General features: G+C 43.6%; 1 protein-coding gene across 3 annotated transcripts; it reads left to right on the top strand.

Annotated features, from left to right (window-relative positions):
• The first annotated feature begins 6421 nt into the window (after positions 1–6421).
• On the top strand, positions 6422–53314 carry LOC113008944 (prestin-like). 3 transcript variants are annotated; one of them, XM_080291205.1, is made up of 27 exons: positions 6422–6577; positions 7547–7810; positions 8843–8982; positions 9173–9283; positions 12687–12868; positions 13017–13181; positions 13261–13496; positions 13602–13749; positions 14216–14329; positions 14444–14515; positions 14605–14700; positions 14942–15048; positions 15159–15228; positions 15303–15395; positions 16794–16901; positions 17084–17284; positions 17407–17461; positions 21686–21857; positions 25114–25338; positions 26919–27037; positions 28394–28533; positions 30706–30847; positions 33152–33304; positions 41110–41493; positions 45091–45159; positions 47665–47991; positions 49552–53314. In XM_080291205.1, exons 2-26 carry the CDS (start codon positions 7641–7643, stop codon positions 47964–47966), a joined length of 3774 nt encoding a protein of 1257 aa, XP_080147331.1. In that variant the 5' UTR covers positions 6422–6577; positions 7547–7640; the 3' UTR covers positions 47967–47991; positions 49552–53314. The 3 variants fall into 3 exon arrangements, with proteins under 3 accessions (XP_080147331.1, XP_080147330.1, XP_080147329.1); XM_080291204.1 differs by having other exon boundaries at positions 6443–6577; positions 12687–12857; positions 17123–17284; XM_080291203.1 differs by having other exon boundaries at positions 6453–6577; positions 12687–12857.
• Positions 53315–60948: the final 7634 nt, after the last annotated feature.

The following is a 60948-nucleotide window of genomic DNA, read 5'->3' on the forward strand; positions in this document are numbered from 1 at the left end:
ACTCTAAGGCACAAATTAGTCTACCTTCTTTACAGCTAAACCAGATTCCTTTGACGGATAAAAACTGTAATAATAAAACCATGAACAAGATATTTAAAAACAAATTATTTCACGACTTTAACTGTAACACAAAACTAAAAGGGAGTACTGTTAAAATAACGAACAAATATACGCACTTTTTAAAATGGCCTATCCCCCCTAAAGTCAAAGAAATGCAATTTAAAATAATTAATGGATATTACCCAGCAGCTGAAATGCTTAAAAAAAGGTTTGGGTTTGAGGTAGAGCCATGTGGATTTTGTTCACAAAATGTGGAAAGTATTGATCATTTGTTTTTTTCCTGCTCAGTAACGACTGACTTTTGGCAAGATTTAGTAGACTGGTTGAGTGTAAGAATAGACGGGATGACCCCACTGACTCTAACACAAGTTTTATATAATAATGGTGATCCATCTAAGGAACTATCCATGCTACACAAGGTGGTGATAATTATGGGCAAATACCACATACACAAATGCAAATGGCAAAGTAAAAGACCTTCCCTAACTGTATTGAAAATTGAATTAAAATCTTTTTTGTCATCTTTAGAATTACTGAGGGATTCATGTAATGAGGCTGCTTTGATATGCGACAATGGGACTCAATCTCTATCCTTTTAATGATTGTGTTTTTGGTGTACTAAGTAAGCCACATGTATGTTAAAGTTTTCACAGAAAGGAAACTGTTATATGTCATAAGAATGGCCTTCATATATTTATGTATGTTGGTTTTTTGTTTTTTTTGTTTTGTTTTTTTTGCTTTTAGTTTTCTCCTATTTCGTTTGGTTTCAACCTTTTCAACATGTTGTTGCACTAATGTTGTCTCCCAACGAGAGATTGTAATATGTGCATAAATTTAAATAAAGTATGAAAAAAATAAATAAATAAAAGTGCCACCTCTACCACACATTACTAAAGAGCACCCTAGTCCGCGTACACACGGGAGCATCCATTACAGGAGGAGTGCGAAGAAGAACAAAAAGGGGGTGACACCAGTCGTGAGACAGGAGGCGCCGCCATGTGGTGATACACTGCATTACAATAGCAACTGTTACAATGTGAGATCATTTGGTTGTTCACTTGACTGGTTTGTTCTTATATCTTTATACTCTAGCTAGCCCATGGTCGAGAAATGGCCCGCCTGCTATTGCTTGTAATCTCCTTCCATCACCAACAGGGGATCACAATCTCAAAAAATTCCCCATATTGATGCAGTTGAGAGACGTGTAGGCTTTTCTAAGGTAATTACAAGGTAGGGCACACTAGCGCCACCAAGGGAGGAGGGTGGGCGGCTTTAAGTGTAAAGCAAGGGTTGTGAAAAAGTGGACTGAATGTCATGGACATTCCCCATCTTTCAGTACCCAGTGAGAAAATATTGTATAATCTCTTCTATAATGTGGTTGCACATCATTCTTGCATCTAATGCTTAGTTTTCTTATCTCAGCTGTAGTTCTGTTACAATTTGGAGAACCATCCATGGAACCAGTTGGGTCAGCAGCCACGTCCCCTTTATGTTGTTTGTCCAGAAGAATAAAAAATAAGTAAACAAAAATAAATAACATTTTCTATGCACACTGTGTTTAATCTGTGTGATGATGCTGCGCTGAATTTTTAGACATTCCTGTGAACAACACTATATAACCTTAACGTGAGGAAAATGAAGGGCTGGCTCAGAGTCAGCGATCTGAGAGCCAGACCAGCCAAAAGCACTCCTGCACCGTGAGTAGGTGGGTTAAACCATACTGACTTGTTTCAGGTGTCAACGTCTTGAATCTTTCTTTGGCACAATGAAGATGATTTGGTTCAAGTTTTACAGAGTTAATCTTGGGTTTCATTCTTTTGGGGTCTTTTTGGGTGTTTCTGGTCTCTTGTCAGTTAGGTTCCTCTGTGTCATCCCCGTGTCTCCTGTGAGAGTCTGTCGCGTCCTCTGTGTTTGTTTCAGGCTTTGCTTCTCCTTTCTCTGTCTTTGTCAAGGTCTCTTTGTCATGTCTGCTTGAATCAAGTCCACACATCATAGTCATAGTTTCAGTGTTAGTACTTCTGTTTTATTTTGACTGTCTCTTGAGTTCGGTGTGTTCAGTTTTGCTTCCCCCGTCTCGTTACGTCTAATCTGTTCCTGCCATGTTCCCATGTGTTTCCACTTCGCTCTTCACCCCACAGTGTCGTCTCTGTCTTCCTCAGTCCTTGGTCAGAGCATGTATTTCCGTGCACCAAGTTTTCTAGTGTCTTTCTAGTTTAGGTTTTTTTCATTGGTTCATTGGTTTGGTTTTCTTGTTTCGTCTATGTTTGGTAATCAGCCTTTGTTATTGTTACTCCCTGCCTCTGTCTCTCTGTATTTGGGTTCTCCCTCTTTCCGCAGTTGATTTCTCATATAAGAGTTGAACATGATCCAAGTTCACATTTTTTGGTTCTCAGCCGGGGTCTGCCTGTCTTTGTTTTGTTGTCAGAAACTTTACATTTAATTCAGTAATCTGATATCACGTTTTCATGTACAAGATGCAAACAAGTATGGTTTCAGTGTCATACTGGAACCACTGAAAGCCAAGAGGTAAATGGTCTGTAAATGGTAAATGGCCTGTATTTGTATAGCGCTTTACTAGTTCCTAAGGACCCCAAAGCACTTTACACATGCAGTCATCCACCCATCCACACACTGGTGATGGCAGCTACATTGTACCCACAGCTGGGGCGCACTGACAGAGGCGAGGCTGCCGGACACTGGCGCCACCGGGCCCTCTGACCACCACCAGTAGGCAATGGGTGAACTGTCTTGCCCAAGGACACAACGACCGAGACTGTCCAAGCCGGGCTCAAACCGGCAACCTTCCGATTACAAGGCGAACTCCCAACTCTCAAAGTAGCTGAAGATAAAACAGAAAAACATGAAGGTGATTTTCCTGGATTACAAGGCGACCTCCCAACTCTTGAGCCACGGTCGCCTCGTAGGTTTTTACTGTATGATGGGCAGGTGTGTGGTTCAGTGGCTCACTGGAGATTATCTCGGAATGAACACAGTTCTTTGTGTTAATGAGTCATTCAGCAGCTGCCATGTCCGTCGCCTGTGCTTGATTGAGAAGAATGATTCTCAAATCGTACACAGTGATCCCAAGTTGATCCTTTGTGAAGAAGATGGGTTTGAATTACATTGCCAGTCTCTCCAGAAAACCCATACTTGTAGTCCACATATGGTTAGAAAAAACAAAACAAAAACCCCACACTGCACTGCAACTGACTGAAATGAAAGGCTTGGGTGGAGCTCTGACTGAGCTGTCTGTGAGGTGGAGATGGGAAGGCGGTGGGTTGCACGAATGAGAGTCTAAGTGGGAGAATGAGGAGACTGATTGGCTCAAAGAAGGCAGGCAAGAAGAAGATTGGACTAGAGCAGAGGTGTCCAACTCCAGGCCTCGAGGGCTGGTGTCCTGCAGGTTTTAGATCTCACTGTTAAAGATATTTTATTATCAAAGTACTCAGATGCAATGAAATATCACTCAGACACTTAGAGCAGTTTTAAACGTGCACGGGTGAGAGACTCAGGGAGAGACTCACACACCTCCTTGGTGCAGTCTGGCTTTATTTATACACATCATGAAGCATACAAAAAAGGAAATATCATCCTTATCTTGTCAAGAAAACAGGTGTGGTTTATCAAAAAACTTCGTGTTCTCTACAAGGTTGTTTCTTACTCGTGGGTGGCGGTTTCCTGCTAGTGTGAAGGCAAACAGTGACAATGTGAAGGCAAAGACTGATAATTTGAAGGCAAGCAGTTTCCGTTATAAAGTAGGGAGCCAGCAATTAAAATATGCAGCTGGTTGAGTACAGAACAGAAATATAAACACTCTTAGCTGATTATTATATGAATAATAAAACCTTTAAAAGCAAAAATACTCTGACACTCACCCTGGGTCAACACACCTGAATCACATGACTAGTTCATTACCAGCCTCTGGAAAACTTCAGGACATGTTGAGGAGGTCATTTAGCCATTTAAATTGGCTCGATCCTGCAGGACAATGGCCCTTGAGGCCTGGAGTAACGGTTGAGAGTGAAAACGTGGGAAAGTGGTAGTGATGTGAAGAACAGATAAGCAGGCATATGAGTCATTACAGACCTTCCTTATTGAACTTACACATAAACTTCATTTGATTTTTCGTGTCTGCTAAACATTTAAGAACTTGTATAGAAATTTGACACCTAATCATTGCAGGGAACGTTGACCTCTTTCAGGTTAAACAAATATGCTGCCACAAAGCATCAAACTGATATTTATTGTCACTACGAAACCTTTACCTCAAACAAAATGAGTGTAGGCCGATTACATCGTTTTCTTTTGTGGATGGGAATGAGGGCAACCATGAAATGCTGGAAATGATCTTGTCAGAACAGGTTTTCAGAAGTAGTTAAAGTTGATTGGCGATTTTCATGACAGGTGAGGGTTATGCATGATTATTTATCTGTTGTTTGTTTTCTTCCCATATGCACCCCTCCCACAAATGCACACAAAAGTACCCACATTCAGTTGTATACACACTTACATGCAGTGTGTACGTTTCTGTGTATACATGTACATGTCATGTAGGACTTCCAGTGTGCCTTGTCTTGCTCTGTCTTATCTCTGATTTAATCTTGTTGTGTATCTGTCTCTGTTGTCTCGGTCAAACAAAAGTATAGCACAGAATACACTCACAGGCCACTTTATTAGGTACACCTGTTCAACTGCTCACTCATGTGTATGTGTCAATCACATGGTAGCAACTCGGTATGCTTAGGCATGCAGACATGATCAGTCTGCTAAGTTTGAGAGGAATACAGCCAGACTCCTTTGAGCTGATAGGAAGGCAACAGTAATTCAAGTAAAAACTACAGTTACAACCAAAGTAGTGTCTCTGAACACACAACACATGGACCCTTGAAGCAGATGGGCTGCAGCAGCAGAAGACTGCACCTGGTGGCAACAAGCTGAGACTACGGTTTATATGGGCTCAGCAAAATAGCAAAAAATTAGAAAAATGTTGCAAAGTCTGGTGAGTGTCAACTTGTGCTGCAACATTCACAGTTATAATTATGCACAAATGACATGAAAATATGATCAGGGTGCTGCTGCTGTGGTATCAGGGATATTTGCTTGTTGCACTTCAGGTCCCTGAGCTTCTATACATATATATGCAACAATATTAATATGCATTACTTTTATTGTTCATAATTATACATTTAAATATAAAAATACACTTTTAAACATGAGTTAGTTCCATAATCCAGGAGGGGAAAGTGGAAGCCAAACCAGCCACTTAAACTCAGCTGAGAGCACCACTGCAGCACCCTCGGTCTCTGCTTCAGCAACTTAACTGACTATTAGCAGAGTTTCCTCTGGTTTTATTTTCACTTAGTTCAAAATAAAATACTAAAAAAATAATACTAAAAAAAAGTTCTATCTAGCCATTTCACGTTGACCAATACCTGTTAAACCTGAGCAAGCACACCCCTGTGCAGAGGTTGTGCAGCAGAGGACAAACAAACTTTGCTTAACCTACTTTTTTTGCATGACTCTGTTATTTGGTTAGACTCACACTGCTGTGTGACTTTCTGCTGTTGTTCATGAGATGTTTACCACCCAGAGTTTTTTCAGTGCAAAAGAGACACATTTGTCCACACAGCTGTTAAGGCATAGTTCACCTGTAATAAACTGGACGTGGCTTTTCTTTAGGCATACGAACAGTTTGCGGCTGCGCAGAGTACAGCTGACGGTCAGAGTGTGGACGGATTCATCCTTAGTAACTTCACACAAGACGGGAAAAGTCTCCCTGGAAGCACGGCAGCTTTCTCTGAGCGCTCTTTCTCTCTGACTGCATTCTTGTGACTTCACACAGACCATAAATAAACTTAAACTAAAGTCATTTTTCCTCATTTACAGTTACGCGAGTGCTCACTCCAAAGCCGAATCCTGGCTTGCAGCACGTGTTGGTGACCAACACGGCACCGGGAGGAGGGGGCCAGGCCTGCCATACGTCAAACACTTTCTGCTTTCATCATCCACCCCCTGTCCCCAAACACGAGAGCTCCCACTCTGACTCCAGTAGATGAGTGTCTACAGCGGTGTTGTGTGTCTGTAATAAATGTGCCTGCCATATTTGGTATTTATCTTGAGAGAGAACAGGAAATGCCAGATTTGGAAAACCTTTTAGACAAAAACTGCTAAAATGTAAAGGTCCCCTTTCCTTTCTGTCTTCTAGCACTGATAATAAAGCATAGCAAGAACATAAAGTAGGCCTGCCCTTTGTTTTAGGACTACAAAGTGGGATGATAAAGACAACAACGCATGCGTGCAGAGCTACTCCCGTTCTTGCGGACCGGAAGTTGCAAGAAAGTTTTAAGCAGAGGGACTCATCCTGTCCGCACATCCTATCTGTGGTTTATCGTCAGCGTTTGGTGCTCGAAAGGACGTTGCCCTTGTTAAACTTCAACCGAAGAGGTCAGTGTATGTACTTGTGTTCTCCTTGAGCCGACAGCATCTTAGCGGCTGGAGGGAAACAAGGAGGATGGAGGTGAGCGAAGTGTCTTTGCTAGTATCTTTGAGTTAGCTTGTTTCCCTGTGAGGAGGTGAAAGCTTCTGTCACAGCCACGGGAGCTGCTGTAGCTACGCTCGCCGTCGTACCTGTAGTACATATTGGCCCTTTAATTAAAATTTCGTGTCTCCGCTTTGAATTTATCAAAGCTGCTTTTTACAATGTGATGTGAGCGAGCTAGCACAGGAGAGGAAATGGGAAGAAGCGCGAGGCGTTCAACTGTCGGCGCGAGAATGACTGAACAGGAGACTTTATTCTGCATGATATATAAAACCTCTGACATAAGTCTGTTAATGTTCAGGACCTGTTCCACACACGGGGAAAAACAAGCAAGTGTTACTCATTTGCATATTATTATATATAAAATAATAAATATAGATTTAATAAATAATTAATGTAAATATCAAATACAGAACTGTATTCTAACCTTTCTAACAGTCGCCTGCTATTCTCACAGTATCACAGTAGTTTCATTCACTATTTATCTGCATAGCCAGAGATTTGATTTTTTTTTGTTTTTTTGGATTGACTTTGAAGGCACCATGTCGAGGTGTAATCCAAGTACTTAACCAGACCAGCTACGTGTTTCCTCTTTTATAAACGTTACCCACATGCATGGCTTTGTTCCTGGATCGTGGTCCATGAAGACGTGTGGTTGCAAGACTTCTGGGAGAGAGGTTTGCCTGTAGCTGTAAAACACTGCACACCTACCCTGAGGAAACTCTATGCCTTGTGATTTATTCAGCAAACCTTTCCCCCAGTACATCAGACTTAATGCAAGCCATTACATAAGCTGGTCAGAGACCAAATATTTACTCGAAAGTTGCATCATTGCAAATCAAACTGAAATCTTTGTCAGCATAGCAAAGGGCTTTCTTATTATCGTCACCCATGCTTGTAGAAATCATAACTATCTTGTCATGTCTTGTCCTCGCTTGCTCTGAAAAGGTTTAAGGAATGAGGATATACCAGCCGAGAAGAAAAAGCGGGAGAGATAAACTACACGGGACATAGATTCTACGCCAGCCCTCCGGCCTCTACCATGGAGCAAGAAGAAGAAGTGGTGGCTGCAGCAGCTCGAGAGGATGAAGACTCCCAGCTGATTTACAGGATCGAGCGTCCTGTCTACAATGAAACTCTGATCCAGGCACAGCTTCTTAAACGCAAAGAAGACACCACCACAAATTGTCAGAAGCTGGCAGAAAAGTTCCAGTAAGTCTTTCTCTGGACATTTCCTGTCAACATGTCGTTGAACAGATCAGCATCGACATAGATCCACACACAAGATCCCAGTGTGCTGTATAAACTGAAGCCAGAAGACAGTGGGAAATCTGTGGGAGTTGATGTGCAACCTTCGAATGTCCTTTAGATGAGTGGAAAAATAAGACGTTTAACACATTAAAATGCAAAAAAGCTCCAACACTGATCTTCAAATAGATCATGTTGCATTCTAACATTTAAAAACAAATGAAAAAGTTATTCAGAGCTAAACTGCACAAACCCGGGATCCTCTGTCCCTGCTTTTTATTTGGGAACTGATGCAGCTGGGCAAGCAAAAAGGGGGAGAAGTCGGGGGTTAAATAAGCCGCCCGAACAAGGCTGGGAAATGACATGCTAATGCCAGCTCGCTGGCAATTTGGGACTGAGACAGGTGGGAGGGCTTACTGAGGGGAGCTGAGGAGGAGGTCTTCATACAAAAGCAGAGATGTGCTTTGGAACCGTACAGCGAGCAACCCGGGAGTTAGTGAAGAACGGGTCTGCACTCATAACCATCCACAGGACGCAGGGCAAAAGGGAGCGAGGCAGAGGGTGTGGCAGAGCTCAGGGTGGGAATCGACACAGTGACACGTTAGAGTCATTTATAGAGATGCTTTCTTGTCATTTTGCAGAGGGAACAACAAAAGTGTCATAAAGTTGTAAAACATTGATGTTTCTTAAATAACTCTTGGCTATAGTGCAGCGTGAGGGTGAATGTTGGGGCTTAAATCTGTAACAGCAGAACAAACATTATCACTGAAATGATATTTCTGTGGTGTAAGAAAGAACAAATATCTGTTAACCAGTGTAACTCACGTGGTGCTGCTATTAAAGGTATAGTAGGGCTATTGTAAGCACGAGTCATTCCAAAGTTCAGCTAACACGAGGGGGCTTCTTGAATCCTGCAGTCAACAACATGAAAGCGACTCCAGAAAAACTTTGTCTGTGGAGGCTTTTAAAAATCTGATTGGTGTTGAATATCCACAGGTGTTCTTCAGAGAAGGCCAAGGCAGCAGCTCTGAGCTTCATGCCTATTCTCTCATGGCTGCCGTCGTATCCAGTCAAGAAGTACCTCTTTTCAGACGTGGTCTCAGGTCTCAGCATGGGAGTCGTGCAGCTTCCACAAGGTCAGTGAACTGTGCAGCAGCGCCGTGTGAAGCACCGAGGCTGCGAGCAGGGCCGGCTGCGGCTCCAGAGGAGCAGTTTCTGCTTCATGCTGACTCTGTTTTGCCATCGCTGACACTTTGACACTGTGATGGAGTCACTGAACCTCCAGGATTGTTTATTTGGAAACGTGTTATCTTCCCTGCTCCACAGGACTAGCCTACGCTATGCTGGCTGCGGTGCCTCCTGTTTATGGTCTGTACTCCTCCTTCTACCCGGTCCTGCTGTACACCTTCTTTGGCACGTCCAGACACATATCAGTAGGTGAGAGAGCCGTCTCTGTTCTGACCTCATGGCCCTGTGTGACCGGCTCTGCCCACGTACAAGAAAACAGTTACAATATGCTCGTCATTGTTCCATAAGCTCCACCCTCTTATTTACTCCCTGCCCCCAACACACACAGAACAGAAAATTTCATGTTCTGCTGTTGAAGCTACATGTACAGAGGAGAGAAATTAAAGGTACCGCCGCCATGGCGATGCCCCGACCTAAATATTTATCAAAATATTTATTTATTGTTTGAAATCGATCCAAACAGACACACCCTGACACGGTCTGACGTTTCCTTTCAGTTTAGTGTTAAATGTAAAGTTGGTGTTAAGGTTCTCGCCAAGAAAGAAGCTTTTAAATAAGATGTATAAGAAGAAAATGATTGTATATGAAGGAAACTGCTGCTTCCTGGATGTGTCACTGATTGCTAGCTTCTTCATTTTCCAGCTTGATGTTCGTTTGGAATAAAGAAACCATGGAAGCCAGCTCCTCTGGTTCACTGCAGCTGTGTGCTCGGCCACGGCTGCTTCCTCACGTCTAACAGTATTTCCAGTAATGCTTTGCTGCCTATTATGAGGATAGGAAACTATAGCTGAAGATGGTGACGTTCAGACGCACCGAGCTGTTTTCTTTTCTCGCTTGCTTTTTGAGAGAAGACAAATGTAGTTAAGATGATGTCATTTTTACATGGTTGAGCTTTTTATAGATTTCTTAATCCACATTAATGGTGTCACATCCAAGTCTTGCAGGCAACTAGTCACTTTCCACACAGCTGTGTCTGTAGTGACTGTGAGGTGTACTGGGTTACACAGTGATTCAGATTATGAGATGAAAGGTGTGGAGGAAATGTTTGTATGTGTGCTAACTGTGTGCTTAGCTTTCACGGGAGGCATTTCAGCGACCTCACCCTGTGACAGCTTCCTTTCCTTGAAATGGGTCCAAGTCTCAAATGCCAGCTGTGACCTATGAGTCCCTCTGACAGTTGGACCCAATGAAGCACCTCACAAACAGGAAGTGTTCCTGTAAAACTGTCACATGGTGAGGAAACAACACGTCACATTATGGCAGAATAAGACACAGATGAGCCTGTCATCAGACAGCGCACACTTGATGAACAGCACCAAAGTGCTGCAGTGATGTTTGGTTTAGTGCAACTGTGTGTGGGAGAGGTTTTCCTGAAAAAGGACAGGTGCGATAAAAATATTACGTTTCATTTTGTTAAAGCCAACTGTGCTTTTATTAAACCTTCGTGGTCCTCTTCGTATGTGCGATGGTTTGGATATTTCTCTGTGAAGAACGGAAAGAGCTGAAAGAGCTCCGTGGTCCCACAGACTAAACCACAGTGCTTCATGTCTCACACACTTTGCATAGTGAGATTCAGTTTCTGCCTTCCAGACGAAGGCTTCTGCTCCCACAGTGCAGATGATCTCGTCACAGCTGTGTTACTTTGTAGGTTACAGTTTGTTCTTCTGTTTGCAGTAGTTTGTACCGTGGTTCTCTGTCTGTGTGCACGTGAGGGTGGATAACTCTACCTACAGGTGCAGGTTCTGAAAGCAAATAAGAAAACCCCGTTATCACATGATAGACGAGGTGTGTGTGTGTGTGTGTGTGTGTGTGTGTGTGTGTGTGTGTGTGTGTGTGTGTGTGTGTGTGTGTGTGTGTGTGTGTGTGTGGAGTGACGTCATGTTAAGACTCCATTCATATTTGACTGACATCCACCGAGGTCTTCAAGCTCCACTAATGATTTTATTGGTTAAAAACTGACAAAACCTTCTAACTTAAACTGTCATTCATACATGTGTATTGATATTATACAGACAGTGCTGTATACATGCTGCTTACCTTCTCACTGAGAGTGTTTATGGGGACTGTAAATATGACGTTATTACCTGATCTTCAAACGTTCCTAAAATGTTTTTAAAATTCTGATTAACATTGAGGAAGTGATGCTGGGGCTCACATCTGCATCCAAATGTCACCTTTGACCTCTACCTTTAAAGTAAATACTGCCCACAGAGGCTTAACCTTGTGCTCTGGTTTCAATCCAAGCAGGTTTAAATGTTTTTAGTCTCTTAGGCTATGTTCACTCTGCAGGTCTTGATGCTCAATTCAGATTTTTTGATCAAATCCGATTCTTTTGTCTGCTCATTCACACTACAAATAAAATGTGACAGCAAACGCGCAAAAGAAGACGTCACACACAACGCGCTCTGTTTAGACCCAGAGCAACAGTATGTTTGACTGATGACCTTAATATAAAGACTTCGGACTTCATGTTTCCCAATTTTTGCTTTAAGTTATTTTGTTATTTACATAATAATGTAGATAACCTAATAATGATCCTTATTGCTGTTTTAGAGGAGCAGTGCTTCAGAGGATAGATTTCTGTCAGAATCTGCAGATTATACGGTACAAATAAAATGTTCACGTTTCTCCAACGTTGTCTTCCAAACAGTTTCACGGGATGGTCAGGAAACGTTCGCGATGTCTTCTCCGGCGCTGATAATTGGCGTCTGTCTTGTGTCAGTGACGTAAAAGACGGATTTAATGCGACATGACCATCAAACAGCAGTCGATTTCTGAAACATCAGATATGTATCGGATTCAGGACCACATATGAAAGTGACCCAGGTCGGATTTGTGCCGTTCACACTGTCACACCATGATCGGATATGAGTCGCACAGGGTCAGAAAAGTCGGATTTGATGCGCTTTCGCCTGCAGTGTGAACGTAGCCTAAGTGATAATCAGCATGTACCCACATCATTTTTGTGAATTCGAAAGTTTAGTAAATGTAAAAACAAAACAGCAAAAACTGTAACATTATAACCCCTCAGAACGTGTGTCCTGTGGAAGGTTTTTAAAATTTGAGCTTGACAGATGTTGTAAAACTTCACTTTCTAACATCTTCCACAACTGGGATTGTAAAACTCGCTGCCTCTAACTACGTAAAGACTGACATAAGCAGATTTCATTAAACCCAGCCTCAGTTGTCTCACCAATCTGGCTGCTTTCTTTTCTCCAACGCTGTCACGCTTGTCTCGATTGTCAGTTTAAATCCGTCCAACAAATGGGTCCAATAAACTAGACCTGCTCAACCCTTTGAAGCTGAGAAGCTAATCTGCAAAGATTGTAAATCACCGCTGGCCAAAATCTGGCCTGACATCAGGTTGCTGTGGGAATGATGACAGTCCCCTCTGGCAGAGAACGAGAGGAAATTATTGGGCTGCTTTTCAAGTGTGAGGCAGGACGGCCTTTACCGTCACAGGGTGGTGAGAGGAAAGGCCGGTGCGAGCACAAGTCTGCAGTTTCTGTGCTGCGTTTGAGCGCTCGTTGTACTCGACATCAGCTTTGACCCCAGCCTATCATAGTGCTGCGTTTGTGTCGATGACCTGCAGGTACCTTTGCTGTCATAAGTCTGATGATTGGGGGCGTCGCTGTGAGGGAGGCACCAGACAGCATGTTTATGAATATCAATGCTACTGGATCCAACGCATCTGATGCCATCAACGTGGAGCTTCGTGATAAGAGCAGGGTCCAGGTGGCCGTGATGGTCACAACTCATCCAGGTCAGCCTCCCGCCTGCAGAGCAGCCGTGGCTAATCTCACTGTTTATCCAAAGCAGCAGCAGCAGCATGTCTGAATCACTGTTGATGTATCAACTCGATTTTAAATGTTTCTGTATGAAACATTGTTTTTGACCCCCCTCTTCTTCTGCATTCCTTTAGATTGTTTTAGGTCTTCTCAGGTTTGGCTTTGTAGCAATCTACCTCACCGAGCCCCTGGTGCGAGGCTTCACCACAGCAGCATCCATGCACGTCGTCATCTCCCAGCTGAAGTACTTGCTGGGGGTGGAAACGCAGCGTTATTCTGGGTTTCTCTCTGCTATTTATGTGAGTTTTGAGAGGCCCTGTCTTTCTCCTTCCCATAATGGTCAATGAATCGCTAACACTTACCTTTCTGTCACTGCAGAGTGTCAAAGCAGTGCTCAGCAGAATCACCAGCACCAATATTGCCACTTTCCTTCTGGGGCTCGGGTGTATCATCTTCCTTTACGTGATCAAAATTCTCAACGAGCGCTTCAAGAAGAAGCTGCCCATTCCCATTCCTGGAGAGATCATTGTGGTCATCGTGTCCACGGGCATCTCCTATGGTTTGTCGTTATCAAAGGAATACAAGGTCCATGTGGTTGGGAACATACCAACAGGGTAGGCCGCACACTCTATGGATTTGTTTAAGTGTCTTTTGGTTTAAGCTCGTGTTCTCTACACGTATGTGACAGAGGTATACAGATGTTGTCTTATTGGTTACAGGCTTCGCCCTCCTGCTGCCCCAAACATCTCGCTGCTGCCCAATTTGGTCACAGATTCTTTTGCTATAGCGATTGTAGGATTCTCCATGGACGTCTCGCTGGCCAAGATCTTTGCCCTGAAACATGGCTACAGTGTGGATGGCAACCAGGTGAGTGTGTCCACGGGGTGAGCTGCTGATGAGCCTCTGGCACTGTGTGTGACTAAATGTTTGGTTAGGACACTTTGGATCTTCTGGATGATGGGACGTCCTCTAGCTGTTTGTTGCAAATCTTGTAAAGTTATATTTTTATCCTGCACGCTGATATTGGAAATGCTGCTCACAAAAAGGTTCATTGTTCCAGTTTGTTGGAACGTGTTCATTTCATTGAACACTGAGTTGTTTGGAGCGTTGTATAGTTGCCTGACTGTACTATTCGTTGAAGACTGAGCAAAGCGTGTCCTCCAGTGACACATAGCTGACACATAAATGCAGGTCACGCATTTAGTAAAGCACGACTGTGGAAAATATACGGGTCGCATTTTCCTGAAATTGTCCAAAGCTGACGTGTGTAAATGTTGTTGCAGAAGGACTTTCCTCTCTTTTTCACGGTTTTCCTCCACGTGTCCACTTTCAGGAGCTCATTGCACTCGGCCTGTGTAACTTCATCAGCTCCTTCTTCCAAACGTTTGCCGTCACCTGCTCCATGTCGAGGAGTCTGGTCCAGGAGAGCACAGGAGGCAAAACACAGGTGACACACACGAGCTGCAGGAGTGATTACACTATCTAAATTGGTTCTGTAAAGCTGTTGTTAGAGTGAGAGGTGTGTTGATGGAGTTATTGCTTTTTTATGTGTGTGCTTTAGATTGCAGGGCTCCTGGCGTCGGTGCTGGTGGTGGTGGTGGCCGTCGGCTTTGTCTTCGAGCCGCTCCCTCAGGTGAGTTCCCGTCTGACGTTTGGGCGTGACCTGTGAGACCGCACACACCTATATGTCTTCTTTGGCTCTCGTTTGCTTGTGTTTCTCAGACTGCGCTGGCTGCCATCATCATGGTCAACCTCATAGGGATGTTCAAGCAGTTCAGAGACATTCCCAGTCTGTGGAGGACCAGCAAGATTGAACTGGTCAGTCTTTAAAACCAAGCTTAGCTGACTTAAAGTGCACCGTTACTCTGAGAGGTGTTTATGTGAACCCGAGTGAATACACGGTGGAGAAGCTGAGCTTGCAGACAGAAGTGTGACTATAATGTGCAGGAGATAAATGCACGTCGTCTGAAGACATTTGCTTATGTTAAAACTGCTTTGGTCTTGCAAAACGCTTCCTCTTCATGCTAGTTTCATGTTACTTTCCTTTTTGTCCTCTCAGGCCATCTGGGTGATCGCCTTTATCGCTTCTGTGCTGCTGGGACTGGACTACGGCCTCCTGGTGGCCGTCACATTTGCCATATTGACAGTCATATACAGGACACAGAGGTAATGATTCGGATATGTGTTTTTCCTTGAACTGAAGCTTAAAGGCAGCTGTGAGAGTTTTCAAAGAGCAGGTTTGATTTGTGCTCTGAGCTGTTTTCTTTCTCTTCCAGCCCTAAAACTTCCATCCTGGGTCACGTCGCTAACACGGGGCTCTACTGTGACGTCGACGAGTATGAAGAGGTAAATGTGTGAGGAGAGAAACCTGCTCCGTGTGAAACATCCACACTGACCAAGCCTGCTGTTTGTGTTCTCAGGCGGCTGAATATGAGGGGATTAAGATCTTCCACTCCAACTCTTCAATCTACTTTGCTAACAGTGACCTGTATGTGAACAGCCTCAAGGAGAAGGTAGCAGTGTGTTTGAGTGTGTGGAAGCAAACAGAAACCCTTTTGTGGGGGAAATATGTGAAGCACTTATTATCACTGGGTCTTACCTGACTCAGTCTGAGAGGAGCAGCGTGAGCGTGTAATCATCTGGTGGTAGATGCGAGCACAGCTCTACTTTGAGATGAGCAGGAAGTCAGTTTGCTTGTGTTTTCACTGTCTTGGCTACAAATGAAGGTTTGCAGTTGTAGCCTGTTCACGTTACAGCTGAAGCTTCAACAGTTCAGTGAAAACGTTTCTACGTTTGTCATTTCTGCTTTTCTGTGTGTTCAAATAACTAAGAGCAAAGAATACATTTTAACTTTACTGTGTGAATTAAAGGTTTATCCAGTATCTAAGCACCGTGTGGGAAATATTCCCAGCCTCTCCCAGTCTTAACCTAAGGAGTAACTGTGCCAGCTTTACCAGCAACACCTGATTCCTAGGGATCAGTCTCTGTTGCTACTGTGGAGGCATGTTGAGTCCTTAAAGGGGAAAAGAGTCCCGTTGTAAGATCATGGATTGAGCTCAGTGTTTACGAGTCACAGCCATGCCTGATCGCATCAATAACACAAAGAGACGCTACAAGAGCTCAAAAAGCAACACGGTGCCACGATCAGCTGCAAAGGGTAACAGGGTCATTACTTTACTGCTTCAGAGCTTGGACAGTTGATGGAACTATGAATTCTGGGTAATTACGTTTTCACCTAGGTGCAGGTTTAGATAGCTTGTGTTGGTTAAACAATGAAATCACACATTGAAAACTGCATTTTGCTTTTACTCAGGTTATCTTTGTGCAAGATTAACACTTGTTTTGTGACAAATCAGGTGAAGCACAGATGTTACTGAAAGCAGTTGATCATGTGCTTCATGCTTATTGTGTTAAAGTTCAAAAGTAAAGACGTCGATATGTGTTTGTTTTGTAAACATTGTTTCAGTTCTCATTTTTGTTTTTCATATTCAATTCAGCTTTATTTACACAGCGCCAAGTCACAACAACAGTCACCGCAAGGTGCTTTATATTGTAAGGTAGACCCTACATTAATAGATACAGAGAAAAACCCAACAATCATATGACCCCCTATGAGCAGCACTTTGGCGACAGCGGGAAGGAAAAACTCCCTTTTAACAGGAAGAAACCTCCAGCAGAACCAGGCTCAGGGAGGGGCGGGGCCATCTGCTGTGATTGGTTGGGGGGAGAGAAGGAAGACAGGATAAAGACATGAGATTAATAACAAGTGTATTATGTAATGTAATATGAATAATTATCAGAGAAAATGCCAAAATAAGACGTGAGGTAATGGTAGAGGTAAATGAGTGAGGAAGAATGACGTGCTGAGTTGGATGTTAACAGCTCTGTTGTGATTATGTTGATCTTTACAGACGGGGCTAAACCCTGAACACTTACAAGCTGCTCGGAAAGCCCAAAAAAAAAAAAGAAAGGAGAAGACGAACAGCAATCGGTCGTCTCTGCTGAAAATCTGTGCCAAGGTGGGTCACTGCTTTTCTTTTGTCTATCCAAACTTTGAGCTTTGTCAACAGGTTAAATACACACTCATGTGACGGTCGTGTGTGTGTGTGTGTGTGTGTGTGTGTATGTATGTGTATATATATATATATATATATATATATATATATATAAAATATGTTTTGTGGTGCTGCTTTGTTTCTAGTACAAGGATGAGGCAGTGACTCATGACGTTTTGTCCCAGAGCCACGTGGCGGAGGATCAGAAGAACGGCCAGTTTGGCGACAGACATGGCGACTCAGAGGAGGCGGTCTTCCTTGAGCCTTTCAGCACAGTCCACTCCATCATCCTGGACTGGACGTCTGCAACTTTCATTGACTCAGTGGGAGCTAAAGCCATCAGACAGGTTCTGGCCCTTTCTCCAGCGCTGCACTGCACAGGAGCACCAGCTGCATATTTTCACTGAACTCCAGTCACGGTTTCATGGTGTAGAGCCCAAATACTGAAAACTATTATCTGTTTGTGCAGATCATTAAAGAGCATGCCGCCGTAGATGTCCGGGTGGTCATAGCTGGCTGCAACAGTAAGTGACTATTAAGACTTTTCATTAGATCTGAAAATATCTGTACACATGCTCTGTTTTATACGTACTACGTACAGAACGCAATTAAAACCCGTCCACCCATCTATCCTCTTATCTTTACAAATAGCTGTGGGGACTATTTGTGGACCATGAACTGTTCATGAAACCAGTTAGAGGACTGGTGCTTTGTTACACATCGTCCTGCAGGAGTTGGTACACTGTGGTTAGAAAGGCATGGACGTGGAAATATCCCTCACACTGTAGCACCACTGATCCAATGCAGGAGGAATCCATGCAGTTATGATGTTTATACCAAAGTCTGCTACAGAAAGCCTGTGCATACTGCAACCTCAGGTTTCTGTTTGTAGCTGGGCGATGTGGCGCCCTGTGGTCTGATGCTGCTGTAGCCCATCTGCTTTCCAACATGAGGTGCATTCAGAGAAGCTCTTTGGTGGTAACAGGTGGTTATTTGAGTCACTCTTACCTTCCTGTCACGCTCGACACACTTCTTCTCTGACATCACTGAAGCATCTTCTCCCAGAGAACTGCTGCTCGCCTGTTACGTTCAGACCGTCCTCTGTAAACCTCGGAGATGATTGTGTTGGAAAGTCCCAGCAACTTCTAAAGCACGTCTGATATCTAGTCATGCCATGTTCATTCAGATGCTTGCCTTGAACTCCAGCTGATGTCTGCATTGAGCTTCTGCCATGTGATTGGCTGATTTCGATGTTTGCATGAATGAGAACGTGATAAGGTCTGTAAGTGGAGACCTATAATAAAGACAAGTTCCACACACTGGGGTCATAATGTAAAGGATGGAAACGGGCAACAAGCACTATGACAGAACTCTGTTGAAAGTTTTGGTTTGAATGATTAAGCCTGTGGGTCCTGACAGACACAGCCTGTGGTTCACAGACTGAAGCCATTCCTGCAGTAACAAACAGGACGCTCCTGTTCTGCACATTTGGGATTGAAAATGAGAAGATATCATTTGGAACCAAATGGTAAACATGATGTCACACGATATATTTACAGTTCACTTTCAGTATATTGGCTCACGAGCGCTCAGGATGTTTTCAGAGTGGCAGCTAGCCAGAAGAAGGCAGGGATGAAGCTGCAGCAGCTTGTTTCACACTGTGATGAAGCTGCTGTCCAAAAAGTGAACACAGCAGGTTGCTTTAGTTGCTTTGTGTGCCCTGTAAATGGAACAAAGGTATCACTGCAGGAATGTCATGTATATAACAGTGTTTAACTCAACAATAACAGTGTTTCCCAGGCTGCACTTATCCTTTTGCAGCTTTATCTTAATTGGCTGATGGGGCAGAGCAGCCCTGAACGAGCACTGCAGATTAAAATATATTTATGGAACCATGTTGCTGTTCAGATAGCTGACTGTAGCTTTGCAATATCTTGTAGAAGAGATAATCTTGCACTTTTTGATGACATCTGTAGTGCTGGGGCCTTTTGGAAAACAGTGACTCAGCTTCTTTTTTTCTTTTTTTAAAAAATAAACTTCAGAAGGACATATTGCTGTGACAACACCGATGAGGGATAAGAGATATTGTCGTGAAAAAGTGAGTCTGTGGGGATTGATGAAAGACATGTCGGAGTTATCCATGTCCTCATTATACAGGCTTCAAAATGTTCTTACTTTTCTCTCTCTTTTTCCCACTTTCCCATGTTTTCACTTGTTTTGTTGATGGCTTTTTCCTTCGTCCTTCCTTAATTACATCCTCTTAATGATCTTTTCTCCCTGACTTTACCTGCATTTGTCAGATTTACTTGCGCTTGCCTGTTCCTTTGTCTCTCTCTCGCTTTCTCGCTCACTCGCCCTCTCAGCAGGGGAAATTGATGATTACAAACCAGCAGTAAGAGAAAAATGATTGGATCCTAGCAGTAGTAGAACTGTAATATTTTCTCCTTGTGCAGTGGCCTGTAATAAACCAGGGCTGAGGAAACCTGTCAAAGCACGGTTGAGTCTGTGTGAAAGTAGGAGTTTGTGCTGTCTGTGCACGCTCGAACGTTGCTGCCGGCCGGCTTTGTCTTGTTTGAATGCTGTTTTGATTTTTGTGGACAGTGGAGAATAAAGATGACGTGACAGCTAGGACAGAGAACAAACGTGAAAAAACGTGCTGGAAAATGTAATGGGAGTGGCAATCCAGGACACACCAGTGCTGCTAAATTAAAAGAAACATTAATGTATTATTAGCTGCACTGTAGTGAGAGTCCAGGACTACATTTCTTGTATTTTAGGTTGAAAGTGCTTGATGACAAAAATATAGATGTCACAGCAACTCCCATGCTCACAAACTAAGGTATCTCTGTGTGCTAGAGTTGACCTTGTCACCTACCTAGAATTATTCAAATGCTTGAGCCATCCTCACCTTCAGTCAGCTGAAGTGTGTCCGCTACCAGGTAACTAATGTGCCAGTGAACGCCACATCCTGAATGCCCCTGAAAAAAAAACCCAGCAATGCACTGTTGTACTTAAAATAGACTGTGGCATGGCTCTTGTTGGGTCACTTCACTAACAAGAGTAATGTAACTTTTTCCAACAGTAGGACACCACACTTGCATGTTTATTCCAAAACAATAGTCTTTAAAAAGGGGTGTGTGTTTTCCATGTGGACTGAATCATACCACATACATCATTTTCCCTGTTGTGCATAATTGTGTGAAAAACTCACTCAATAATATGATGTTGTTCTAAAATCTATGTGTAGATGGGAAACATTATTTTAAAGGGGTTGTTTGGATACATAATTTATGTTCACATCATCAAAAATACATGCTTTAAGGACCTAAATAGTACAAATGCAAAGTACAGTTGGCTTACATTATGTTCCCTTTTGGGAATAAGGCTAAACACTCAGCACTACCCACGGTATCTTTGTACACAACAGTATGTAGGTTATTAGACTGGTGAAGAATAGCAAAGGGAAACACTAGAACAGCCTATTTTGTGTGTATGTGTGTTAACAAAATGTCACAATGTTCCCAGGAATGGGCGTCCCAATAAATTCCTCTTAAGGTCAGGCCATGCAATGCCCAGAGAAATTGCTTAAAACCCCAAGAGCTACATCTCAGACTTTAAAAAACCCTATTAGGGTGTTAAATGTCAAAGTTCATGACAGTTCATGATGCCACAAAAAGATTGAACAAGTGTGGCGATAGCCTCTTCTCTTAAGAAAGACAGCGGCAAACACACCTTAGCTTTACAGAGTTCATCTGAGGAAACCACAAGACTTCTGGAACCATGTCCTGTGGACAGATGAGAACAAAGTGGAAATGTTTGGCCATAATGCACAGCCCCACGTTTGGCAAAACCCAAACACGACATAATCAACACAAACACTTCATACCAACTGTCAAGCACGATGCTGTATACCAAAGTATTTTAGAATCAAATATGAGGCCATCTGACTGACAGCTAAAGCTTTACCCAAATTCAGTCATGCTACAAGACAATGATGTCAAACACAGCAGCAAATCTATAACAGAATGAAAAAGAAAAGAATGAAGGTGTTGCAAAGGTCCAATTAAGGTCATCCAGACCTACACCCGAGTTATGCATCATCCTGCCAAAACTCAACCAACGTTGTGAACAGTCAACCAAAGTTCTTCAGTAGCTTCAAGTTATTGCAAAGGTGATTCTACAAGCTACTGAATCATGAAGAGTACTTAGTTTTTCAGAGGACTGCATAGAGTCCTATCAGAACTTCGGCTTTCGTGTGATTGTGTAGATTTGAAAACTGTGGAGCAACGACATGTACAGTAAGAGGCCTTCACCAGTGGGTCTGTGAGACTGGGAAATATTGGTGAATATAAATGAATAAGACTGGTAATACAAGCTAGGGGCCGCCCATTAAGAGCCTTGATCAAACAACCATAAACTGAATTCTAAAATGAGGCACGATGCCAATGCAGAGAGGCCAGGACTGGAGTGATGTGCTCATACTTTCGGTTCTAGTCAGCAGTCTAGCTGCAAATGCCTATAACAGTACAGATTCACAAGTTCAGCTTTCACGTACAGGTATTTTGCAAGGGTAACAAATATTTCCCTGTGACATACCAAGAGCAAAAGCAGTACAAACGGCCCATATTTGGTAGGTTCCTAATTTAGAGTCACAGCAGTGGGTTACAGGGCAGATGAGCTGTTCTGTATAACTTCTCTGTCCAGTGGTTTCATTGATGGTAACATAAACATCTTTCCTTTTCCAACAGGAAAGAGTCCGTACCTGCTGTTCACTAACCGTCATGAAATCCGTCGTATTCACCTGCTGAAGAGTGAGTACACACAAGTGGTCCCTACACTGAAGAATGCCGTGGCCCTGGATGTGGACGTGTCCACCAACAAGATGTTCTGGTGTGATCTGTATCATCAGAAAATATACAGGTACACACACATACAGCACGCACACACAATGACAAGTTATATTTATTTTTTAAATTATTTATTTAACCCTATCAGGTACTGCTACACAGAACTGAAAACGCACTAGATTTTGCTGGATCATTCTGTTTAATCGACAGAAAAATGATCTATAATTGTATATTTCAGTGTAATTATTGAAATGCTGTTAATGATGTGTATATATTCTGTCTATAAAGGCAGAGGAAGCCCATATAAAACGATGAAAGCCACTGTATAGACGCAGGACCTTAAAGTTAGATAACTCACTTTTGTCATTCTTCAGCCAACATGTTCATTATCTTTCTCCTCTGTCCATCCATCTTGTGTGCTTCAACCTGTCACACCTTCTGGTAGTGAGTCAGCCGCACCTGTTTGTCCTTCACACACACTGTGTGAGTCTGTGTGTGTGCACATATCATAGCTTTGCTCATACATTTGTGTGTGTGTTTGTGTCACCCTGATGGCTGACAGGTTGTGGGAGGGGCTTTCTATCATCTCAGCTGAGCCATATGCTCTCACTAATTTCACTGCCTCAATAATCGCTGCCATTATTCATCTCCATACACACACATTCACACGCAGACATTTTCCCACACAAACTTGGTAACACAGTCAAGGGCTTGTGACAGGGAACGGACAAATGAACTCATTTTTCACAGCGAAGTCTATTTTTCGATGCCATAAATAAACTCACATATCAAAAGTTGCTTTAAGTAGCAAACAGCAAGGGAAGTTATACAGCTTAATCTACTTGGCGTTGTCCTTGATGGTGTTTTCTTTTCTCTAATCTTTCAAAGCAAAATCTTCTGCACTTGCACCCAAGTGCATAGCATCAGAATCAAGTTTTCCTGCTGTTTAGAATATCTGCTCTTTTTGACATTACCATATGTTTTCTTTTCTCCTGTAACGCCACAGTAGAATATATGTAAGCAAATTGTCCAAGTTGCCTTGGTGACAGATCTTAACCCCAGGTAGAGATGAAATTAGAAATCGGAGCTTATTAGGTTGGACTACTATCAGTAAATTGTGGGGTTTTTTTAATTTATTTTGTTTTGTTCCCTGATAAGGTGATATACGAAATAGTTAGGCTTATTAAAGTCTGCACTACTCATTCACCCTCAATGTGATAATGTGGTTTTCCAGACTAATTCATAGTGATTAGCATGCCACGGGTCGATGACTTGTTACCTTCTCCCAATGATGGAGATGTCTGTTGCAAACAATGGTTCAACCAATTAAACATGCAATCTGCTCAGTGGACTTGGACTCATCTGTCTCTGTCTTATTCTTCACTGTGCCCGAAGCCTCTGTTCAGCCCACCAACCTGTTCAACCTAAGTCTATGTGAAGATTTTCTAACTCAAATTAAGGACATAGTGAAATTGGAGTGAGTAAAAGAATATAAAGTGGATATAAAACATCTTCATAGCACTGTCAAAATATCTGGATTTGTGATGTTGAGAAAATATGACCCCAAGAAAAATGACTTCAGAACTTTGTCCATTTTTAATGTGACATGCATAAATTAAAAGCCATGGTCCAGAAAAAGCTTATAAAGCGTTAACGAGATCTCATGATTTAAAGGTATCAGTCAGGAGAAGGGTACACAAGAATGTCCAAGCTGTAAAATATACCATAAAATACATTGTGTTTTACTCAAAATGGACGGAAATATGAGCAGTTCCAATACTGATACCAATTTGGCACAAAAACTTAAAGCAGCTGCTAGATGAAAATGATGAGGAATTTCACCCTTTAGCACAACAATGACCCAAATCATCCAATACAAAAGAATGTCTTCACCTGATGATTAAAGTTTTGGAAAGACTTAGACCTGAATCCAAATCAAAACCTGTGGGGTGACCTGACGATGATTTGTGGTACTTTTGCAAAGAAGACTGTTAAGTATTGCCAAATCAAGAGACTCAGTGCTGTGGCAAACTCCTAGCCAAAAAGACTGAACGGTGTAGTAAAATCAAAAGAGGTATTTAACAGTATTTTAGTCTAAGGCTGCGCACATTTGTGCAGCCAGGTAATTGTAAGTTTTTCAGTGATTGTCCCCCACCCAAATAGAATTGAAGAGTGACTGTGAATTGTGCAGGTTAAACTTTAAAGGTGGAAATGATTTTCTTAAATCGTTTACCTTGATCTCATTTTCTTCATTTTTATACATCATGAAAACCTGACGTGTTGAATTTTTATATCCGCTGTGTTCGTAAAAATTAAATATTGGAGAAATTGAACAAGAGATTAAACAGAAAATATGTTTTAGTGGAACTCGCGATTACTCAGTATCAAAGAACAGAATGTAATGCAAAAGAAAATTGTTTCAAATTGAATTTGTGTCAAATGTAATTTTTGTTCTGGCGTTTTCAGTAGAGTTCAGTAGCTGCATGCTGCATCAATAACACGATGGGTTTCCTTCATGTCCACAATGCTTGAGCCGTTTTAATTTACCCTCGAGGGTTAAACAGTGTGGTGTTGGATCCATGTTACAAACCCTGAGGCACTCTTGAGAACCCATAGATTATCTATCACACTCACACAATAACATCCCACACTCACCTGACTGTAAAGATGAAGACATTTGGGTTGGCAAAATGTAACAGTGAGCATCTCCAAGCTCTGACTACCAGTCAACCTTCTTCTTTAGTTAAGATGCACCTCCCGTCTCCTCTTACTCCTGTAGGCGTTGCTAAAATGTGAAGGCACTGTGCAACTTGGGACATTGCTTGTCCCAACCTTTTATCAAGCATTTTTTCTTCCATCTTGCTCTTGCATTCATATATTGTCGAGGCAGTAATCTATTAAGTTTTAACATTTTTCACCAGTAAAGGAAATGTCAGTGGGGAATGGGGATAGAAGAGTTGACAGAGTAAGTGGACGGAGTAGGAAAATCAAAGAAACTGAAGACAAGAAAGGGACACTCGGTTAAAGGGGAGATATAGGCATGTGGTGCTGATAGAAAAAGACAGACTCATTCTCCCTGGGAGGCTGTGTTTGGTGTGAAGGCTGAAGTTGTTATAAAGGTGTCAGGATTGGGTGCCCCTCACACCTGAATAGAGTGAAGAATCTATGTTCCCAACAAGATATCTAAGCCACTCACAATCAAGTCATTCCTCCCAAGGAAAGGAAGCCAGACGGTAGTAAATCCATCGTGCCAGCACCTCTGTGATGGATTAGGCTTTTATAATTTCCAGATTACTTACTGATACATTTCCTTTCCATCCGCCCACCAGCGCTTACATCAACAAGGCCAGTGACTCATCACAGCAGGTGACGCTCATCGATTCGCTCCACTCCCCGGAGGGCCTTGCTGTCGACTGGGTCCACAAGAACATCTACTGGACGGACTCAGGCAATAAGAGCATATCTGTCGCTACGGGAGATGGCAGGAAAAGGAAAATGCTCATAACCACCGAGCTGAACGAGCCACGAGCCATCGCTGTGGATCCGCACCAAGGGTGAGTTGGGTTAGTTTTAGGGTAAAGGGATTTTGAAAAGATGCACAAAGGAGCAAAAGATTGCAAAGGAGTTGAGCAAAAAGGCAGGAAGGAGGGAGGGCGAGTAAGAGGTCCTACTGTCATTGTGTGTGTGTGTCTGTAAAAGCCAGTGTTGTTATAGTAGAAAGAGATTGGGTGTAGAAGTTGGCCTAAAGTCAGTAAAGGCTATTTGTAGCACTGAGCCCATCTGTTAGATTAAGCACTTTAACAGTTTTCTTGAGATGGGATGCAACACTTTGTCTTCCCTTTCTAACTCTTTCCATTTGTCTCGGGTGCCTTGAGCTCCCCAAAGACGTCTTTTCACAGCTCTACAAAGCTAGACTAGCATGAAATACATGCAAATGAAGCCACGATTTCAGTTTTATCATGGACACACATATTCAGATAAGGTCCAAGTTTCCAGTACCTGCTGTTTTGCACAGTGCTTTCCCTTTTATGTTTTCAATGCCTGTCTTACTAATAATACAGTCATTTTGCAAAGAAAATGAGAGAAGATGTCTGTGGAACATCGTGTGACTGAGTACAGTTGATTTTGTCAGTTAAGAGTTTTTCAGAACAATTGACATTACATATTAACCTCTCTTCACTGGTCCTAGCAAAGTTACTCCTTTCATTTCTGACACTGAACTGGCCGTGCCTTAATGATACAACATGTATATAAAGATGAACAATGGCATCTCTCACTGGTTTTGGACTGTATTTGGGTGATAAGCTGTATGTTAAGTTATCAGCTAATGCTAGCTAGACACACAGATAAGCTGCTAGTTATTAAGTAACAGACAAATAAAATACTAGCTTTCACTCACCAAAAGTAGAGCACACAGGAAGCCATATTATTTGTTAGATGATTGTATTAAAAGTTCAAAAGGTCACAAACGCAGAAACAAAAAGGTCCAGTTCAATGACTTGAAGTAGCGGAAGTTGAAGCCTTGCCGCGAGTTGGTGCTATAACCGCCTGCATTCAAGCGTCACGCTCCACAGCACTAATAATTCACAACTTTAAGTATTAATACTTTAAGCCCCTATAAAGGGATGAAATGTAAAGATGTCACAAAGGTGGAAAATTACTTTTTATACCAAGCTAGAAACTTTTTTCACCCCTGCTCTAAAGCTAGGCACTCAGCCACAGATAGCCACACATTGGTTTCTGAAGTGCCATATTGTATTGAAGCTTTTGCCATCACCAGCTTGGTTGGCAAAAAACCCGAGTTGACAAGAAGTCAAGTGTGAAACCGCACAATCATTGGCTAATGACTTCTGATGGACCGCTATTAGCCATCAAGTGTGCGGTTTTTATATCATTTTGTAACATGGTTACAAAATATTTCAGTTGATATTTTATTCAGTATGACCCAAAACAAATGAGTAAAATCAGAAAGCCATTTCTCGTAGCCTTCTGTAAGACTTCAGGTCTCTTTTACAACCACAGCTATCACCATCTGGTGGCCCTCAGAGAGAATGCAGGCAGGTCACGTTGGCTTGATTTCTCAGCCTCCGAGGTTGCTGCTTCAATTTAATCTAACTTGTGTATCTTCCCGCAGGTTTATGTACTGGTCAGACTGGGGAGGTCAGGCCAAAATTGAGAAGGCTGGGATGAATGGAGTGGATAGACAAATTTTGGTGTCTGAACACATTGAATGGCCCAATGGAATAACTCTAGGTAAGGAAAAAAACATGTAGCTTTGAACATTCAAAGCCCACGGAAGAAGGATGAAAAGCTAGAAGATGATGCCCAGATAGAAAAAATCAATCAGTTCTGACAGCAGTTTTGTTAAAAAAAAAAAAAAAAGGTTATTATGCTGACATTGCTTTTAGAGAGAGAGAGAAAAAAGTGTCTCGAGTGAATTCAACACAAAGAAAAAAAACAACACATGGAGGAAAGCCAGAGAGAGACAAACAGCACAAGTTGAGAGAAGAAAATAGTCTATGGGTGCTGAAACCCAAGTAGCTCTTATTGTTATATACCTCAGTTTGTGTCTGGCTCTCATCAATCAAGCCAGTGAGTATGAGGCTCCGAATTAATAAGCCAGACGCTCTGTGCTGTCGATACCTCCCCTCATCCCTTTCAACTCCCTCCGAAGCACCAGCCAATTCCTCTCAGCTGCCCTTGCCTGAGGAGAAATAGAAGCACACAGTCGCCACACTCTGTGGAATTGAGGTGTCGCCGCATCTGTATGAAAACAAATTATTTTTTGGAATAAGGCGAATGAGAGGTTTGGCGCCAGGCGGCTGTGGGAGAGAAAGGGTGAATTGTGTTCCCCTGGTCATTGATTTCATAGAGACCACCGAACAGTGCAGGTGATTGAGTCAGGAGAGGTGAATGGGGACAGAGAATCGTGTTAATTCTCTTCCCCCTTCAGTTTACTTTGGTGCTTTTATTGGATGCTTTTTTTTCATATACTTCCAGTGTTTTACCAATTTCGAATTGCTTATTGCACACAAAAGCTTAATTCTTTATTAATTACTAATTAAATTCTTGCTTTCTGTTTTTTAAATGTTTTTCTTAAAAGCATAATCTTAGAGTCTGGTGAAAAAAAGAGTAATACAGGGATTATTTCCTTTGCTGTTTAAATTCAATGTGGTGTTTCGATTTCAAAGTAAACACCACAACACTTTGCCGCTCGTAGCAAGGACACAACAATGATTTGGGCCTAATATAAATAATATAGCAGTGGCTGAAATGTGGAGTTATTTGAGATTTGCGAAACAGCAAAGTTTGTCTTTAAAATAGGTCCAGCAAGACTAATGAATCTGTTCAAGGGCACATATATTTTCTCCAGCAAAGAAGTCAAGCGGCAATATTACAATCACATCTGTGTTTTCTTAGTACGGGGCTGAGGTCGTCATGTCAAAGAAGATTGATTGTGTAGCTACTGGGCCATTACATCCATATACCCCTCACCCTGGGCCGTTTCACTCTGAGTGACCTCTCTCTCTCTCTCTCCATTCACCTTCTCCCCTACCCCCTCTTGATTTTGTTCTCTCTCGCTCTCCCCCCTTCCCTGCATGTTCTCAGACTTGTCCAACAGACGACTTTACTGGGTGGACTCCAAGCTGCACCTGCTGTCCAGCGTGGATTTCAATGGTGACAACCGCAAAGTGCTGCTCTCCTCGCATCACCACCTGGGCCATCCCTTTGCCCTCACTGTCTTTGAGGTATAGCAGTTGAGAATTGAGATTCAAATGCAAAGAATCAGACCAGGCGGTAATGCCAGAGCTCTGGTCTGGTGCATACAGCTGTTTCTGTAATATGCATTTTTGAAAGTGTGCAGTGTTTTGTTTCGTTTCCAACCTTTTGGGCACCTTGATCCTACAATTGAAGAGCACTGCCCTTCTCAGGTTTTGTGCTGCTGTTTGAAGCTTCAAGGTCACAAGCGGCGCGCGGAAAGATTGGCAGTGGAGAAAGTAAAAAGGGGAAAACAATGTCAGAGACTGACTGCTGAGGTGGAAATCAAGACAGAGAGCGAGAGAAGCAAAAAGAAGAGATGGAATAATAGATTTGAGTAGTGTTTTATCAGCGTGGCTGATATTTGTCTATCATTGTTTCAGAACTACTGTCATATGAGTAAAGGTTATCAGAACCTAAGTGAGGGAGAGATTTAGTGATGGAGAGCTCACTGAAAGATGGGGGGGGAAGGTGAGAGAGAGGTCAAGTCCACTGATAATACGGCACAAAAAGCATGGATGGCTGCTGTGACTAAGCCCCACACACGGACACACACGGACACACACATACCCGCACACCATACAAGTCTTGCAGGTCTTTGCCTTTAAAAAGATGATAAAAATACATCCTCCCTGTAACGACGAAAAAACCTGCAGACACTCTTCCTGATTGGTCTCTCCGTCTCACACTCACCTCCTAAATCGTCTCTTCATTGTTTTATCGAGCTTTCCATGATATCAGCCTGTCTGTGTTTTCTCGTGCAGTCATTTGCTCTATTTTTCTGTTTTTTCTTAATTGATGTGTGCTTGCAAAGACAAAGCCGTCTGGGGTTGCTGTGGAAACCAAGTGCCGTGAGCACTTGTGCGGTTATATCGTGTAGTATCATTAAAGAGAATAATGAGCAGGTGTGAAAGAGCGGAAGGGAAATTGAGAAGGAAGCTGAGCTAGGACTACAAAGACACCGTACGCTCCGCCAAAGCAGTCACTACCTTCTGCTTTGGCACAAAGCTTAAACAGAGAGTCAAAGGTACAGACGTTTTTCCAATAAAACACCGGGGCTGTTTTTTTCTTATCAAGCATGCAACTTCCTTACAGACTTAAAACGGTGTTTTTACTGTTTTTTGTTGTTTTTTTTAAGTAAACACTGCTCCCCTTTTCACCCACCGAGCACAGAGTAGGTGGCTTATTTTAACTAAACCGTCTCCAAGAGATGCCACGCCTCCTCTGTGTCCTTGTATTTGTTAAGTAGCTGTTATAATTAGGGTGGTTAAAAATAGAAATTAGCAAAGAGTGCCACCTGGGCTTTCTTCTCTGGCAAATTGGAGTAATGTGACTCTGTTTTTAAGTTTATTTGGGGCTGATTATTTTTACCAGAGAGGAGAGAGACTGGCTATAATCTTAAATACCTGGAGTGCTGGAGGGTAAAGATGTTAGAATGGGGGCTAAATGGCATGTTTTGGGGGGGGGGGGGGGGGGGGGGGTTATTGCATTTTTGAAAAATTAACCAGTTACCTTGGATATAAAACACCTCTCTATTCAAGTAAACCACAACACATCCTCAAATGTAATCGTAAATTTAATCAAATAGCCATTGTTGGGATGAGGACATTTCTTTGCAGCAGACTGGCTTTTTTTCTTCCTTTTTTTTTTTTTTTAAATTAACGGTGACTACAATGAATATCAGTGCACAGCTTCTAAGCAGAGACAAATGGTGTTTATGAAAAGCCATTTATTCTAAAGTTGTATGCAGATTATGCTCATTTGCAGCATGTTTGCTCCATACTTGAGGTCTCACGGTTCTGAATTACAGAATCACTGGACTCTGAAAATGATAAGCAACAACAGCTTTATAAAACCCTAGAATGACGCCCTCTTTAGAGAAAACATTTTTGTAAGTGTTCTGTTACTGAAATATGAAATATATCTCGTCATCACTGCCATTTGATTAGGAAAGTGTCCGATCTCAAGTGGTACAGCGCAAGCAGTTCTGGATCTGCAACATGCATGTGGCTTTATAACATTATCTGTGGCATTAGCTGAGATATCTTTCATTTATTCTTCTTTTTTTTTTTAATAGGTTGATCGTTAATCATCAAGGCTGGTTTAGGGCTTTTTATTTATTTGTGTATTTCTCAAGCTGACTTTGCTTTATTTTAACCCAGGATCGCGTGTATTGGACAGACTTGGAAGATGAAGCGATATACAGCGCCAACCGACTGACGGGACACGATGTGGCCAAGGTCGCAGAGGACCTTAACAACCCCCTGGACCTGGTGGTGTTTCATGAACAGAGGCAGCCCAAGGGTAAGAAGAAGAAACGCATAGAAGCTTAGCACAGGTGATCTAAGTGGGGCTGTCCCAGATGACCTCAAATAAGTCAAAATGTCCGTTTCGTTTTCAGTCTGTCATACTGCCCAGTCTCTGTCTAGGTGCTGTTTGCCACTCGTAAGCGTGCAGGATCTTGTTCGGTATAATGAGCAGGATTTTGGGGCGTATGTGCACACAGGATACACAAAATCTAACCTCCTTCCTGAGTACAAAGCATTGCATTATCAGCACATAGACACGAGGATCCACTTAGTGAAACGGTCTGAAACAATAAACAGATAATCTGATGAGTGTGATTAGACCGGTGGATGTGACGGGCACGTCAAAACGATGTGTTTGTCTTTTTTTTTTTTTTGCACTCTCGATGTGTGTGACTGCACGCACGCGTGTGTGCCTGTCAACACCTCTGCTTGTGAATACCTGGGTGTGTTTGACACTGCGTGCCAGAAATGTGTTTGTGCGAGTGTTTTCATGCTTTGTTTTCTCTCCTCACTCACTGAGCGCTCAGAAGCAATCTTGTCTGTGCGCCAGCAGGCAGCTAATTGCATTCCCTCATTAATAAATCAAGAGTCCTGGTCAAAAAAAGAAGTCACAGAATTGGAAAATGTTTTCTCCCAAATGCCAACAAAAGCAAGACAAAACACTGCAAGGCTAAGTGAAGGTGCACCGAGTAGCCCCCCCAAGCACACGAGTAGCATTGATAAGCAAAGTATTTGATAAAATGTGACCTCGACTGCAACGCTTGGTGAGTTCAGACTCCTCTCTGCCCTGTCTTTTACCGATTTATCTTTGTTTCTCTTGCATTTTTGTATCATTTCTTATTTGTTAGTGTACTGCACCTAAGGAAAACCCCAGTGAGGAATATTATCTGTAAGTGTGGTTTGGTACAGTACTGTGCGTCTCCACATATTGCGAGACGCTCAGATGTCTTTCATGTTTATCGACACACTTCCTTAAAAGAGGCTTTCGTCCGATCCTTCCCAAGTTGTGTCTGTTTTATTATTAATTTTTTGTGCGCTCAGTGGGTCTTTGAAGCCTAGGTTCACTCTTCTTAGTTGGAGACCAAAGAGAGGCAGCGCAGGAGGAGAAAGTGACGCTTTTATGGCTTAAAACCAACATAATTTTGTTGTTGTTATCATCTCGGTCCTTCTTTTTTCCTTCTTCATCCTCATCCTCATCATTTTCGTTCACTTTTCTCTTGCCTCCCTCTCTCTCCTCCTCTGTTTTTTTCTTTCCTTCCTACACTCTTCCTTAACCTTTTTTTCCCATCCTCCCCAGTTTGATGACTCCTTCCCAAACCTTTTACCACATTTGGAGCTTTGAGAACTTAGACAGCTGTTCTCATTACATAGTCATTATGCTGAGATACTGTACATCAAGTATAAATGTATTCCCAGCTTATTAAAATCTCACTCTGTGTAGCAAGTGATATTGCTGTTTTTCCTGACAGCTGATGGCGTGCTGCTCTCCAAAGCTACATAAGAAATCAGGAAAGATTGCGACCTGACCTAATTCTCGCGCTTCCCCACATGACACAAAACTGCAGTGTTTTTCCATGAGTCTGCAACTGTGCTTAAGAAACTACATGTAAATTTTTTATTTGGGTTACAGAGATTAAAAGCAGTTGAGACTCTCCTGCATTCACCTACGCATCTCTAAAGTCAGCAAGAGGAAGTGTGTGGAATAAAGATTAGCTTCCTAAATCTAGCATCAAACTAGTTAATAGTTTGATGGCAGCAGAAACTTTTTACTGATGAGATACTGGCGCCTACGTGTCAAATTTGATGCTGGTTTTTCTTTTTCTTAGGTTCATCCAGTTTTTCATGTGTTTTTTTCTGCAGATTGATGAACCTCAGCATCTGCGAGATGATATAATATAACATGATTATCCCCAGTCGTGTTACTGACATGTTTCCAGTTAACATAATTAGTTGCAAAATGTTTCTCCAGCTGGTTCTTTTTCATTAGCACTTACTTTTGCAGCCTTTTCTTACCCGTGTCCCAACTTTTTTTAAGACTAGTTATTGCCATCAAATTCAAAGTGGCCTTATTTTTTTGTTACAATTGTACATTCTGTAATTTTAAACCTTTGATATATTTTCTTTGTTCTAATTTGAATAAAATTTGGGCTGTTGAGATTTGGGCTTTGTGCAAGTTTTTTTTTCCTTTTCCAGTACAGCTCGTTAATAAAACATTTGGGGTTTTATTGTTTTCCAAGAGATAAATGTGTTGCCAAAAGTCTTTTTTAATATTTTTACATTTCTGCCTGTGTTCCCAAAGGTCCTGATACCTGTAATATGGGCACACTGCCTAATGGTGGCTGCGAGTACCTCTGCCTGAAGGCGCCTCAGATCACAGACCACTCCCCCAAGTACACCTGCGCCTGTCCTGACGGCATGGAGCTAGGACCAGACATGAGACGCTGCGCGATCAGTAAGTCTACATTCCACAGGCACACCTGAATGAATGATTCGTGTGGATAAATGTCACATGAGATTCACGCTGCTAGGATCACAGTGAAATTCAGGAGCATTGTTGCCATTCTCAGGGGTCGTTGGCTAACAGTGATCAGTCCAATAGTAAGGCCTGAATTTTCTCCGGTTCCTAAATTCTTTTACGAGCACAAAGAATCCAGGCTAACTTCTCAGCTACTCCATCAGTACAACATAGAACAGCAGTGGTGCACAGCAAGGCTGCAAGAACGAAGCACACAAGTCATTCTATGTATAAGTAAAATTATTTGGAATGAGCTTGTTTCTAAGTCAAACTTAACCTGACAGAGATATTTTGGAAAGACCTGAAGTTCATTTGAATAAACCCACAAACATGCAAGCCGTGTAATACTGGATTAAATTACCAAGAATATTTTTGTCTCATTTATTTATTTGAGTTATGTTCGTCTGTGTGACTAGTGTTAAAGTCTGATCATCTTTTAGGTCATATTTAAGCACAAATATTTAAAATTCTAAATATAAAGCGTTTCTATTTATACTGTTTCTATTTGTCATAATACTTTGGATACTCCAAATACAGTATTTTTCAATGTCTGCAATTTAACAGTACAATGTTTACAAAGCTAAAAGTGCCCTGGATCCTTCAGAGAATCTGAACCTTAAGTGTTGTGTAAAACTATCTTGGGAACTAGGTCAGGGACTCTTCCCTGCACTTCTAACCTACCTCGCTGACCTTATTTCATCAGTCAGCTTGTCCCCCTGCCCTTATAGAGTCACTACATTTGTAACGTTGCTATTTTTACTAGACCTACACCTAATGTCTATATAGGTGAGCTAGGAGGAGCTGACACAGAGAAACGGGGGGAAAGAGACGATGAAGATGTATTGAGGCAATATTTCAAAGAATCCCTGTGAGAGAGGCTGGGAGTAGGTGCAGGGGCAGTGAGTGCATTTGTACCAAAGCTTTTTGGATTCTTACTGTAACACAAACATTTCTGGTGGAAAAACTCACTGGTTCCCTTTCAGTCGATTCACTCGGTACAACACATAAGTATGGGATATCACGCCCTCGCGTGTCCTGGCTGAAGAAACCTTTATTCACGCCTTTACGGCAGATGACGTGTGATGACACGCGCAAGGCCCCGCCCGCACATATAGCCGCTGCCATCACCGTCATCCCTCAGTTCTTACGCTCTTCACCTCGCTGAGAACACCTCTGCTGAGTTGGGCTAGCTAGCTACTGCTAGTTAGCTCCGTTGTCTGCCAACTTGAACCTAGCTTAACTGCCCCTGTTGGTGTTAGCCTCCACCGCCCAGCTGGTGCGTAGGCTGCCCGCGGAGCGCTATTTTCAAGTTTTTCTTGTGCAGCGTTTCGCTTTGCGTTTTGGGAATGGACTCCAAACCGAAGCGAGCAAAGCAGAAATCTTCTGTTCGCCCCTGTCCTCAGGGATGTGGTTTCTCTTTGCACGACAGCGACCAGCACGATGCCTGCCCTGTCTGCCTGGGGATCGTCCACGCTAGGAGAGCGTTGACGGAGCCCGAAGCTTGTGCGTTTTGTCGCCAGCTCCGACGCTCGACCCTGGAAAGACGGGTGACGTTTGTGGAAAGAGTGCTGGGACGCTCGGCTGTCGCACGGCATGACCCTCTTCTTTCCGAGTCTGGAGCCCCGGCTTCGTCCGAGTCCGAAGACGAAAATTTTCAGGTCGATGTCCCCGCGATTAGCTGGGCTGACCACATGGAATACGTTGACGGGTTAGCCGATGACGGACCGGAACCATGCAGGAGCGCTGACGGGCTTCAGCCTGGGTTGAAGCCCGCCAGCGCTCCCCAGGAAGACGATGACGTGCTGGACATCGGCCTGGACATCCATGGTTTGTCGGAGGATGAGCAGGAGAGCTCATTGTCGACCCAATATGCCGCCGCTGCTGCGCCGGTCGGCCACGATGACACCTCTCTTTTCTCCCTGTTTCGCCGTGCCGCTGAGAAGCTGCAGGTGGACTGGCCCTCTCCTCCACCAGCTCGGAAGCCGTCGCGGTTTGCGGGTTTTTTCCTTCCACCGGAGCCCGCAACGGCCAAAAACTGCCTCCCCATGTTCCCAGACTTTCTCTGCGAGCTAACAGCGTCATGGGACAAACCTCTGTCTACCCGCGTCACTGTGCCCGGCTATGGACAGTACATGGAATTGGACGGCGCCGAGGGAGCTGGTTTAGCTAACCCACCCCCTATGGAGCCGTCTCTGGCTGCTTATCTGGCCCCGTCCCATAACCATGGTGTCGGTGGCCCCGCAACTCTGCCGTCCAAGCACTGCAGATTCTCGGCCTCGCAGCTGGAGAAGATTTATCGGGCTCAGGCCGGCACCGCTCGAGCCATGAGCTCCGTCACCATGCTCCAGACGTACCAAGCAATGTGCCTGGCGGAGCTTGGATCGCTGGTTCCGGAGGACAGCCCGCTGTCACCTCTTCTTAACGAGGTTAGAGTCACCACGGATTACATCCTCCGTGCGTCTCGCTGTGCAGCGCTCTCCCTGGGCAGAGGGATGGCTTCGACAGTGGTGGCGCAGAGGCACCTGTGGCTGACCCTCTCCGACGTCCCTGATAGAGACAGAGCTGTGTATCTGGACGCACCAGTGTCTGCGGCTGGGTTATTCGGACATTCACTTGAAGCCATTCAGGCTAGATTCGATCTGAGGAAGAAGCAGACGGAAGCTCTGCGCGACATCATCCCCAGACGCCAGCCCCAGCCCAAGCCCACTGCTAGCTCTCACAGGCCCGCCGCTCCTCTGACAGCTGGCAAGAGACCGGCGCCCACTGCTGGAGTGGGAGGGCCGCCGGCGAGAGCACGTACTCCGGCCCGAGCTCCACGCCAGTCGGCCTGGGGCAAAGGCCCTCCCCCGGGCCCCCGACGGGACCCGACGCCCAGGAGGAAGAAGCCTCAGCCCTCCTAGCTGTGATTGCGAGTGGGGAAGGGATCCGGCAGCAGGGAGACGCTGCTCTTACCCCTCTGTTGCCGCACAAGAGGTGCCGCTTAAGTTCTGTTCAGGTTGTCAGCCCCAGAAGGCGCTGCACTTCCCTATCGCGGTCTCCCAAGCACATAACCCCTGCACACGGTTCAGATGTGTTGAATGTTCAAGCGACCACATCGAGTGTTCCCGCTGTTTTTCATTGTTATGCCCCGGAAAAGGTGCACCCAACAAAATGTATAAATGTACATGTTCCCATGTTGCAATCAATAAAGAGTGTGGTTTACTCTCAAACAATCTCAAATGCTCAACCTGCAGGCGAAATGAGCCAGGTCAGGCAGGGGATGCAGTCCCCTGCAGACACACTGGGGGGCGACGGCGCCCCGCCGTCAGTGCTGCAGGCCAGCCGGCTGGCTGCTCACTTCCCTCAGTGGCGTGCTTGCGCCCCCTCTCCGTGGGTGCTGCAAACCGTTGCCATGGGTTACCGGTTGCAGTTCCGGGTCAAGCCGCCTCGTTTCCAAAGAGTCGTGAACACGATTGTCAACCCCGAGGCAGCCTTGGTACTCAGAGAGGAAATACAGGCGCTATTACAGAAGAGAGCAATACGGGTGGTCCCCGCTTCGGAGACGGACAAAGGTTGGTACAGCCGTTATTTTGTCATTCCGAAGAAAGGGGGAGGGCTTCGTCCCCTCCTCGACCTGCGAGTCTTGAACACGTACCTGCGAACGTACAGGTTCAAGATGCTAACACTCAGACAGCTCCTGAGTGCAGTCGGCCCGGGAGATTGGTTTGCGACAATCGATCTAACAGATGCTTATTTTCATGTCGCTATACACCCGAAACACAGGCAGTTTCTGAGGTTTGCATTCGAGGGCGTAGCCTACGAATACCTAGTGCTGCCGTTCGGGCTGTCGCTCGCTCCCCGCACCTTTACGAAATGTGCCGAGGCAGCGCTAGCGCCCCTCAGGAAGAGGGGCATCCGCATCTTGGCCTACCTGGACGACTGGGCTCTCGTGGCTTGCTCCAGAGAACAGGCGGAGACGCAGCTGTCGCGGGTTCTGTCACACATTCAGACACTGGGGTTCTCTGTGAACTTTCAGAAGAGCTCGCTAATCCCAGGTCAACAGATCGCTTTTCTCGGTCTGGAAATATGCTCTCTTTCCAGCCGCGCACGGTTGTCAGAGCACAGAGTGGCCGCGTTTCATCGCTGCCTCGCTCAATTTCAGCTGGGACGCAGACTGCGTTTCCAGACGATATTGCGCTTGTTGGGCATGATGGCATCTATGATCGCCGTAGTGCCGCTTGGGCTGTTGAAAATGAGAGCGTTTCAACGCTGGACTCTCTCTCACCGTTTGTGTGCTTCGCGTCACCTCCGGAGGAGGCTGCCGGTAACTGCGTCTTGCATGCTAGCTCTCCGTCCTTGGAGGGAGCCCGGGCTACTGCACCAGGGCTCTCGGATTGGGAGGGTGTTGTTTCGCAAGGTGGTGTCCACAGATGCTTCCCTAAGTGGGTGGGGAGCGCTGTGCGAGGGTGCGTCAGTGAGAGGGATCTGGTCCGCGGCTCAGCGCCAGCTGCACATCAACCACTTAGAGCTGTTAGCAGTGTTCTTAGCTCTAAAGCGTTTCCGTCCAGTCCTGCAGGGCCAGCATGTCTTAGTCAGGACGGACAATTCAACAGTGGTGTCTTATATAAACAGGCAGGGAGGAACACGCTCTCTCCCCCTGTTGCAGCTGTCTCGCTCTCTGCTGTTATGGTGCAGTGTTCATTTTCTGACTCTAAGAGCCACCCATGTCCCGGGCCACCTGAACCTGGGGCCGGACCTTCTCTCCAGGGGGGGTCCTCTGGTGAGAGAATGGAGGTTACACCCTTCAATAGTGGCTCAGATTTGGGATCTATTTGGCGAGGCGCAAATAGATCTTTTTGCTTCCAGGGTGAATGCTCACTGCCCCCTGTACTTCTCCATAATCGACCACGATGCACCCTTGGGCTTGGACGCGCTAGCGCACCAATGGCCAGACGTGCTCCTGTATGCATTTCCCCCAGTGGAAATGATATCTCCAATTCTGGAGAGGGTGCGTCGGCATTCCCTCTCTCTGATCCTGGTGGCCCCTTGGTGGCCCGCGAAGTCGTGGTATGCAGAAATAATCAGCCTGCTTGCAGCAAGTCCTTGGCAGCTTCCTCTCCGCAGGGATCTCCTCTCTCAGGCGGGGGGGGGGAAGTGTTTCATCCGCGCCCGGATCTGTGGCACCTTCATGCTTACCTGCTGAGAGGTTAAACTTGGTTGCTAAGGGTCTGCCACCTAGTGTGGTAGCGACGATTCAGAGCGCCAGGGCCTCGTCTACTAGAGGCTTGTACGCTTACAAATGGCGAGCCTTCGAGCGATGGTGCCAGGACCGCCACACTCTCCCATTTCAGTGCTCTATTGTGGATGTTTTGACATTCCTGCAGGAGCTGTTGGATAAAGGCCTTTCGTTTTCGACGATCAAGGTTTATTTAGCGGCTATATCTGCTTGTCATATCGGTTTTGACGGGGTGACACCAGGTGCGCATCCCCTCGCCGTGCGTTTTCTGAAAGGGGTTCGCCGGCTGAGGCCCGTGCTTAAGTCCAGTGTCCCTGCTTGGGACTTGTCTTTGGTGCTGGAGGCCCTTTGTGGCCCTCCGTTTGAACCCGTTGAGTCGGTAGATATGAAACTTCTTTCGTATAAGACCGCATTACTTCTCGCTTTGGCCTCGGCGAAGCGAGTGGGGGACCTTCATGCGCTGTCTGTGCATCCTGCCTGCACACAGTTTTCTCCTGATGGCCGCAAGGTCGTATTGCGTCCGAATGCCGCCTATCTTCCCAAGGTCATGCCTGCATCTTATAGTTCAATGGAGTTTGAGTTGCTGAGCTTTTGCTCCCCTCCTTTTGAATCTGAGGAGCAGAGGAGGGTGCATTCTCTTTGTCCGGTGCGTGCGCTACACACCTACATTGAGCGCACTCGGGATGTGCGTTTGTGTGACCAGTTGTTTGTCTGCTTCGCTAATCCGAATAGAGGTAGAGCTCTGTCCAGACAGAGGCTGTCCCACTGGATTGTAGAAGCTATCTCGCTGGCATACAGCACCGGAGGTTTTGCGTTGCCCCACGGGGTGGGAGCTCATTCCACCAGGGGGATGGCGACCTCATGGGCTCTTTTTAGAGGGGTGCCTGTGGCTGATATTTGTGCAGCGGCTAATTGGGCGTCGCCGCACACTTTTGTGCGGTTTTATCGGTTGGACGTTACAGCCCCTTCGGTGGCTCATGCTGTCCTTTCTGCTGGGTCTACCACTCACTGAGGATGTGGTGGTCCCGTTCCGGTTCGGTGGCTGCTCTGCGGGGCGTGTATATAGGTCCCATACTTATGTGTTGTACCGAGTGAATCGACTGAAAGGGAACGGTTAGTTATGTCTATAACTTCTGTTCCCTGAAGGAGAGGAACGAGGTACAACACAGGGTGGCCCCACTGAGCAGTTGGCTCGGTGAAGAGCGGCTATCGAACTGAGGGATGACGGTGATGGCAGCGGCTATATGTGCGGGCGGGGCCTTGCGCGTGTCATCACACGTCATCTGCCGTAAAGGCGTGAATAAAGGTTTCTTCAGCCAGGACACGCGAGGGCGTGATATCCCATACTTATGTGTTGTACCTCGTTCCTCTCCTTCAGGGAACAGAAGTTATAGACATAACTAACCGTTTAATTGTGACTGTATTGGATCAAAATTTCAGTTTTACAACCACAAAGAAACGCATATCACTTATATTAAAAATAATGTTTAGAAAACACAAACCCGAATGTTATATCAGCAGCAGTGTGTGCACTGGGATTTGTGTAAATCTGATACACCAAAAAAAAAAAAAAACAGTGATCAGAGGAAGAGCCTGGGGTGACATGTGGTGTAATTTAGCTTCAGCTAAAATCCCTGACTTGAATACTTCTTTTAGTACATGTAGTACACTATGAACCAAACGTACTGGTGTAGTACATCTGCTTTAACAACGTAGTGTTTTCTCAGATCATTTCTTGTGATGTGATATGATGTTTGCAACAACTGACTGCAACGCTTGCACTAAATTCTGCTTATTATGCGCTTGTGCAACTTATCCATCTGGCAACTTGTTACTTATGAATGTGTGAATGCACTTTAGCACAGTATGTACATAGAAATATCACAGTACCTGTCACGGTACCTATGTGGTGCTGTACAGGACTTTAAAGTGTCACACTTCTGATTAGCAGTAACACAGGTGTTATACCGGACTGCTGTGGTGCAGCTGAAAGCTGAAACGTGAAGCTTTTCATTTACTGATCCATTTATGTCTCAATCCAAACCTGTGGTGTGATGTAAGATCTACAGACTTCAGTTCAAAGCCTATAAATAAATAATTATGAGATTATGGTCATGAAATCTGAGTAAGATCATGAATACAAGCACCTAAAATGAATTTCCTCTATAAGGTGGTTGGGCTCAGCTTTAGAGATGAGACACTGAGGAGCTTGGACTTCTGGAGGGACCTTAGAGTAGAGCCGCTGCTCCTGCGTATCAAACACACCAGCTGAGCATCTATTTTGGATGCCTCATGGATGCCTCCTTTTGGAGGTTTTGCAGGCGCGCTCCTGGTAGGAGACCCCATGGTAGACCCAGAACCCTCAGAAGAGATTATAGATCTCATCTTATAAGACAATGGAGGCATTGCTGTTGACTGCAGTTGTATGCTGAATATTGATGCAGAGCTTACAAGTGGAAATGGCTGCAACAGCTGAGCAGTCTGGAGAGAAATCTCAAATCCTACTGGTTGTTTTTCTGTTGCGCAGTTCGACCCCGAGCAACCACGACATCTGCCTCCACCGCAACCACAACTTCCACGACGACCACCACAACAAGCACAACAACAACAACTCCCACAACCGTTGCCACGACCACAACACCCTCTACCACCACCACCACCACCACCACCACCACCACCTCTGCTACTACCACATTACCACCCACAGCCAAGACTACAACACCAGCCCCTCCTCAGACCACCAGGAGCGGCAGAATCACAGAGCACCCTCGGACTCCCGCCGCTACCAGTACAGAGACGACCAGTTTGAGCAGCACTAGTCAGAAGTCCACGTCCACACACACCCCCTTATTGGCTGCCGTGGCTCCCAACAGCATTCAGAAAGAGAGCAATGCCAACCTCTCCCACAGAGGTAAGTGACATGATGACAGGAATGTGGATGTGTGTAAAGCGAGTGTTTTCTTCTGCTCTGCTACCATCACTGCTGTTACCACCATCATTAAATCAGCAGGAAGCTAAAAACCAATACTTTTATCCCTCCTTTCTCTAGCTTCTCCTCCCCTCCACTTTTCCCTCTGATCATTTGCTTTACTGGCCCTACGACCTCCTCCTCTATTCCTTTTCTCATCTGCTCACACACCCGTCCGAACGCTTCACAGGCCTGCACTATGTCTCGGTCTGCTTACTGTTGATCCCTCGCGACCAGCGTCTTAACAGAAGTGTCAGAGCTAAGAAATGACAGTCCCCTCCATTCTCGCATAAAACTACTCATCACTCATCCTCACTTTCTGACAGCCTCTCTCTTACTCTCTTTGTCTTTATCTCTGTCTTGGTCTCTCCCTCTGTACCTCTCTCCCCTTCTCTCTTTAGCTCTCGCTCGCTCTCTTTCTATAACTGGCAGTGTTCTTCATTCTCGCGCCAATCACGCTTCACTGGCTCGCAAGAAAAATACCACTTTGCAGCCCAGACAAACAGTGACAGCAGACTAACAGCCGTAACAATGGTTTACAAAGCCACGCTAAGAATTAAATTGTACTTGGAAGCGGACGAGAATCCTTGATAGCACCACGTAGCAAAATTGATGAAGCCACCAAATTGTGAGATCAGTATTTTTCAGCAGTTGTTTTGAAAGTCTTCTTAGCTTTTTTACTGCATGGCAATATTAAATTGAGACAGTCAACCTGCCGAGGCAGCTTTTTATTTTGTCTTTCGTTTCTAAGAAAATGAAAAAGGTTCCCTTTTTAATACTGACTCTTTAGATGAATATATATTTATGTCAGATAATGGGTCTGTGCACTATTTAAATGCCCTAAAAGAAAGATTAACACTAAAACACTTATCATAATACTTGTATATCTTTATGTCATTCTAACAAGTAATTTAGAGGAGAGAAAAAAGAATTAAAAGAGCAGGTGTTGAGGATGAAAAAAAGCTGTACAGATGGAGAGAAACAGGGAAAGATGATGAAAGTTTTAAGTGGGAGTTGGAGGACAGGGAAATGAATGAGAAACGGAGCAAGGAGTAAAACGAAGGAATGTTAAATGAAAAAAACAAAAACGTGCAGTGTGAGACAGTAAAGCCACAGAGAACAAAGAGTGAACAGAGAGCGAAAAAGAACATGACAGTCCAGCACTTTAACGGGGAGGATGGGAGTTGTAGATGACACACTGTTGGGAGGAAAGGCGGCATTTACATGGATATGAAACGACGGGATGGAAAAAGAGGTGGGAGAGAAAGTGATTTTCTGGGAATTAAAGAGGTTGCCTGCTGTATTACTTTAGGGGTCGCGGTACTTCAGAGTTACTAAGAGGCGAGAGGCACGTTTCTTCCGGTCTCTGAAGTTGTCAGCCCTCCTCAGCACACCACAAGTGCTCCAGATGAGAGGTGGAGCAGACACAGATGAGAAAAATGGGGCATGAACAAGACGAGTCTCCAAACCCACGGGCCATGTGTTATAATTTTCAACTCGGTGCACACTGTCAAGTTTGCCGGCATCAGCTGTTACACATGTGCGCTGCTGGGGGGAGGGAGGGAGGGCATGGTGGGGCGAGGGAGAACCAGGAGTCTGATTGGGGAGGGCAAAGATTAAACACAGCTGGTAACCAATGTTTTCTTTTGATATCGGTAGTAATTTTGCACATCTTTCAGCGACATTAAAGAAAATTAATTTCAAGATTTTTGGAAAAAAAACAAAAAAAAAACAGACGTGTGACAGATATGAAAGAGTCTGTAGAAGCCATGATGCTGCCCGTAACAACGTCCAGATGACAGGTTTGGTGGCGGGTTAGTAATGGTCTGGGGGGCACAGACCTCTACAGGCTAGGCAATGGCACCCTGACTGCTATTAGCTCCCAGGATGAAATCCTTGGAGCCAATGTCAGACCCTACACTGGTGCACTTGTTCCTGGGTTCCTTCTGGTGTGTGACAATGCCTGACCTCATGTGATAAAAGTGTGCAGGCAGTTCCAAATCCACTAAAAGACCTCTGGGATGTTATGTTTTGGTTCATCCGATCCTGTATGGTCACACCTCAGACTGTCCAGGAGTTCAGTGAAGCCCTGGTTCAGATCTCCCAGGACAGCATCCGTCGTCCTGTTACGAGTGTGCCCCATCTTGGTCAGGGATGTGTACAAGCACATACCATTTTGAGATGCTGCAATGAAATTTCCACAAAACAGCAATAGCATGCTGCATCATTTTTCACTTTGATTTTCAGGGTCTCTTTGAATTCAGCCGTCTGTGGGTTGATCATTTTCATTTCGATGTGGCATCTTCTCATTCCTAACACATTACCCAGTCCATATCAGTACAGATATTGATCTGATGTGTTTTTAAAGTATATTTTTGAGCAGTATATTTACGATATACTGTTTTATTAATCATTGTTAATTGTACTGGATATAGCATTCTAACCCTGACAGTTATATTTAAATAATAAGTGGCAGTAAACGTTTTGATATTAAAATCCCTCCAGTAAGAATGACCCTCATGAAATTGAGACTTTTGTCCCCTTTTCTTCTTCTTCTCCCTTTCTCAGTGCCATCCCTTTCTAGAACAGCCTTCTTCCAGAGCAGTTTCTTTAATGAGATTCAGTTAATCTGCCTTTTTGAGTCTTACTGTTGGACCCACTGGACGTCACTCACACTTAAGAAAAGCCAAAATTCGCTTCTGCTGACTCAGAACTCGCTGTCTGAAGTCGCTTCACCTTTTGTGGCTCTCGTGTGTGCGCACGTGTGTGCATTTATTTGCATTTCATTCACTATATGATTTAATTTATGAAGAATGATTTGCATCTGCATTGTCTGTCACATCCGTCACATGCCATCTGTCTCTTTTTGCCAGCCATAGAACTGGAACAGTCACTTTGTCGAATGAACCAATCAGTATGCAGGGCCAGCACTGTGCTCTCTTGTGTTAATCTTCCTTACCAGACTTCATTATAGCCATCTGATCACACTTTTGGCTAACAGCTAGCCTGCTGCTAATACGAGGGTTGGGAGCGAGATTAATGTCAAAAGCTCCCCCGCCGACCTGTTGGGGTGAGAGCTGAAGGGGAGTAAGGATGCAAAGCATGTCCAGAATAAATGTCTTCTGCATTGCATTGTGACACAGTTTTGAAACGTCTCGTAGAAAAAGAATGGAGTAATGCGAGATCATGTGCTCGTTGCTTATATTCATACAAATTCTGATGCATTGGTTTCTGGAAACGCATTTGTTCCTTCGTGTATTAAAAGGCATCTCACTGCATTTTTATGCCATCCCTGTGTGATTCATTGGCTTTTTCATTTACACATGCTGCTGGGGAAGACAAAGTCAGCAGTCCAAACTGAAATCAGATGGATTCTCTGCCCTTATATTATGCAAATATCCTTTTCCAGCCTTTCTTTTGATGTTCCCGTGTTGAAATCTCTCTTGCTCTCTAGGAGGGCACTTGGTGGGGTTTGAAGCAAAACTTTTTCTTGGTTTGATTCTCTTTTTTTCTTGTCTTCCATCTTTCTGTTCATCTCAGCTGCGAGTGATCACTACCTCATAGGTAACAACATCACAGTAGCTGTTCTGGGGATAGTCATTCCTATCGGTGAGTACTGTTGACTCCCTCACTGTGTTGTCTTTGCTTTCTGCTTGCCTGCCTCTCCCTCCTCGCTCCTTCAAGTCTGCTTAACTGCATGTTGCGTGCGTTTTGTTGTTAATGTGAGTATGAGGTTATGTGTTTGTGTGCGTGTGCCTGGGTTTTAGGATGTTTGCGTTTCCACCTGGCTGATTAAATCTAAAACATTCTCATTAAAATAATAACAATTCAACACATTATATCTGGTTCAATAGTGAGATTCAGGCATAAAATTGTATCGCATCTATTGAAAAAATGTACTGAGGTATGGTATTATCCAGCAACATCCTCGTGGCCTATGGCTAGAAAAAGCCATTACATGGAAGTGAGCCCCTCTGTCAGTAAACGGCCAGGCCGCTGTAATATGCACATTATGTCATTATTAATGACATTTGAGCAAATGTGAAATTCAATTCAGGTTTTGTCATCACACGACCAGCTGTTAGTACATTTTGCTCGTGTTCACCGCTCTGATCAGATCGTATCAATCAGGCCAATGTTCTGACCTATTTCTGTGACCGAGCGGACTAAGAGTGGGTTATACCGCTTTACGGGAGACGAGGGGAGAGAAAAGTGGATTAATGCCATGAAATTGTGTTTTTGGCCTGGAGCAGGAAGCTAATGACCTCAGACATAATGCTGTTGTCTGTTTAGGCAATAAAGAGAAAACCATCAAGCTGCCTCTACAAAGGCAGAAAAAGGCAATTGTAGTTCTTTCAATCAAACCGGCTTAGAAAAGTTAATCTACTCTATTAGCTCCGATTAAAATGAAAATCGAATTTTATGGAAATATTTCATACTTTCATGCCCAACGTGACTGGGAAATCAGCTGAATGTGCAAATGGCCTTATAGTGGCAGCATATGCCACTAATTGAGATCTCTTTCATCCCTAATATTAACAAGTTTGATAATTCAGGGGAGCGCTAAAAGATTGTAAAGCTATTTTTTTTCTCTTTCCAGTCTCTATAGTTGAAATATCAGCTCATTAAAATAACCCCGGAGACTATTAACCCTTTCCGCTTTATCCTTTTTTTGTCCTTCTCCCATTTATTGCCACCACAAATCTTTTTTTTTAGCAGCTTTGAAACATTAATGTTGGAGGTCCACACGGGCTGGATTTCTGCACCCCAGCTCTCCGCTCATACCCAGTAATGCACCACACCCACCCACAGCTCCATAAGGGGAAGCAGCCCAGCAGTGATTATCAGTTTTAGCCAAAGACAGGCTGTTTTGCCACTCGCTCATTGGAGATAAATTTTCTAAATGAGAGGAAAGCTGATGGGGTTTTTTTGTTTTTTTTCCCTTTAAACCATTGAGCATTTAGAGAAGAACAAAGGAGGAGCTGGGGTTTCCAACCCAGCCACGAAGGAATCTCAAGTGTCTATCTAATAAAGTCGCAATTAGACAGGCGTACTGTAGCGTAGGAAAACACATCTATGAATGCAGGCACACATATCCAAACCTCCTTGACGTACCTCTGATTTGGGTGTTTGCGCTTTCATTATACAAAAACTCTAAAGCATGCACTGTACACACACACACAGGTCCTTGCAGGGCAGTTATGCTGATATGGTAATGAAAGAGGAGAGACGGCGCTTATCTCAAATCCTCCAAATCCCAACCCTTTCCCCGTCTTCTCTCCTCCTCTTACCCTCTTCTTATTCTCCTCCCATAACCCCATCCGGACACTCCAGATATTAATTTTTCGGTGCAATAAAATACAAAATTATAAATTCTGTTTTTTGAGCAATGCGCACCAGGATTATATGCTGATGACAATTAAGCAACCTTGTGGGGCTTTTATTCAAAAACAAGGTCATAATCAGTGGTTACATGGTGGTTGAATGGTTACAGATTTAATATAAAATGCCAGTTTGGTTCAGTGTGCCCACGTGTGTGTGTGTGTGTTGGAATGATGTTTATGTGCATGTGTACCATGCAGACATTTATGTTGCATATTGTGTGTGCATGTTTTTGATCATTTCGTGACACTGAGGGGGGGATATAATGCAATGAATGATTAGTTCCTCTTTGAAGGCTCATTGTTTCTCTAATAAATGCTTAGATTTTTTAAAATGCAGATACAGAAGACATACGGGGGATGAAACATAAAAAGCTCAGCCCACTAAATTTATAGAAACAGATGCATAAAGTGCCACCAGTTTTTCTAACAGTTTCAGAAAAGTGGACTGCTTCCCCTTCAGGTTCATCTCCTTGTGCACCTCTGGACGTTTTCCAGAAGGCGAATATTTCCATGTTTTTTTTGTTGTTTGTTTTGTTTTGTTTTTAAAATTTTTGAGAAGCTGTTATGCAAACAACATTTCAAAAACCAAAACTGAAAAATAATGAGCCTTCAGGTGAACAGTGCAACGTGTGTTTGTGCGTGAGTGCTTAAAGCGCCGCTCTGTGTCCCCCCGGGCTGTGTTAACGCTCCCGCCGTGTGTTGTTGTTGTGTGTGTGTTAAACACATGCAGTCCCTATCCTTGCCACAGTGGTCATCGGATTGCTCTGCACCGGTGGATACCTGGTCTGGCGCAACTGGCGGCGCAAGAACACCAAGAGCATGAACTTCGACAACCCAGTGTACCGCAAAACCACAGAGGATGACGACGACGAAATCCACATCGGGCGTCAGAGCGAGTCCATCGGTCACGTCTACCCAGCAGTGAGTGGCAGCCACAGTCAGCCATTCATAGCGCTTCCTCTAGGGGGCGGCGTCACAGACAACAACTCTCACTGGTATTCGGGGGCGCCGATGCTCTCGAACGCTAAGTGAGAGGTACTGCGGAGGAAAGGAAGAGGTGTGAAATATTTGGAAAATGGGAGTTGGCACGAGGGTTTGGAAAAGCCCGTTTTCTTGTACATGTCAGCCCGGTGGAAAGAAAGAACAGGCTCGCACACGTTCACATATCATTTAATTTCTTTATGTTTTTGAAGTAATTACCGAACACACCTGTCACGCGTACACGTAAACCCTCGACACACATTTCGTTCACCTTCAGCGACCATATTCATGCGATACATCCCTGCTGCCGACCCGCCATCCCATTTATTTGTGCATCGTGTTAGTGTTTTTGGTTGTTGAAGTGAGTGATCCCCATTTCCTGACAAAACCCTTGTGCACAGGCAAAGCATTATTCCTTTGCTTCAGAAAGGTTCAGCAGCCAAGAAATCATGATTAGTGCAGATGAGATGCAAAAAAAGAGAGGTGAAAGAGGAGTTGCTCTATAGCCACTGCTCACAAATAAATTGGACATGTAGAGTAGATAGTTGCGTCATAGCATTGAACTAATGCGATTTTGTTTTGAGGTCACACAAAATTTGAAAAAAGGAGCACAAATCAGGATGAAGGACTCTCTCGAAATACAATTTATCTTGCAGAAACCATAAATCTCAGCAACGCAATTTCAGGATTACCCTGATGACTTCCCATTGATGTATATGCAGTTTTAAAAGTCACTGGAAGCGGCATTTTCTACAAACCCTGGATACAGTGGCAGCTGCAACACGTAGCAGTAAAGTAAAATGCCCTTAAATCCAGACTGTGCGTCATTAGGAGTTTATGACATTTACCGAATATGCTTCTTGTTTTGGGTGTCAGAGAGCAAGCGGCGAAGGGCAGCCAAAAAGCATAAAGGAGGGAGGGCGAGACGGGAGTCTAGCGCTTTGATCTGTTGGCATGGTAACACAGATTTCTTTGTGTCACCCCGGAGAGAAAGAAGGCAAAGAATTCTGGGTATCACTGGCATGATGACAGGCGGGAAGCACGCTCAGACAGACACTGAAACAGGTGCACGACTGAGTCATATTAAGATTCAAGGTCGAAGTAACAACCTACCCTCGCGGAACGAGAGAGGGGGCTTTACTCCTTCTCTCTCGTTTTCCCAGTTTTATTACAAACATTTGTACAAATCTTATGTATTGCCTTTTATCTCTTTAGTGGTTTTCTTCCTCTTCTTTTCTCGTCCTAACTTTTTCTTGCCCTTTGTCTCAGTGTGGCAGCTCGGGCAGCCAGAGAAATCAGGCTTGCATTATGTGGGCCAGACTTTCGCAACCGTAGGCAGGCAGCCTGCATTCCTCGCTACGAGCAGCCAGGGAAGGAGGGGACAAACAACACGTTGGGGGGGGCTGAATTGGAAAGAAACGAAGACGAAGGTTGGGGAGAGGAGGCAGAATAGTGAGAGGGCATCACATAACAAAGCTGCCATTTTTCTTCTGGGTTCCACCTAGACTGGAATCTTGTCTCCCTTTCTCCTCTTTTTCCACTGAGCTTCTCTATTTTCATTCCCCGCTGTTCTATCTCACTTCCTTCTCCTTAACCAGCCTGTTGTGGTAACGGTCTTTTTATCTGCTGTTTGCAGCGCGTGGCACTCAGTCTGGAGGATGATGGCTATCCCTGAGGGAGGAGGGGGATGCAGCCTGCACCCCTGCGCTCCCATACTGGCCCCCTCCTCTCACCACAGCCTCTAGACCACTACAATGAGGCCAGTACAACGCAGAGGAGAAAAGAAAAGGAGACCTCATTTTGCCTCCCTGTTTTTAAAGAGCAGGGATGACATGTACACCTGTTAAAGCCCACCTCCATCTCCTACCGTCTCCACTGGAGTAACACTACTACCATTATTAGCTACTACTACTACTATTAGTTTAGTAGCCTCTGCTCCACTCCTCTCTTCTCTCTGCCTCTTGTTAGCACCAGTGCTACTCAAAATGCTGCTTGATGATGATATTGTCCATACTAACCTCATTCAGCTGTCTCAGTGCACTTTGTAAATAAAAGGATTTCTGGCTGCCGTGCAAGCAGGAGAAGGCGGCGTGCATCATTTTAAATTCCTCGTGCTTTCACTGTATTTATTTCTGTTGCGTTTGCTGTTGTAAATATGTGACCAGCACCTCTCAGTGCACAGCACGAAAGACAAGTTTGGAAGGATGGTGCAGTACAGTGGCAAGCAAGGACGCTGTATTTCTTCATTGTCATGTAAAGAGACCTTTTTGAAGGGGTTTGTTGCAGGGGGGTGTCATCCTTTTTCACACCTAGTCCCTCAAATTTGCCCTTTCACTTACTGTAAAGCTAAATATAGCCAAGGAGAGGAAAACTGATGAGGTCGTCGTACATTTAGAGGTGATTTTGGGGATAAAGGAGACTTTTTTCTTTCTTTTTTTTTTCCCTTTGCAATTGGAGGGTTTGTGCTACCAGAGGGTAGTGCCTCAAGGCTGAAAGCAGCAGGGTAGAAAAGGCAAAGGATTATGGGTAATCCCCTGGCCTCTGCCATCAGAGGTGTACATACAGTCAATAATGAACTTGGGATTGTTTTCCTGTTTGCACTGAGTAGCAAGAATCCCACATGTGTTTCTGAGTCTTCATTTGCATCTGCCAGCGTCAATATTCTAGCAGCGAGAACATATTCTTTTGAATTGATGCAGGGAATTGGATGTTAAATAGTTGTTTAGTGATCGGATTTAAAAACATGTAAGTGCATGCTGCACTTGCTGTATGGGAATCCTGGAGGAAATGAAGAGTGAGATGACAAGCTCATCACAGCAAGAAAACACAGAGGTGTTTGACTTTGAGTGACCCCTTAAACATCAGTCCCAGCTGGAGTTTTTTGTTTGTTTGTTTTTTGGGATGAGGTGGGGTGGGGGGCTACCTTTACTCCCCCTTTTTAACAATGCAGCTGTGTGTTTTCTGGATGTGATGCTGTATTTCTTATGTCTTGTCACCGTCTCTGTGCGGTGCGCAGATGAGTAACACACCGAGGCCGACTGAGCTGAGCGCTGATTTGAAAAATGGGACCTGATCTTCCTTGGCTTGCTTCGAACCAGCTTCCAGCCTATTGAATCAGTTGCGATTCATGCCAATGAATATTGTAATAATTGCTCATCTTGTGCTGGAATAGGGAATCACTAGAGGCCGCGATGACAGAATAGCAGAACTGTTACAAGTAGTCGAGGCAAATTGCCAGCGTTCTTATTCAGGACATCGTTTAGTGTCCTAATTGAAAATTTGACAGTTTTAAGCACAGTTAAAACACATTATATACTCTGTAAGGCAGTTTTGGATGGTCTAAACTATAAATACATGAAACACTCGTCTTCCATTCTTGCCTAATGAATCTGATCAATGCTGCATGTAAGATCCTACATATTGGACTAGTAAATCCAATATGACTAAATAACACACACACACACAAGTTCCCAATGCAAATGTTAAAGTCTTCCATCCTAGACTCAGTACGGTCTCAGATTATGTATTCATGCAACAGTTGATTAATGACGGTTATTATTCATGGATTTCAATATTTCTTGGAAGGCTTAGCTTCAGCGTAGAAGCTCAGATAACCACGAGGGAGGAACAGAAAGGCAAGGAAAACAAAGATGAAAGGTGGTGTAGGGCTTGACTGCCAGAATTTATACGCCGCCATATGTGAGCAGGTTTGTACTTGGAAGATGAACGGTGGGTCGTTTGTTTTCCCGGATTTCTGCCAGTGTTGGCATCGCCGTATTCTGACAGTCGCTCCTCTCGCCTCCCTCGAAAGGATGGCACTCTCTCCTCTCAGTTTATGAAGCACAGTTGTGTGAACTGTGTGTGACAAGTAGCAAGCTAGACAGGTAAATCGTAGTCCTCTCCAGCAGCGCGCTCCCCCTACATCCATCTAACGGAGGAGGATCGAGCACAAGGGGGAGGCCATCTCCCTTCATCTTCACCTTGTACAGATGAAGAAAAATGTAATGCACTGCACAGTGGGGAAGATTGGGACTCCACTCAGCATGACGTTAGACTGGTTTGTTAGTTTCCACCAGTGACTGCTTTTTAGGCCTTTAAGAATTGACATATATTGAACAGATTTGATTAAACACTGAAAACAATGATGTAGATTAGCCACTGCAGTTTTCATGCGTATAGGATCCAGTTCCCAAAGGAGAGATTAGGTAGTGATGGAAAAATCTGGATGTAAGCTATCTTTGTGAATTTAAGATTAAATAAATCACAGCTCCCTGAGCTGAGTCAGCTCTGCGTGCCAACACTTTCCTTCATGTCCATGTTTGCTTCAGGTCTAATTGAGTTCCATGCTGGAGGTGGGGGGTGCAGGTAGGAGAATAAATTGCTTATTTATTGAGGTGTAGGAAACTTATTATGGCTACAGTGTGAAGACAGATTGGCTGGTCCACTGTGTGGTCACCTCAAGAACATTCGTCTATTCTGAAGGACATTGAAAGAAGTCCGGAACAGTTCTTTGTCTGTAACTATTCAAGGTAGTAATTGTAGTGGCAATGGAGGGCTTACTGTGACCATAGGCTCTCTAGACATCTGCTTCACTGTTGTTCCATATTTACAAGACTATTAAGGGACTAACCACTGGTGTGATGTCAGCTATAACAGCTTTTTTCCTCTAGGTCAGATAAGCTTAGAGTGCACTGGGTCACTATTTGTTTTTTAGTTCAGTGTTGATCTAGTAATCGCTGCTTTAGAGAACAAAGTGCAACATTATAAACGATACTGTGAGTTCTTTAACAATTAATGGGGAAATATACTGCACTAAAATGAACTTTTTCCTTGTAGACTGTGTTTACTGAATTGAAAATGTTGATGTACGTCTAAAAATGTCTTGCTAGTAAACTTGAAATCTTTTAGAAAAATGAGTTAATTAAATGAGTTGGTCTTGGCATTGTTGTGTTGTATGGATTTCTGAGTTACTGGAACTCACTACCTTTTGTTGAAGGAAGAAAACAGGGTACATTTGTTCTGGTGAAGTGAACGCTTTGCTATTTTACTTTTAACACAGAATCAATGCTGTCACCTAGAAATGACATTTATATGGTACTTAATACTAAAATGTTATCTGAAAGGCCGATTTTATTGGTTGATGTTGCATAGTTTGTCCACTAGAGGGCGTGTCGCAACTTCCCTGTTGGCGGTACTGCCACACACGCAACAAGCAGCAGATCCAAACAACATCAGGCAGTGTGTAAATGAGTAAACAACTACATATCAGCTGATATGAGTTTATCAAATTTAAATCAGCAATTTTGACTATTGGTTTTAAGAATTAAGAATTCTATATCGTTCAGACGCTTGTAGATGCTAGGTTGTTTTGTCTTTTTGTTTTGTTTGTCTTTGAAGGAGAATACATTATGGTTATATACTAGAATTGGCAATCAGATGTTCAAGGTGAACAGATGGCATACAAAACAACAGAAGAGCTATTTTCCTTTCTGTTTTAGAGCTTTTAGTTGACTGCTGCTCAAACAGCTCTCACCTACAGTCCAAATAGAAACCAGAGCTAATATTTACATATATCATATCAGAACTATATAAAAGGACTAATATGGTCCCTTTATATGTATAGACGCCTACAGCTACTACATATAAAATGTGTTGCTAGAGACTGTGTTTTGCTTCAGTGTAGTTTCTAGGTGACAGGATTGAAATAAATATATGTTGTTATTTTAACTATGTAGAATGCATACTGTTTACACCAGCAAAAGCATATGTATAGGCATATTTATAATATTTAACTCCTTGATATTTAACTCAATTTAACTCGTTCACTGATTGAGAAAACAAATATTCAGAACAATCCTAATGGACATCTTAAGTGCATAAACTGCAAATTGTTACTAAATCGAGGGAGGAAGTTGTTGCTTGTTATCAGCGTAAATAGTAAATACTAACAGTCCTGATAACCCCGATACAGTCTTCCTGATCTGTGCTCTCCATTTTATTGTACTGTTGCTTGTCTTTTCCTTTTCTGAGCGGAGACCTTACGTTGCTTTAACCACAATGCTCTTCTCACATCGCTCCACCGCTTCATCTCCTCGAGCACTGTATCAAATGTAATTCCAACTGTGAGTTTTAAAGTGTTTCTTTGGCTGTCGCACTGTTGAATTTTAGCTTCGAGGGCAAAGTCCACGCTGTTGTTTCTGTGCACTCTCATTCGCTTGCAACCCTCTCATCTTCATCTCACCCATGAACATCTTTCCTTTGGCAAGGGCTCTCAGTCTTTGGGTAGACAGGCACACAGTGGAAGAATTAAAGAAAAAGAAAACACTGGAGGAAATAACCTGAAACAACAACAAAAATAATAAGGAAGTCCCCAGAGATAGAAAGAAAAATGTGAACCAGCAAACCGGTGAACAATCACACTCAGCTTGGAGAAGCGGCCTCCCCCTTGAGCTACAGTTTTGGACTGTGGAAGGAACCCTCAGTGACTCTACTTGGATGGCACTTAGCTTTTGTTGACCCAGTGACTTTCCTCGATACACTGACTCCTCTTTTTGTTATGTGGGGAGGGTTTTTTTGGACTGTGTAAGTGAGTTGTAGTTGTTGCTCTCCTCCTTTCTCTGTCTCTCCCTCTCTATCTCCTCATCAGACTATTTCTAGTTTCATGTGTAATCTACTTGATGTTTGATTACTTGAAGGGGCAGCGTTCAGTTGCCTAGATTTTTCGAGCACTCTGTGTAAAATGAAGGCTTTCGGGAAAGAAGGTGATCTTTGTGTAAATCTTTTCATGGCTCGGGATGATGATGATGATGATATGTGTACAGGGGGAATGTTTTGATACGTTTTTATGGTCCTTCCACAGTCAAACAAGATGAAGAAATTGAAATAAAATCTAAGGCTCCAGATTTTTTTTTTTTTTTTTGCAAAACTGTCCACCTACATTTTCTCAGAAATCTTGCTGATATGTCTTTGTCTGCAAGGAAAGATAAAAAAGAAAAGAAAAGGAAAAAAAAACATTCGGGCCTCTAACCATTCCTCAGCCATAAGACAGGCATTTTTTCTTTATGCTGTTTGTTGCACAAAACTTTTCAAAAAGCCTTCTGCACTGTGTAAAGAAATAACGTTCTTTGTAAGGGAGGAAATAAAAGTGTGGTGGGGTTGGGGCTCAAGGGGGGTGTCCAGTGAGTGGTACAGTCCAGTGGTTTTGAATCCTGACTTGTAAATAATACGTTTTCATACTGCAGAAATCTTTTGATAATGTTTTAAATGTATCTGTAAAAACAACAACAGCGGCAAAAAAACGGAGAAAAAAGATGTACATAAACTTCTGGGGTAAAAGGAGTGTAGACGATGTATGAATTTATTTGTACACACGAGCACTGGATTTCTTTACTACTTGATTGTAACTAAAATTTAATAATCTGCCAAAGTGTTCCTGTATTACTTTCACTTCCATTTGTTCGTTTCTGTTTTACTTTCCTGCTTTTTAACAGCAATGCGGATTTTTAGAGTTTCCAATGTATTTAATTCTGTTTAAATTTAATTCGTCTTTTGTTAGTTTGTTTTTTTAAGTGGGGATGGGGGGGGGAAGGAGGAGGAATAATTTTAATTTATTGGTGCCTTGTTTTGTGCTCCTGTACACTTCTACTCTGTTTTTCTGTCTTCTGTGTCTGTTTGAGGGAGGGAGGGGGTGGGGGGGGCTGGGTGGTTAACTGGGGCGGGTTGTTGAGGGGGGGGGGGAGTGTTGACAACTTAGCAACTTCTGTACTTACATTGAATATCTGTACTGTATGCCAAAATGGTCTCACTCACGTTTCTATGAAATCAAGCTGTTGATAAATATCTCTATATATTGATATATTAAATTTATAAAAACTGTCCAACCCTTTAGTGTGAATACTGTTTTCATTTGTATTTGTTTCTTCGTTTCTTTGTCTTTCTGTATGGGCTGACAACTTGTGCAGGCTGTGAAAGCTACTGTAGGTTGCAGCATAATGTATTAATCAAATTTATTACTCTCACTCTTCTTTGCAACTTTTCCTAACACTAGTTTCATCCATCCATCCATTCGCTTCCGCTTATCCTTTTCAGGATCGCGGGGGGCGCTGGAGCTTATCCCAGCTGTCATAGGGCGAGAGGCGGAGTACTCCCTGGACAGGTCGCCGGTCTGTCGCAGGGCTAACACACAGAGACAGGCAACCATTCGCACTCACATTCACTCATTCAAAAGTAAATGTCTTAAAACATCTTGACTCTAGGATTAGAAAACTTTACTGAGGATTAATGTGCAGCTCCAAAAAGTAAATAAAGGAACACTTAGAAACACATCAGATCATGCTGGATGTCTATACTGACGTGAACTGCGTAATGTGTTAGGAATCAAAGGATGCCACATGGTTTAATGGCATCCCAGGTGATTCTTTTTTGGTTTTTGTGGGTTTTTTGGCCCTCACATGCTTGTATGCATGCCTGACAATGCTGGTGTGACCAGGGTATCGCCAACCTCTTGGATAGTCCGCAGTGCAACCTGGCAATGTTGGATGGATCGAAACATCCCAGTCAGTGGTATTAATACCCTTCCTGCAGTAACTGCATGCATGCTCTCGCCACACGGGGACAGGTATTGTTGTACAGGAGGAATCAACTGGAACAGAGTAGTGTTTGAATAGTACAGGGCGTCAGTGGTAGACCTGACAATTCTGCACAGGGCCTCCTAAAACTTTTTTTTTTTTCACACCAGTGACCTGCTGGAGGTCATTTTGTCACACTAGTAGTGCTCATTTTGTTCCTCCTTGAACAAAGGTCCAAATACCGCTCCTGCTAAGGGGTTAAGGATCTTCTGAAGCCTGTTCCAGCTCTCCTAGAGTAACTGTCTGTCTCCTGGAATCTCCTCCATGCTCTTGAGACTATGTTGGGAGTCGGACTACGTGTGCAACCTCAGCAGGGTTCAGATATTGCCTCATCCTCCCAACAGACAGTGACCATAGCCAAATGCAAAACTTGTGAAAAAACAGCCAGAAACAATGATTAGGGACAAAATCTCAGTGACCTCCACCTGTAAAACAATTCCTGTTTTGGGGGTTGTCTCATTGTTTCCCCCTCTAGTGCACCTGTTTTTAATTTCAATAACAACAAAGCAACTGAAACAAATTTTAAAATGACCCTGTGGTTTTAGGACAATAAATCATCTTTCTGCAAAAACAGCACTTGCCAGAAAATTTAAGTGCTTATAATCAAAGATGTTTTTCTAACCACCAGGTATAGTAGGACTGCGAGAGTATATAGACAGACACTACAGTGAATTCACATACACAGGTCATTTGGATGTACTCTGTTGATTATACAGTACGGGTGTAGTAAAGAAGTTACAGCTTTGAGTCATGGCAGAACTCCCCAACCCGCCCACCCAAAATGTGTTTCTGGCTCCTGCCAGCTTGTTCAGGAAAACTGAGTAGTGAGGTTTTTTTTAAACTGTGCTAAGTAACATTTATTCTTCATTCACATAAAGAGTGTACAGTGTACACCAGGAGTTGTATAAGTCAAAGACAGAAATTTGGTCGACTGAATTGAATAAAATTGAATGCAATTCTGAGCTAAATAAGCAGATTCTTTAGAAAGGGTTTACATCAGTGTCCTCAGGGTGTGCTTTTATGACTTCTATTAAATTTTATTGTCCAGAACAGAAAATAATGCGCTGTGATCAACGATTATGTGCAGACCTTTATGGTCAAAACATGTTGTCTCAAACTGAGCCAAAAGCAATGAGACGTTTTGTGTTTTTGGCGTTTTCTTTTAGGGCATTGAGTTCACTCAGTGCAGATGCTTTGCATTTGATATATTTACTTTGAAAACTCATTTGAGAAATGAATTCCATGCTCTTTCACTTCACTTCTTTTGTTGTCTAACCAGCACTCCCATCAGGATGTGGACCTGCCATGCCTTTGATATCAAAGACCACTTCACTTCCAGCATAGGTATGAGTTAGTGATTAATTCAATATCATTTATACAGCACCAAATCACAACAACAGTCGCCTCAAGGCGCTTTATATTGTAAGGTAGACCCTACAATAATACATACAGAGAAAACCCCAACAATCATATGACCCCCTATGAGCAAGCACTTTGGCGACAGTGGGAAGGAAAAACTCCCTTTTAATAGGAAGAAACCTCCGGCAGAACCAGGCTCAGGGAGGGGCGGGGCCATCTGCTGTGACCTGATGGGGTGAGAGAAGGAAGACAGGATAAAGACATGCTGTGGAAGAGAGACAGAGATTCATAACAAGTATGATTCAATGCAGAGTGGTCTGTTAACACATAGTGAGTGAGAAAGGTGAATGAAGAAGAAACACTCAGTGCATCATGGGAATCCCCCCGGCAGTCTACACCTATTGCAGCATAACTAAGAGAGGATTCAGTCTCCTGATCCAGCACTATATGCTTTAGCAAAAAGGAATGTTTAGAGATAAATAGTATTGCCTATGGCCACCTAAAATAAAACGAAATGAAATAAGCTTGAAAGAAGGGGTTTTGTGTGTCCTAAAGGGTGTTAAAACCTCCAAACATCTTTTTTCTCCTTTCTTTTCTATGTGCTAAAATATATATGATACATGGACACTGGAGATACTTGCTCTTTGTCCATGTTGTCGGGCTCACAGAGAAAAGAAAAAGACAAGTTTTTCTAAAGGTTAGCAGGAATGATCGGGTAAAATGGACTTGACTGTGTAATGGGGGGAAGGAAAGGAGATAGGGGACTTTTCTAGTCTATGGAGACATTTGTGGAGTGACATTTCACTCGGAGTTTGATGGATGAGCCAGCAAAAAGAGTTGGCACTATTTGGCCTAAGAGTTGTTCCGGCGTTGCTGTTGCTCTTCATTGAGGATTCAACCTGTGTTTGAAATGTGTGTTTTAAATCAGCTCTTGGCCTCGAGAAGACTTTGATTTAAAAACAAGTGTCCTTGGCATAACATTAGTCAGGATTGTTGACCGCCACCTTGAAAACCACAACATGCTGAGACTTTCCATGGCTAGATATCAATTTGGCAGGAAACAGTAACATTATGACTTTCCTGCTTTCCCTTCTTTGGGTTTTGTGATTACTCCCCTTGCTGGAGTGGGCGCTGTCTTAGCTTCTCATTAGTTTATCTCAAAATTCTCACACTCTTAAATAAAGAGAGAAGAGGCCACGCAAAACTGATCCAGGAACACAAACAGGATTTTTCCATTGATCTTTTTGTTACTAATGCACCTGGTGTCTCTAAGGCCTTTATTTTATTATATAAAATTCCAGAGGCGCATTGCTAAGATAAAACAATCATTACACAGCTAAAGCTTTCTGTGGTCCCCTGGGGATTGGCGCTGATTCCAGTAAGGGCCAGAAAGTGGGAAGAAGCCTCAAACAATTAGCCAGTCTGTCACAAATTGACACATTAATGCATGTGGGAAATTTAAACCTTTTATATTCATCCACCTAAAAGCAGTCCGTCTACTTTCATGGTGGAAAGAGGTAGAAAATCCAGATTTTTCAACACTATCCACACTACTAAAGAACATATTAATTTTCTCTGTTTGACCTGCTAGAATCCCTCGAGCAGTCGACTTTCACAGCGCTGTGGTGGCAATCCAGCCTCACTCCACACCTGCAAGCTACCGCTCTCATTTTCCCTCTCTCTCTCTTCAACTATTTCCCTCTCCTCTGCTAAATGGAGCTCATGTCGGACTCTATTAGCTACCATTCGGAGTTAGTAGGGCAAAAATCTCCTCTCTCCACCTGTCACTTAAAATGAATAAAATATTTGGGGTGCCTGGAGTGACACCTGTACTTATGAAAATGAAGTAGCACAGCTGACCTCAATGTCTAACCTCCCTCGCTCTCTCTGGAAAACTGTTTTGTCTGAAATTTTGGCAAAATTTTAGGTACAGATTTCCTGAAGTATCTTTTCAAACTGAATTCTTTAACATCAAATCATTATGTAGTTGTGCTAGTACTCTGTGTGCCTGCACAGTACATTTTAAATGAAACAATGACGATATTTTTTAAATGTTCCACCTTAATTTCATTGCTAACTGGTGAGGAATTACAGCCATGTTTCCACACTGAGGACAGTTCAGTCAAAAGATGCTTTTATGAACGGGAGTGCCCCACTTAGTGACTGTTTATGAATTATTGCAGACAAATACAATGAATCTGATTGTGGAGTCAATTCCAGATTTGAAACTGCAGCTGTTAAACCATATGAGGCAGTCAAAGGACCTGTTAATGTAAATGACAAAGATATACTGCAAAAACAAAACATCAGAGAGACAGTGGAAACATTTGGAGTGTCTGAATGAGCACATACGCGACAAAATGAAACGCACACCTTGGCATAAAGACCTAGACATCCATGGAAGATGCAAAGAAATCCTTTTTCTCTCCAGCAGTTAGTCATAGCATTATCTATATCTGCAATGAAGAGAAGACTCAGTGAAGAAGTGCAAATAAAGAGGGTTCACAACAACAAGAAGTCTTCAAAGGCTTCACGAATTAAAATCCCAGAAACATCTTTAAAACCCTGGACCTGCTTTCTTTGGACAGACAAAACAACCTGTATAAGTATGACAGCAAGAAAAAGCATGTTTATGAGCTTAAGTTAGCCATTATTTCTTTAGGCAGGCTGTATGCTTTGCTGCCCCTACTGGCACTCTGCTAATGTCTGACCCCAAAAGGTACCCTGTGCATACTTTGGCTAAGGTTTTGACTCAACAGCAGCATCTGGCACAGATGGCAGGAACACAACAAGACCCAGGCTGCTAATCTGATTGCCTCTTTCCAACCAAAGACCAACTAATCTGCTCTTTTATTTTCAGATCACACACTTGGAAACATAGTGACACACTGCTGGATCTGTGTGCTTACATTTCACTAGTAACTCTCTTTTGATTATTCTACGTTACTGCCTGCTCTTGCTCAGCTCCCTTATTTCTTCTCCTCTAATTATCATCCTGTCTTCCATTGTTTCTGCCACTGAGAAGCAGGTTTATGGTGCTCCTGCGT

Source organism: Astatotilapia calliptera, chromosome 17, assembly GCF_964374335.1.
Source record: "Astatotilapia calliptera chromosome 17, fAstCal68.1, whole genome shotgun sequence".
NCBI lineage: Eukaryota > Metazoa > Chordata > Actinopteri > Cichliformes > Cichlidae > Astatotilapia > Astatotilapia calliptera.

Bases quoted from the DNA above. Each gene is read 5' to 3' on its own strand.
- LOC113008944 (XM_080291205.1), top strand. From the start codon at position 7,641: ATGGAGCAAGAAGAAGAAGTGGTGGCTGCAGCAGCTCGAGAGGATGAA. The intron at 7,811-8,842 runs GTAAGTCTTTCT...GAATATCCACAG, and splicing joins AAGCTGGCAGAAAAGTTCCA to GTGTTCTTCAGAGAAGGCCA. The intron at 21,858-25,113 runs GTACACACACAT...TCCGCCCACCAG, and splicing joins TATCATCAGAAAATATACAG to CGCTTACATCAACAAGGCCA.